The sequence below is a fragment of the Anas acuta genome, chromosome 2 (genome assembly GCF_963932015.1).
Source record: "Anas acuta chromosome 2, bAnaAcu1.1, whole genome shotgun sequence".
Classification (NCBI taxonomy): domain Eukaryota; kingdom Metazoa; phylum Chordata; class Aves; order Anseriformes; family Anatidae; genus Anas; species Anas acuta.
Genome location: NC_088980.1, coordinates 34,148,694 through 34,220,782, shown reverse-complemented (window position 1 = coordinate 34,220,782; position 72,089 = coordinate 34,148,694). Strand labels below are relative to the sequence as shown.

Here is a 72,089-nt window from a genome sequence, read left to right as displayed (position 1 = left end):
ACACAAACGTGAAAGATCTCCTAAGCAGCCAATCACCTACTTACAACTGAGCTTCCTGAACCCTCATTTTTAGTTGAAAAGAACATATTCCTTTGAAAAAAAGCACTTTGCACCCTCGTAGCTGTGGGAGAGGTTGCTGATTTGCAGCACCAGCAGCTGTTCCTATGAGTCCCTCTCAGGTGTCTCCTGCTCCCATCAACCCCATTTTTTCAAAGGTAGGACGCCTCCAGGGCTCATCCAGTACTGTCAGGACCAGGTTTCCCTGGGGTGTGTTTAAAGCCAGGAATTTGGTCAGAGGGTATGGCGAGTTTACAGCCTGCAGCGAGTGCAGGGCTGGAGCTGGCTGTCCATCGCAGGCAGAGGCTGGACCATCTTGCAGGTCCAGGAGAAACAGCTTGGGAAGGCTCTGGCCTTGCAAAGAGCTGGTCATTAGGGAAAAGCAAATTACTTGGATTACGAAGAGCTCAGCAAACATACATATGAACTGGAAGCAAGATAATGTTGGGGCTACATGTTTTATAGCACATTGTTAATTGTTGCAATCAGTGACTCTAAAAGTAGGGCCACCATATCCTTCCCATCATATTTAATTCTTAGCCCGAGTTTCCTCCTACTTTCTTTCTTTGCATTTGGATGAATTATCTCTCCAGTGTAGGATGATATTTTTTTTTCTTACTATAATTCTACAAACCACAGCACAATGAGCCCCGTATCTGGAGTCCCCAGGTGCTTCTGTAATACAGATAAATAAATGACTGATAACAATATTGCCAGATAATAAAATACGCTGGCCTGATGTGAACTGCTGCATTAGTTAGGCAATTTCCACGCAGGTGCAATTTCTCACACAGGGTACTAAACCACCAACATGAAGCAGGAGGGTTTTTTAATTTACATTAGTGGTGTGTGTTAAATTACTCTGATAATATATTATTAGGAAACTATTATTAAATGTTAAATTAAACAACCAGATCTGACAGGAGTTCAAACTCAGTGATAACTCAGGATCTGTGAAGTATGGGCTGGAAGGCTGACACGTGTTTGTAACCCTGGGGCTTCGTGAGAAGCTGGCCCCAAGGGATAGATTTTGAATTGTTTTCTTATTTCACTGAAATACATATGGACCGCTTTCTTTGGTCACAGTCCATCTATTTGGTTCACACACAAGATACCCCAGCTATCTCACTGCTGGCATAATTTTGGTTTGCTTTTGAGAACCATCTGTTTTAGATGGCAGCACAGAGGTTGACATAAACCACTTGCTTTTTGCCAAATCATGTCTCCTGTAAGGGGAATACTTTCACACCCATGAAAGCTGTTTTTCAGAGCTGTGTATATACAAATGAGCACAGTCCCATGTAGTTTTACCTTCTCCTGTTCCTGGACACACAATGTGCAGATCTCAAGGCAGATTTGGATTCTTTGACCAAAAAAACGTACTGTAAAACCAGTATTGGATTAAATTTAGAAAATATTCATTTAAGTACCCTGCTGAGTATTACTGGAACAGTATTAATGTCCAGTTTTTCTAAGTTTGTGAAATAGTTCAGTTGTGCACAGAGGGAAGAAGCATGTTGGCATCTTTTCCTCTTGGTTATGATTTAGAAAAGAATATTATGAACCTTGAAAGTAATCAAAATGCTTTTTAATTCAAGAGAAAACACAAATTCATGAAAGAAAAGATATTCTGGGAAATACTTCCTAAGACTTTTTTTTTTTCCTAACGCTTAAAAACCAAAAGCCTTTCCAAAAGGAAATAATTTTTGCTAGGGTTATTTTTTGGTCATGTATTTTTAACCTAGTGCTGTTTACTTCTTTTAAAGGGAGGGGGCTGTAAAGCACCTGTTTGGAGTAAAGCAAAGAGTACCACTTCCCGTAACAGTTTGCTTTGGAAATGTACACAAGGCACGTTCTCTTGACTTTGCTATTACAAAGCCTCAGCTGCTCATTTCTGGTATGCTGTTGTTTCTCCTTTCTCTGACCTCAGCTTTTCACAGGCTGTAAATGAAAATCTCAAAAGACAAACACAGACTCTGTCACAATAAATTCTGGCATATCTTCTGACTTTTGTTTTAAAATGTTTGTCTAGGGTCTGGTTTGAGGCCAGGACACCTATCAAGATCACTCCTACCTCAGCTGCCTCACCCGCTTGCATTTCCCTCCAGCTTCACACCACCAGGACCTCTCTGCTTCCTCGTGGTGGAAGCTGTGGTGGGGCTGTCTTCCCCTCCCCAGTCACAGCCACCCTGATCAGGATGCTCTGGCAGAGCAAAGCTGCCCTGCCTGTAGAAGGCTGTCCATGCCCTCTGCCCGCCACCAGAATGGGGTTTCCAACTCTTGAATGGCACGTGAGGAAAAGTTTGGCTTGACGGGTGACCCTTTCCCATCAAGAATGGGGACAGTAGCTGAGTAATGGGCACCAACACCATTCCAGTTGGGTCTGACACCTGCCACAGGAACAATGTTTCACTCCACACCAGGAAGAAGGGGAAAAGCCATCAGAGGACTAAACATTTGTGTATTTTGGCACAGATTTTCAGAGCTGAAAGCATTGTGATAGACTGGTTTTCTGGGGATGGAGAGAGAAAAGAACAGAATTTCCTGTCTTAGAAGAGACGATATACAGTTTTATGGGAGTATCTGGATTCCCTCATTTGTTAAATCAAAATTGAGTGTAACTCAGGGACATCTATTACAGAAATTGCCAAAGGCAAAGGTGGACTGCCTTTTAAATGTTTTACACCTATCTATGTACATTACTTACAATTTCAAACCCTCAATAAATAAACAGGAGAATACTTTTATGGTTCTCACTTTTTGTTGTTTTTCCTGGCACTTCCTCAGAGTCTGACATAAATTTCAGCCTTTGTTTTAGAAACAAGGCTCTATTTCTCATGGTTAGAGAGAAAAAGATGAAAAGGTTAAGCTTAAAGTCAAAATATGGAAGCCAAGCCAAACGAATACAGCATTTATCTTCATTTCACAGCTCATTTTTCTAAGCCTATCCTGCAGTTTGGGGAGCTGATCCAATATTTTCAGTGTCGTGGTTGTCAAGAGTTGTATATGAAGTACACGAGGCAAGTAAGCCCTAAGCACGTTGGCCTTCTCTGGTGAGGTTGTGTCTGCCAGGACAGGAAGGTTTTAGAAAGAAAATCATAGCATGGTGTGGATAGATGTATGCTGTGTGACTGCTTTGCCTTGCCTCACCTCTGTCTTTTACAGCTCATTAATAATAAACCTGGCATTTTTTAGAGTTTTCTAGTTTTTCTACACACATGGGAGTTCTTTAACTTCAAGAAAATTCAGGTAATGGATTGGAACTGCTCAGCATGAACAATTAGCATGCACTAATTCTCCTTTAACTCTTTCCTTCTCCACTAGGGCACATTTGCAATAACAGTGCTAAGCAACGTGAGTTTGGTGTATCACCTACAGATTTTAACATTTACGCAGTCATTAATATATGTGTGTAGTTACTTGGAATAACCAGGAATTAGAGATAACATATAGCAGGTACCTCACCAATCTCATTTTCTTTTGAATAATTATTCCAAGAAGCACCATATGGTGGCCTCTCACCCAGCAGGTCCTGGCCTGCAGCTGATAGACTCCTGCAGCATCAGCAAGTTGTGGCTGAAGTCCCTCTGAACAGCATGACTTTACTGCCTTTGGTGGCAATGGTTTATACAGGGGGCCCCAAACATTTTTATCATAGAATCATAGAATTGTCTAGGTTGGAAAAGACCTTCAACATCATCAAGTCGAACCATAAACCTGACCTACCAAGTTCCACCACTAAACCATGTCCATTAGTGCCACTAGTAGACTGCTCTTAATCCTCTCGATTTAACTGTGAAACCCATCATCAAGCCTGTAAGTGAAAATACTGCTGCTGAAGGCAAAATCTGCCAATTCAAGTGGCATCTAGATGTTTTACAAATACAGATATATATATATATTTATGCTTTACTGAAGAAAGTGTGATCAAAAAAGCTGGTAAGTCCTGGGAACCCGGTAGTGCTTTATGAATACACCCAGCCTGCATTTGTAAGGGTCTGGAACTGACTTGTACTGATGCATCTTTCCTGGGGGCAACAGCCTTGTGAAAACACTTAAACATCAGGAGTGAGATGGAAATGTATTAACCTTCACGCTGATTCTTCTCCAACCTGGAACATTTAATGTGCCTCATTACACAATATCCAGTTCTGGTGTTTAAAGAAAAGAAATTGTGCTTCTATATCAGGAACCAAGAATCAGCATTTGTGTCATGTTGCATATGACCATACTGCAAGATGAGCCTCTCTGAATAAAAACCACTTAAGAACAAGGGTAACACATGCTGCCATTATCTTATGTTACTTTGAACAAAAGCATTGGGGCATTCCTCCAGAGTCCTTACATATAAGTAACTTCCTTACTAGGCTAGTGATGAAATTCATTAAAAATATAGAAAAACAAAATGAAGGCAGTTCCCCTTGTCCCACTCCAGGTACATTCTTGTGGTGAAAACAAACTATGAATATTTCCAAATGAGAGAAGTGCTCAGAGTGCAGGTACCCAAGGGCTTGTAATTTACCAGCACGCTCCTGTCATTAAGCAGCATGCCCATTAATTTAAGCAATATTAGATGTCTCCTTTTTGGCACAAGTGGCTGTACAATTGTCCTGTTTTATAAGTTACTTTAGATACTGTTTTCTGCTGCTTTGCATATTGCCAAAACAAACATGTTATACCTGTTTCATTTAAAATTCCTAGCTCAGGCTTACACCCAGGCTTCAAACCAATTTGGAGGAGTTAGGAGAATTAAGCCGTCACTTCATTCCTTTGTATTTTGAAATTTAATTTTAATGCATTTGTCAGTGTACATACTAAGTAAGTTTTTAGTATGGTGATTCTAAGCAATCTCCTCTTGGAACAGTATTTTCCTAAATTATGTAGTACATGATAAATTATTTTAAACAGTTTTGTATAAATCCAACAGCTGAGCAGAGTTTGAGGCCACTTTACATGATGCCTTTATATTACTTTGCATACTAATTACTGTATTAACGGTGACAGTGTTGTTGTCCATACTACTTTAGACTGAAGGGAGGTTATAATTCAGTTTTAATTGTTTAAAACCATTGTTTGCTATACCAATGACAGGAGTGCTTGTTTTCATTTAGTATGTTGTATTTTGGAATGCACAAATAATTTATTTAAATAAAGGTATATACAAATATGACGAGGGAAAAACTCTACAGAATTCAGTACAATGGCTGCATGCACTGGGAATGACACTATGATTCGCTTCAGAGGAGTGGAGTATGAATTGAAAACTAGGAAAAGTTTTGACGGTGTGCTGAAAATCCCATCACCACATCGAAGGGTCTTCAAACCTGTAACATATTATGAATAGACACTATTAAACACATTTTACAGTCCCTTCTGGAAAATCCAAAGTTACAACTACTTAAAATTTTCATTTTAATAATGGCACCAATAAGGAATACACATTCACATTTGCAGCTGGAGACTCCCATCAAAACAGAGGAATCTTGGATGGCCAAAATCTAGAAAACTATGATATGTCAAAATACAAACATATTTGTAAGAGAGATTTTTAGATTTTTCAGGAGTAAATGGTTTTCAAAGAGAGACAAAAAAAACATGTCATGCTGTTAGCACCCTCGGACAAAACCAAAGTAACTATCCTAAAACCATCCTAAAATATTATCATCATATTCTGTTGCTTAACATCAAACTGTTGAAATACACGCTGAAAGGGGTCCTGAGTGCAGGATTTGATCCAGAGGGCCTCTGCTTGCAAATAGCTGTTCTGGATATGTAGAAAGATATTCAGCAAGTGGTAGAACATGGAGAGAGACACGGAGAAGTGGATTTGCCATAGTTTCTGCTATCTAGAAGTTGGGTGTCTAGTCTTGACTTAAGGTCCAGTTTGCCTCCACAGTCACTGGAGAGACACTGACAACTTGAGAGGGCTACTAATCCTGCTTGTTTTGGGGTGGAATGGCTCATTTTGGAGATAGTCATCTCTCCAGTTGACTACAAAGGGAGACTAGACAGCTACTTCACACTAGACACTTAACTTATAAAGAGGCAATATTAGAGGAGATATGTAGTGTTACTGGGAAATGAAATTTTTGTCATAACTCCATAGGATACACAGGATCAGAAAGACATCCCCTCACATTTTCTTATGAAAACTTACTTGTACTCAGATCAAGGCACCTCCTTTTTTTAATTCCTTAACTTCCTAATTTCCACCTGGTTTCCATAAGAATCTCTCTAACCTTTCTTTGGATGCTCAGATACACACCTAGACTGCAAAATGCTATGGGGCATACATGTATTTTAGTCAGAGAAAGTGATGGGTTGAACTCAGCCAGTCAGGCTGAATACAGTTAAGCTGTTTCTTAACACCTCAGTGTTCAGTTTCAGGGATTGCACAAAATGTGTCTTTCTGCTGCTGACTCACTGACTGGAAATTACATCTGCACCATAACTGGCTGTGTATAAATATTTCTAAAACATGTACTTTGTTAATTTAAGTTCAGAATAATAACAGCCTGCCTTTAATTCATTTAGGCTAGATGCCTCCAGGAGGATGTTTATGCAACCACAATGTATTTGGGCAAATTTGATGTGTGTCCACCCCTGCGGGGCTCCTCTAACTTCCCCACAAGCTGTCCAACCCTCTGGACAATTTTCACCAAGTCAGAGAGAGGTATGGGTATCTTGGAGATAGTAAGTTCCTGATGTGCCATCAAACACAGGACCATACAGAAATAAGATACATCCTCACATGGGGGGGAAAGCTGGAGCAGAGTTCAGAATCCATGTTGGCTTTTATCCTAGAAAACATATCCATAAGAAACTAGACATCATTGTTCCCAGTGCTCACATAATTGTCATCGACGAATGACAAACACCATATTTTTTTCTCAGTTTAAAGTGCTGTTACAGGGGGGTATGAGATAAAAATCTGTTTCTCATCAATTCTTGATCTTAAATGCATACTAGTTTGTTAGTTTGCTCATGAGTCTTAGCTCCCTGGCGTGTTATAAATAGCATTATTGAAACAATAACAACCATAAAGTTCTGTTGTGAAGGAGGGAAAATTGCAGAGAGTATTAGACTTTGTACTACCCTCTGTGTTGCCTCAAATTCATGGCAGCGGAAATTTCCCATTATATGAGGATTCTGCCTTATCATTACAAAATACAAAATAGTCTCAAACATTTCACTGCACTCCGTGCAGTTTTTTTTTATACGCATCTGCAGAGAAAACCATTTCCCAACAGCTGTGGTTAGTCATCAAACCCAAGTCAACGTTCTCCCTATAGAACTGCAGGTTTCATGGACAACCCACTGATGGCAGTCAAAGTTTTGGTCACCTCTCAGTGACAAAATAATGCCCAAAAGTTCACTGCTACAGACTATTCCGGTCAAGTATTCAACTAGTTTAATCTAGCCTTGCTCAACTTATGAAAATACAGAGATTGTAGATTCCTGAGATGACTACTGCATAAAACATTTATTTCTGCAGCAGAAGTATTATCAGCAAGCATCAGACTTTCAGTAAAGGCTTAATCTGAGCTTATTCATGCTTTTCTGTGACTAAAACTAAGGTTTTCTTTCACAAGCCAAGAAAAAAAAAAGTATTTTATTTTTTCATAGGCAAAAGGAAATAAAATTTTCACAGCTGCGTAAATTGTAGTCACCAATGTAGTATCTTATATTACAGCTAATGTGTTATTCCCTGCCTAGAAAAATATAGTACATACCTTTGAAATCCCACTGTTGTTTGAAACACCACTGTTCTTTTAAATCAAGTGCAATTAGGAATATGAAGGCTTCTATTTTTTCACTTTGTAAAACATTAGGTACAAAAGTAGTGTGAAATACTATATTTTAAATATCAATCACAGCCTTGCATTTGTGTATAAGTTAATATATCCGGATATTCACCACTCACATATCTTTAAAGCAAAAAGGTAAAACTTTTTAAGTAGCAAATGAATAAAAAGCTGCCATCTTTGGGGATCCAGTATGTAAATGAATCACTATCAGGCATCAATGTACAATTCTGTAATTTCTATTGCAATAAAGCCCAGTAAGGGGTAACTTTTATGGGAATGCTTCCCTCCCTTCAGACAGCTAGTATTGCCTGTTCACAAAAGAGGAAAACAAGGAGCTTGGACTTCATCATATCTGGTATGAGATTACTTGCATTCATAGGATGGTTCTAGCTCTTAAAAACAAAGGATTTTTGTTGTGCTTATCCAGCTGTTGGTGACAAGTGTTTTCTCCCTTTGAAATATGTTTATTGATAATGAACAAAACTATTATATGCAAACAAATAATGAAAGCCACCACAAAATATCTTCATACATACCTGGATCTAGGAATATTTTCTGTGCTTTCCCTCAACAAGAGGTCTGAGATCAGTGTCTCTGGGCTTGATCTCTTTCCATACCTAAGAAAAGAGGAAAAAAAGGTATATGTTTGCATATTTCAGTATTTAAAAATGAAAACTAAGTAGAAAACCATCAGGCAAATCTCAGAAAAACTCAATAGTGACGTTATAAAGGAAACTTTACAGCAAGTATTTTAACTTGACTTAGTCATGTCAGAAAATGTTCGTTCTTCAGTATTTCTTTCAATATATTTTTTCCATTATCATGTTATAGGACAGTATCGAGAAACTCTGAATATTTACTGATTCAATCCCTGCTCCTGGATATTCTAGAAACTCGCACCTTACTGATGTGAGTGTGAAGAAAGGGGAAGAAAACTGTATGACATGACCTCCACGCACAATTTTTGCCTACAAACCCGGTTCCATCATTTCATAAACTTTATCATTGTTTTAGATGCTATTCATTCATAAGAAATTACATAAATGGGAGTCAAATTTATCTATTCTGTGAAAAGTAAACAAAACTCAGATAAGCCATAGTATCTAAAGAATTGGCCAAGATTTTTTAAAGGCAGCTAATATATTTGGGGATGCCTACCACATACCACATTAAGTCATAAAAACTGAGCTAACCCAAGGCAATAACCACTCTTGAACTACGTGGGTATGGGAAAGAAAACTCTGTGAACCAGAATTTGCTTAAATGAGATATCACCTACAACCTATGTCCCATACCTACACAATGGCTGTCCTTCTATTTGTTTTTGTTTGTTTGTTTTGATCATGGATATTTTTTCATACATTGCTCAACAGATAAAATACTGCAATTCCAGGTTCTAGAATTTGCTCTCTTTTTCTCAGAAAACAGAAGCAACACTTAGCAGCCAGCTTGACAGACACTTCATCACTATAAGGATTCATTAGCTTAACAGTGATAACTGTAAGCAAATGCTCCCTTGGTTGGGAAGAATTAAGATCACGGTTTGTAACTTGTGTATGTAATTAGTCTGAATCACAAAGTACATTAACAGATAATAGCTTTGTGAATTCCACTTGAGTGAAATTCTGGCTCCAGAGAAGTCAAAGGTGTAATCAAGGACTTAGATTTTATCCATTGCTATCAAGATGTTTCTCCAAAGGCTTGATCTAAATTTTTGGGGAAAAAAACTTCACAATACAAACTTTATTTTAAAAGCTAGGAGTTATATCTATTGATGACATATCTTTCTGAAAAGTGGAAACGTACCTCATTTTATTACTCTTTGTATTCTTGCCTCACCGTAATCATTTTAGTGCCTCCCATGTCCCCTCAAAAGACAAAGTAAAAGTTTCAGATTTTTAAATTTCTTAATCTAAACTGACTGAAAGAAGGTAAAATGCTGTTACAATATTGCAATTCAGAATAATGCTGAATAAAACGCCTTGCACTACATCACCACAAAGGGATTTCTTTCTTTCTAGTACCCTACTCCAATCAATATGGATGCAACCTGCACATCCACTGAGGGGAACCTAATTTGCCATTGCTTTTAAAACATTGATTTAACAAATCCAACAACTTGCTCCAGCAGCTTATGCTTGGGCAAAATTTCTATTAATCTCTCAGAAAGTTTTGTCTGAGTAAGAAATGGGTAGCAACCCTCAGAAGAGCAGAGATTTACTCAAATAATGAAGAAGACTCTGATGTGGAGAACTACTACTGCTTTTTAAATGAGTCCCTCTAGTATGACAAGACTAGTGCTGCTACCTGTGCAGGACAGACCCACCTTGTCCTCACACAAAGCTGTACACCAGGTGACGCTTGGCTGCAACCAGCTGGAGTGCTCAAGGAGCAGCCATTCTTCCTATGGCAGGTGCCCAACCCTCCAGTCTGCCCTGTAATTTTTCCACTAGGAAACAACCATGCTACAGCCATAATAAAGAGGTTGTGAACAGCCTTGAAAGCAATGCCTTGATGTAGAAGTTGATCTCTTCTTATTGAAGCAGATGCCTCCAGAGATCTTTGCTCCAGCTGCTTCGTGCTTGCTCCTTGTCTACCCTGCACAGCTCCAAGACAATACAAACACAGAAAGCCAGGCCTTCACCTGGCATCTGGGGAACACTTTTATCAAGTATCTTCTGTTTTAGAACAGTTAGGCTCCAAGCTTTGAAAACACCTGGTCAGGCTTTATGCTCAGCTCAGGGTCTGCTCCCTTCCACTTTAAAGGTGTTGACATGAAGTGGAAGTATCGGTACTGCCAGAATCAGACACACCTTCAGATAATATCCCCTGCCTTGCCTATGGTTCAAGCCATTTCCAGCAGGAGTGGCCTTACTGTTTAGCTACAACACAGAGGAGCTATAGATGCAAGAACAAGCAATGGGAGACATGAAGGGAAGAAGGTCTGTTGGTGACAGGGTGTAGAGGTAAGGTAGTACCAAGCAGCCGGAGCAATTATTCAAGTAAAGATATGCTCTGAAGAAAGCCCCCTGAACAGTGCAGCAGAGGGGTATGTGGCAAGGACATTTTTTTTAGGACAGAGGTGGGATTAATCCAAAGACACATGGACATCTGCAAGGCAGGAGTCTGCATCTGAGCTGGTCACCTCAGGCTCTCCTTACCACCAGCGAAGATCTTGCACCTAGGGAACAACAGATCTCATCCAGGACTGAAAGAGGCCCAGTGACTTGCAGGCTTCAAGTACCTACACGTATTTCCCTCAACAGTCCTCAAAGGGGCATCAAGCTGATGTGCCCAGATGTCTAAAGGCAAGTGAGATGACTGTGAAGGAGAAGGACCCTAAAGGAGAGAGAGAATAAAGCAGCCACACAGGCAAGGGCTAAAGACAAGAAGAGAAAGACGATTTGGAAGGAGCTTCATGGAAGCTGGAGTGAAGACCCTGTGGGCCACGGCTGCTCACAGGGAACAACATTCAGATGCTGCTGTTAGGCCAGAAGCAGCAGTCAGGAGGATGTGCCAGAAGGTTATTCATAATCACATACACATCAAAGAAGACTAGACAGATGAAAGTGAAGAGAGACCCTCCATTTGCCCTTGTTACAGGGCTCCTGAGCGGCACCAAGCACAAAAGGCAGAGCCCAAAGAAGCTTTAACAAAAGAGTAAGCTTTGAGCGCATCTGAAACAGACCGAATGAATCAAATTTTTAGATCTGTTCAAAATGCTTATTAAGCTATTGATTCCTTTTGCAAGTGACTGTCACTGCCAAAACAGCAAACCCCCAGGAGCTGTCACTTTATTTCTGTGCTGTTAATTCACCACAGAACAGAAAGAACACGCTCTTGTTTGTTTGTTTGTTTGTTTAAGCTAAGCTATCGAGCAACTTTAAAACGTGTACCATGAAGTTGGTGATTTTAGCTGTCAGTGTTCTTCTAATTCCAATTCTGTTCCCCTCAAATACAAAACGGGGCCGCGGGGTGGAAACATTGGTTGAACGTGAATAATAGAATTGAAATTCTGAATTGTTTTATCCATCAGCAACAATTCTTTGGTTCACTTCAGAACCCAAACACACCCATGAGACTGAAAGCAGACTCAGTCCCTGAGCTGCGGACTTGCACCCCAGGCAGGAGAAAAGAAAGCTGCACAGTCAAAATTAAAGCAAGTGCGCAGTGGGGGATGAATATTGAAGGGGGGGTGGTTTCCTTGTTTTTGTTCGCTTTTTAATACAAACTGGTTTTAGACAGAAGCCACCTTTTAAATCAGAAATGAAAGAAATAAAAGGAAGAGATATGAACCCAGCCTGGAGATCCCACCACACACAAGGGAAAAGGGCAGCAGGGGCAGAAGTTAAGGAGCAGATTATTTTAGCAGCTATCTAAACAAAAAGTTATGAGAGCAGAGACTAAGGCACAGAAGCATGCTGCACACATGAGCTGGTTATGAATATTGCTTTAAAAGTCCAGGACCGAAGAGCTGCTGTTCTATCAGCCTCTTCATCTGTGTTATGGCATTAGCACACTGGCAGACAATGTCATGGGTTTGCTGGGAAAGCTCTCAGCTACATGATAGCCTCCCTTCTAATTTAATTCCTCAGACTGCTACAGGGACAAATGAAAGCCTAATTATAGATCTCTCATCTGTTTTTGATATGAAGCAAATAGATAAATACACCAAAGCTCTCCTGGGTCACACACTGTTCAGGGACCTTAGGGGATGTTTCTATTAATCAGTCAAAACTGGACAGACGCTCCCAAATAAAATAATTTTATAGTATAAGTTTCACTTTTTCCAGACTGAACCTTCACTGCCACTGTAAGCAGCGCAGCCATCCTCAGAAAACCAGCTCAGAGCAAGGCAGCTTTGGGTCACACTCACTCCTCTTTCAGCTTGGGCACGGGTTCTTGTTTGTGCTCTTGAGAGTTTTTGTTAGGACAAACGGGCTTTTTGGCACTTGCTGCTGTATTAAGTAGCTGACAAACTATAAAGCATCCAAACTACTACAACTCCTCTGCAAGCACAGAGGGGAACTTTTTTTCCCAACTAAATCCTCACTAGAGACAGCGGCAGCAACAGAAGCGTGAAACTGCTCCTCCTGCCCTACTTTGCACTCCCAGGGGTGAGTTTCATTTTCCCTCAGCTTCGGGGGGCTCTCCCCACGCACACTACCCTGCGGACATGTACACCCTGCCCTTTCTGCCAACTTGGATGGTGGAAATCCACCTCCAGTCCCAGGGCTCACACTCTCCAGAGGATACATGACCCCTGCATCTTTCCTGCCGGTGGTTCCCCCTCATCCCGAAGGAAGCAGGGCAAGACCCCCGGCTCCGAGGGGACACCCCACATCCCTCCCTTCCACCTCGCCGAGGAGAAGGGCCCCGGCACCTACCTCTGCCTGGTGATGAGGTTGATGTAGTGCCTCAGCGCCGAGTAGTATCTGGCCATGTCCTCTGCGGGGGCATCCTCGCCGGGGCTGTCCGGTTTGGAGGGGTACGCTTCTGCCAGCGTCCCCAGGCAGACGAGCAGCGACAGGGCGAAAGTCAGCACCGACACCCACAGCCTCATGGTGCCCTGCATCTGCACGCCGGGGGGAGAGAGCCGCCGTCAGCGCCCGCCCCGACGGCGGAGCAGCGCGGACGCCCCCTCGGCGCCGAGCCCCGCGACCCCATCCCCGTCTCCGTCCCCATGATGTCCCACATCCCATGTCCCATCGCCATGCCCATGTCCCCCCCGTCGCGGTACTCACGGCGGCGGCTGCAGCGGAGGGAGCGGCTCCGGGCGAGGCGAGGCGCTTGTGCCCGTGGGTCGGGGCTCCCGAGTGCGGGGCTCCGCGCCTCGCCGGGCTGTTTTAAGTCTTCCCCGGCAGGCAGGAGGGGCCTCGGGCGATCACGCCTCGGTAGCCCCGGCCCCCTTCTATCCCCCCCCTTTCCCCCCCAAACCTCCGCCCGCGCCCTGCCCCGGGAGGGCCCCGCCCGGCGGCACCGAGGGGGCGGCCGCCCCCGCCGCCCAGGCAAGGGAGGGAGGGGGAAAAAAAAGGCAAGGAAGCATCTGAAAGCATCTGAGGAGGTTTATAAGAAGGGTTGGGGCGTCCAGAAATGCCACATCGGTGCTACAGTCTCATGCCTACTAAATAGCTCAGTCTTGCGGGTCACCTGCTGCAGCAGTGAAGTTGTACCTCGGTGCTCGCTCTGCCCAGGTGGCCCCATACACCCTTGTCCAGGGGCCTTTCTCGAGTTAATTTATTCTGTTTTATTTCTGTCCCTGAGCAACACGCCGCAGGAAAGCCCACCAGAGCCACGGCATCATGTCCTGACCCACGGTAGGTGACTGCTGCTGAATCCCTTACGCAGCAGCTTCTCACAGGTGTGGGACTACAGGGGCTGATCTGGCCAAGGTGCTTGGTCTGGATGTTTGCCCGATCTCATCCAGACCCTGAATCCTTGCGGAGAGATGGGCACCCTTACGGTGAGCTGAGGCCTCATACAGCAGAGGCATCTCCCAGCGACATGCACTTCTCCACCGGCTGCAGCCTGGGTGATGGGGCTGGGTGAGACACCCAGCTAACTGGGTGCCTGAAGTCAGATAAGACCAATCCAAGCCAAACAAAGTTTCCGAATTTGCTAAAGAGTTCAGTGGAGTTGGAAACTATTCATACATATTAGTAAAATTAAATCAATTCTTTAGAAACGGGTAATTTGATTAGCATCTTGGTGACCAATGACTAATTCCAGTTGGAATGACAAATCATGACTCTGAACAGATCTTATTTTTACTGTAATGTGAAAGTAAAATAACCGCATAAGTAAGAACATTAGACATACTGACAGGATACTAAGACATATTCTAACATCGTATCATACATACTACTACAAATGTAGATATTAATTGCTATACTTATTAACATATGCAGTTATTGCTTTAATAACAATAATACAGCATATTCTGAAAAATTATATTCAGGCAAGAGCAAAGCCAGAAATCATTTTCATCACTCCCAAAACTTAATTTCAGCATTGCCCCAAGAAGGCCTATCATATAAATGGCTCTTGCAGCGTGCAGGAAAGCTCACTGGACTACGTCCATCTCAAGCCATGGAAGTGAAGAAAATCCCAGAGCCCTTAGTGTTGAGGTATTTTAAACTCTTCATGACTCAACCATGCACTGGCCACAAACCTTACAGCAAGATTGCAGGCTGTCCTTCATCACATGCTGACTGAAGAATTTTAATGCGTGTGAAGGACGCATTTCCATGGCACAGCCAGTGAGTCTAGCTCCTAATTTCAGCACATCTGGGGACATCTGATGTTAGTAGTAATGCAGTTGCCCTCCCTCACTTTCCTTTTGCTGCCCTGAATCCAACAAGCTGCCCAATCTAAATCTGACATTGATCTGCCTTTATGGGGTGTAGGGAACATGTAGGGGCAGCACTGGGCACCAAAACAGTGGGGAGGTGTGCCACCACTGCAGCACTCAAAATCTCCAGCCTGATTCTGCCTCAGCCACCTCCCACTCACGGAGAGGTTTTCTTCCCGGGGCAACAGGACCCCAGCCAGCTCACCATTTTTGTCTGACCTCTGAATGAAGTACTGCCTCCCAGCTTGTGCTGAGTCTGGCCTTGTACCCCAGTGTTGGGTGGCATAAAGGTTTATGAGGCTCCAAACCTCACCACTCTTGTCAAAACAACTTCAGAGTAACACTTCTTGTGTAGTTCCAGCATTCAGTTTAGGAAACCCAAAACACTGAATCCAAAATTGCAATCCAAATGGTTTAGAAGGAAATGATTCCAGTGTTAACTTCTGCTGCTGCTTTAAACAGCTCTCAGCATCCTCTCAAAGGCTATGGTCTGGAAAGAAACACTGCCTTCTACTGTGCCAATTTCTGCAACAGTATTGAGGCACTGCTCAGCTTCAGGTGTGCGCTTATGTCCCGTTTCATCTTTTAAGATTAAGCAGACACTTCGGAGCTTACTTGGGTATGGAAATTTTCATTTGGCTCTGTTAGGAAAAAAATCTCTCTTTTCTTCTGCATTGAAAACCACAAGTCCATACTGGCTCATTCGGTTAGTACCATAAAACATTATTAAACATTAATTAATATTAAACATTAATTAAGGTGGATAAAGCATACTTTGGATCCTTAGTATATTAGTTGCCATAATCCCAATGCAGCAAACACAAGATTTTTATAATTGATGAAACAGCCCCTACAGCTAAAGTTACAGGCATACATAGGCTCCTGCACAGTTTGATTGTTCAGTGAAACTGAGCATCCCTGGGTCTCACAGATATTCATGGGTGTCCTATAAATAGTTTCCAAAATCAAGGTTTCCTGCACCTTTGCTGGCACCCATTGATGATTACTCCACAAGGATGCTTGCCCAGGGTTGTTGCCCTCACACGAAGCAGGCAGGCATTTGTATTCTGACAAACAGCAGAGCGGCTTTTACCACAAGCAGCTTTTGGACGGGCCACAAAGGTGAATAAGAAAGCGGTGAGAGTAGTTGGAAAGGGGTGAGACTCAGAAGAGCTGATAAAGAAAGTCGGGAAGAACTGAACAGGGTTGAAAAACACAGCCCAGGAGGTAAAGCTGAAAGACACAGGCGTAGCTCAGAAATGGCAGCTCTTAGATACTCATATCTTATCTTTGCCAGATATTCCCACCGCCACACTCAGCAATGCAGCCATGTTTCTCTGTGCAGCATTCTCACCCTTTCTGAATGAACCTGGCATGATACCATTTCCCCTTATCAGGGAGTAAATTTAGTAGGGGCACAGGGCTACAAGGCTAAAGTGGCCACCAACACTACATCTGGGTTTGCAGATGTGCTACCCCTAGCACCACAGCCAAATTTTATCTATGTTTTAGTGCCATGGTATTTAAAGATTCAATACACAGCCATTTAGACTCGAAACATCAGGCTACACTATGAACATGAAAACTTCATGAGAACATATCAACATTTTAAAAGCTTGTTCTAGAAACAGCATAAATGTGAAAGAAAAATCAAGTCATTTGTTATTGGAAATACATGTATGTATGATTGCATTGAAGCCATGATATTTGCTTTAATTAAAACTAAAATTAGTGTGATTAAGTTTGGACAGAATATTATTTGTAGTGTGCTTTTTGTGGTAGGCAACAAATTAGAGCTTTTTTTTTTTTAAAAAAAATACTATAAATATACAAAATGTCATTTTCGCACTGAAACAAAGTACAGTTGCGGCATCAGTGATCCTAAAGTACCATTCCCTAATAGCCCACTAATAGTCCTTGTTTTAAATAGAAGATCAAGACTAATCTGCTAGTACAAGGAAAGTGTTAAAAATTGGAGCCCCAGGAGGAAAAGATTTGTGAGATACTAGGGACCTGGAAATGGCAGATGTTATCAGCTGCTGTTGGCTGTGCTCTTGCAGTTGAAATGTCTCACTAAAGGTTTCCATAGCCGAGCAAACCTTCCAGACATGCTGAATCTTTAGGACTGGAAGTTCAGTCAGATAAGCACTGTATAATTACTCGGTAGTCACATGAATTTATCTGAACCTATTTGGACAGAAAATTGGCCTGTTAATCTCACAGAATCAGGCTCTCACACACTTTACAGTATTGCTGATTTCAGTGTGCTTAGGAACACTGTAAGAAAAGCTCCTCATTGTACTTTGATGCATCACACCAATCCCCACATTTCCAAATGTTATGGGCTCCTTTCAGTGCTTTTATTTACCTCCCCTGTACATACCACTAAGAGTTGAACAGAACATGCTGTAATCCTGGAGCAATGAGCCCTCCTAGCTGCTTGGTAGTAGTACCATTTTCAAGAGGCACCCTTGTGAATCCAGCAAATGTTCAGCAGATTCATAATGCTCCACCAAAATTTGGGCTCTGGCTAAAGACAAACTATAAGAAAGCATAAGAGAAAGGAAAATCTATCAATCAAGCCAAAAGCCTGTCTGTCTTGTCTTCAGTGGCTCCTAAAAAGCAGGCTTCTAAGACTGTCAGGACAGGAAAAGCACATGACACTATTTTGGTAGTAATCCTTCCTATCCTCCAGAAACACTGTCATTTGGGGACGTCCTAACTAGCAGCCAAGGTTTTGCACATCACTGTAAACTCCGAGCATCACCAGGCTCCCGTGCCAGTCCCACAGCCTTCCTGCAGGTGGTGTGAGGAACCATCCAGCTGGTTTCTCTCAGACTGAACTCTACTTTCTCTTCTCATCTTTCACCAGCATCCTTAGGCAGCACAAGGAAGCAGATCTGGGAAGTAACCAAGCTTAAAGCCTAGGAGGACTCACTTGGGGGTGTCCCTGGAGAGTCAGTCCAAAAAAAGGATAGGAATAGAAGTCATCAGCCGGCACCATCTCTCCCTTACTGCCTTGACATGAGTACCTGCCCCCGTGTGTCCCCTCTCCCAAGCCCCAGGGCAGTCCAGCTGCTGGGTGCTGGGGAGATGGTGGCACTAAGGCACCAAGGTGAGGAGCAGCACAGCCATGAAGCCATGACCCTGAGCCACAGACACATCTGCCTGGCACCTCCCGCTCTCCTTCAGGGAAACAGAAAGGGAAAGGTGGCTCCCCTTGACACGAGCGGCTTCTGGTGATGTGTGAACAGCTTCCATACAGCTCCTTGACTGTGAGCTGCAGACCCCAGATGGAACATGAATAAAATCCTTGCTATTTAAATCCATGTTGTTCACATCAAGAGCCCTGCAAACATCTGACTCTCAATCATTGCAACATATGACTGGAAACCAGAAAAACAAAACCTGGTTTTAGTGGAATCTTAAAATGAAAGTTGATGTTTGATTGGTTTTTACTTCTGAAAATAGAACCAGAGAGACTGCTGTAATGCCACCATGAGGTCAGAGGGCCATCAGAAATTGTCCTGAGGACACATGGTACAATGTTCAGTTTTGACAGGAACACAACAATACTCATATAAGCTGCAAGGCCAGAAACAGTTTTTGCAACTGTAGTGACATTTGTTTTGCTGTACCTTCTTCCCTTCCCCACTCCCCCAGGACAACAGAAAAACAAGGAGAGATTAGTGGGATGGAGATCAGAACATGACCTCTGGCAACACGTCTGCTGCTGAGACCAAAGTCAGTAAGGAACAGCTTACGAGAAGATAGTGGTTTAAAAAATAGTATGTACATCGGAAAGAAAAAATTATCCTCACTGAGAGAAAGTGATTTTTCATGCATGTAAGATGAGAAAGTTGGCAAAGCTGTCATGACTTAGAGACAACCAGTGTTACTAGAAATAACCATTCTCTGCTGCGGTGTACATCTTGACTTCAATCCTGTTAAGGAGGGAAACAGGAGGAAAAGTGAGAGAAGTCCAAACAGGCTGCACTATGATTGTGCTGAGGTGACTCTGCCTGAAAAGGGAACAGCAAAGACTTGCCTGAAACATGAGAGATAGCAGAGGTTGGTGGGATTGTGCCAAGGACTGAAGAAATCCAATCACAGTCATGTAGAGAACTGTCACACATCTTACCTGCAGGGAGTAAATCAGAGAAGTAGATATAAGAAAGACATCTGCAAAGGCTTCTGAAAAACCCTCCTATGTGTGTTCATTTGTAGAATATTACCACTTACTGATATGTGCACAGAAATGAATTCATCTCCATCCAAGGCACTGGAGCTGAAAAAACATCCTTATGCTTAAAATGTGGATATTATACAGACAAAAAAATAAATCTCTCCCAGCAGATTCACAGTCCAAGAACAGTTAGAATCACTTCTGCTTCCTGTCCTGCAACACTGACACAGCTGAGAGTAAACTGTCCCGTATGGTTTCATAATTTTGTATGTGTTGAATGCTTTATAACTTGTCATGGAGCATAGCACAGGAAACCACCAGTGCCAAAGCTGAAGAACTTTAGAAAGCAGATCTAAACTTGGAGGCAAGAGTCATAGATTGATTAATTCGATGGGAATACAGGATGGGATTTGCTAGCTTTGGCTATCTAAAAAGAAGGCTCCTGCTTTAAGTGGTCCAGACCCTAAGCTCAAAACAAGAAAAAGGCAGGCAGCTGCAAGGCATTTCACCCAAGATAAGCATTTACCACAACTGGGACCCCTCTGGAAGGTGCTCCTCTCTCCTTGTCCAAAAGCACAGAGACAGTAGACTATCCAGTGGAACACAGTCATAGAAACCAAGAACAAAACACACTTGGGTGACAGGGAATCCTCAGCCATCACATGGGCTTAGATAGCACAGAGGACCACCACAGTTGTCCACATTAGAAATCATTCTTCATTTATACCCTGACATGCAGTTTTGAAATGACACGTAGGATTTAGGAAAGGGTCATGCACTTAGGATAGCATCATGCAGTCTGTGCTGGTCTCACAGAGCATGGACAAATCAAAATATCTTGATTCTCTCCTAAAAAGATGTCCAAATGTTCTTAAAGGTTCACTGGCCTTAGACAATTTGTCTGTAGCTTAGCTAGCAGCTTTCCATTCATCATAAATGGATGAGCTCCATCAGATAAATTCCAAGTTCAGCCATTAATTCAATAATTCTGGCATCAGTAAAAGAGACTTGTTTATCCATTGTTCCATGTTGTGTGTTTTTTCTCACTAACTGGTGCAATTTGGACCATAAGATCATGGCAGCTGTAATGGTAAGGACAGGCTTATTTTTATATGACAAGCATAAGAATAAGGATTACAAACTCTACCCTTGAGACACACTGCTTCTAAAAAATTCTCTTAGTGTTACAACTAATTATATATTTCATATTTTAGTTCTTGTTATCTCCTCTTAATCCACTCACACAACTTCCTGTCAGGCACTAAAGCCCCGATAAAGTACATCAAAATGCATCTTCCATGAGCATGACTGAGAACAGATTCTGCTTGATGTATGTACATGCGGTCTTTTTTCCTTTGCTTGTAGTTTGACAATATGTGGCTATTTACTAACATTGTGCATTAATTTATTAAATTTAGCAGTGATTTTCTTTATGCAAATAGAAGCAATCGTGCAAGAATTGATATGTTGCCCCTCAGCCTACCACTGTGCTGTCTGTAACCTCACCTGTAAATTGTTGCCTGCTGAGAGACCACATAAGTAAATGCAGAAAGTCTCCCACTTCGTAATCATGTTGACTATAATTGAGGTTAAGATCTTGTGGAAATGCCTTTCTTTGTACACTCTCCCTGGAGAGAAGGAACAGCCTTAAATACTTTTGGCTCCCTCTTTGCATAACTCTAACCTCCACCCAAAGCAGGAAAAGACAGAAGGCTTTACTGGAGCTGGGGAGCTTGAATGAGAGCCAAATTCTGGTGAGCATCAGTGTGGGCAGGTTGCAGGGATCAGCTGCAGGCTGGAAGCCAAACGTGGCATGCTGCCAGTCGTGCTACATGTGCAAAGAGTGGAGGGATGGCCCGCAAAGAAGACACCAGACCAGGGAATGGCCCTGCGCAGATCTTTGAAAGCTTCAAGCAATAGCTCCACAGGAGAATATTTGGTACAGCTTTTGGCCTTTGCTTTGCACACTACACCTGGCAAAGCACAGATTTCTTGCATAGGGTGTCCGTCCTTTGAATCTTGAAAGGTCTTGACATGAGATAGCACTGTTATTGTTTACACAGCCTTCATCCTTCCTTTCCCATTTGCTGCCTGTGTGTGTCTGAAGCAACTGATGTGATTAAGCTGTCAGTTACCAGCACTTTGCACAACCTCCCCAGCAATTTCCCAGCCCCTGGCAACCTGAGACTGTCACCTCACTGCTGAAGAGCCAGTGCTCATTCACAACAAGTCCGTTAGCACAAAATTTACATTTTTACACAGGGATCAAAGAATCTCTAGTCAAATAAATATCACTGGAAATCAGTGCAGATCTGTATACTTTAGGGATTCTTACTGAATTCTGCTGGTTTCCAGCATAACAAGAGAGGCTGGAAGAAAGATGTCCAGGATATTCACAGATCTGATTTTTTTCTAAAGCACCCATCCCCACAGTATTTGTCTACAACCATATAAAGTATGCATGTCTCTGAAATTATCTGTACATCTGTTTCTGGGCTTATAAATACAAAGCCTTGCAAAGAACTTGCCAAACCTGTGATCATTTGCACACTACAGTATGTTCAAATGGAACCAATAAAACATCGTTCCCAAGAAACAAAATCTCAACTGCACAATGTAATTCTCCAAACATTATTTGGTTCATAGCAGACCGGATAAATCTTTGGAAAACCAGTCAAAATTTCTCCAGTCATAAGAACTGACATGATCCCTAAATACATCTGGGATTTGCTTGGATAACTTCTGTAGTTTTCTTCTGCTCTTAATTTTTCAGAGAATAGTAGTGGTTCCCCGTTCTTCAGAAGTTTCCAGATTCCAGATGACTTTTTTTTTCTTGCAAAGTAGAAGAAAATCACGATCAAAAGAAGATCTATTATTTAAAGGTGTTAGATCAAACCAGTCCCTACTGTAACTTCCTCAAACTCAGTGGTGCTATTGAATTGTGGCAGATCCACCACCATGATGGATTAGCACATCTGCTTTTAATGTATTGACTTTGCATTGCAAAATTAATATGGCATTACTTTTTTACTGCCATGATGATATTATTATTGAATTTGTATTCTCATGTTTTAGCTTTTTTTTTTTTTTTTTTTGTAAGGTAGCAGCAATATGTGGACAAAAGTCAAAGAAAATCCCCTTAAAGCCAACCAGACAGATAGAAACACACAGAAAAACCTTTAGCTTATCTTGCTGTTATAGCTGCTTTCACTACTGGAAAAGACCATACTAATTCATCTGCCACCCGGGCTATGTAACTGCTAATGGAAATAGCTTTAAATACGGTGTAACAGGACAAGTTAGCCTGTTTAATTACAGTGTGGCTACCAGCTCAGCTCGTACTGGGGGAGGACTATTATCAGCTATGTTTAAAAAATAGTTTCAGATATATTTTCAGGTGCAGCTTTAATCTTAGCGTTTACTGTGTTTGAAACCAGTGCTTTCAGCAGGTTTCCACCTTCAGACTATCTAGACCCGATAAGGATGTTAAGAAGGATGATGAAAGTATGGTACAGGAAACAAACAAAAAGGGGTTCTCAGTGCCTGATTGTCCAGTTCTACATATATTCTAAAACTCATAAATGTATAGAATTTCTCCCTGCCCTTCTAGAGAGCTCAAATAAGAGTAAGGAACCCAAGCCAAGTAAAGTACTGAAGAGGATCTGTGCAAAAAGGCATCCCGATTACTGTGTGGCATCACCATCTGACTGGGGAGGCTTTCTAGTTCTGTGCAGCTTTTAGGAACAAATTATTCCCATGGTGGACTCCCAAAGTCTCATTAATCAACAGCTTTGAATGCTGATGTGATAAAACAGTGCTGGTACACATCAGACTCTGGGTATATTTCACTGAAACCATATTTTTCTGCTGGCTTGTCTGCACTGCTCATTAGTGAAGTAGCCAAGCATCCCATAAACAGCCGTGAATTCAGTTCCACCATACCCTGTGAAGGGGGAAAGAGCTAGCCCTGTATTTGGCAGATAAGTAACTAAAACCGAGGGAGATAGCAAACCTTTGCAAACAGAGCCCTGGCAGGAGTAGAAATGGAAATGCCAACTCCAAGTGTTTTAATTAGCCAGGGGAAAATATGCTCCCACTCCCCATTAAAAGCAAATACTCTAAAAATGTAAAATAGCAATGCCTGTTGAAGGAAAAAAAAAAAAAAAAGAAAAAAAAAAAAAGCGATGTCTTCCGTAGGAGTACAGAGACATCCCCAGCTATACCATGTTCTCTGTGGACTAGAAACTCAGTGCACAACCCCTGAAACTGTCACTGCCAGAGTGAGGGAATGGTCCCACAGGAACCGCTCAGCCTGGAGGTGATGGTGCACCAGGAAACACCAGCGCCAGGAAGAAGCTACTTGCTCCCAAAACAAACTGCCCTAGGCTGGAATGCAGTAAAAATGCAATTCCCTTGGCTGGGATTGATTTACTGCAAGATAGCGGGTGATATCAAAGGACCAGAATTTTTCATTTCTTGCTGAGGAAAGCAGGATGAACGGCATTCCTGAGGAGGAGGAAATTCTGACACATGTGAAGAGTTCTCAGTCTTGACCCTTGCTCCGGGGAAGGTTCGTGGTCTGCATGCCAAAAATATAAATGCCTCTTGCATTTTAAAGATCCACCGTGAGCAAAATCCAGAACAGACTGTTGCCCCCCTCCCTACAGAGAATGCTTTTCTTACTGAGCTGAAGAGTCAAATTCTTTAATTTTCTCCTTCACTCTGCTTTGAGCAGTGGCCAAACCAAAAATTTGGTTGTCACAGTGAACCTGCACATGAACATGTTCAGCATACTCCCGCTGTGTCAACTTTCTAGGACTCAGGCGGAGTTTAACCACCTCCCCAACCAAATTGCAATTGCTCCAAATTGCAGGGCAACTTGAGGGTGCTACCATGTCTGCTGTTACTGAAATGGTGCCACCAACTGGTTTAGCATTTTCAGCCCCACTGCTAAAGAATCACACTGTAAATCTCACCCAATGTCTTAGCCACTCGTATCCCACCTCAGTTCCAGTTTAGGCAGTACTGAAGCACCAAGACTTTTGCTTTTTTTCAGCCAACTAAATTAAAGCTACATCTGATATCAGCTTGTCCCCATTGGTGATTCCAGAATTCCTCCCAGCTTAACACATACGGTTTTCTTTGGTCTAAAATATTATCACTAACAGTTGAATAAATATTTATGTGATAGTATGAATTTTCTTCTCATTCCACTGGTATTGAGCTGCAACAATAGCATCCCAAAGCACCTCTCTCCAAGTCACGGTGTCTGTGTAAACACCCACTAGCACCCATCTAACTTTCCTCAATTTCTGTATGGGTTCTTTGTAATTAATCCCAAGCTCCTCTCAACATTCCAACATGGTTTATTGGGTTTTTGTTCCATTCTTAACACTAAAACAGTTATTGCATCATTTATACCAGCAAAAGTTTGTGCCTGGGCCTGATTAGCAATCCTTAGGAAGGTGTTGTCTCCAGGGTTTTGGCCTGAATCCATTTAACTTTTATGAAAGTATATAATGTCACCTCCATATACGCTCCCATGAAGCATTGATGAACCTCCTCCTGGAAAGCGGGAGAGCAGAGGAATGCAAACCTCTATGTTGCTTGTTGTCTCTGTTTTTATAGCGGTAGCATAAATCTTGCTAGGACGTTACCAAGAAGGACCCTTCTGACAGAGAAACAAGCCAAGCCAAGCCTCAACATCAACACCCTTTCTCTTCCTCTTTTTACAAACCAGTAGAGAGAAAACACAGTAAGCTCAAACAAACCCTGCTATTTAAATTTGTGTACTAATTTGTGAGGGTAAATTCTGGCTGCCAGACTGGAACAGCAAGGATGTGGTCACCGCAGAGCTTCTCCTCAGACATTACCTAGCTAGCAGACACTGGGGGTGTCCCTATGAAGAGGTCATGCTATTTGAGATCCAGCAAGCTTATCTTTGAGGGTTGCCTGCCCACAATTAGTGGCAATGGACACATGCAGGGAAATAGCTTACAGTCACATAGCAGAAGTGGCCACATCTGTATCAGTAACTACAGTGATCAGGGGGCAATTCTCTGGCTATGAAACCAAGGCGACAGCACAACTTTTGTCCACACAACTGGACTGTTTTCTCTTCCTCAAAACAGGGCAGTCTTGTACCGTCTTCCCTTGTGCTGGTAGTCTCTGACAGGTGCCACCTCTTGGAAGCCTCTTACAGATGTCTTAGCTTTTATTTCATTTCATTTATTTCATTTATTGTTTCATTTATTCATTGGGATTCGTTTTTAAGGAAGTTGTTAGGCCTCCTGAGTCCAAATCACTAAGGATAAAAGGATCAATGGGAAAAATGTGAATGATCACTTGGAGATGCTCAAACTTACACCAGCTAAAACTCAAATTCTCCTTATTTCAAAAAGTAAAGTTCACAATGGGAAAAAAAAAAATAAAAAAAATAAAAATAAAAATGGGTGAATATGTAGATTCGATTGTAGATTATAAACTGGAAATTTTAACACAAGAAAACTAGTGATGAAAAATTATGCAAATCTGTGATAAATAGGGCTAACAACAGTCAGGAGGACACTTTGAACTTCAAGGGAATAAGGAATCCTAACAGTAGAACTGAAAATTATTAAGTTGCCAAAAATAATCCAAAAAAAGGCAGAGGTATTCAATAAATTACTTATGTATTTGGCCAAGGATCAGGTGATGCAACCATTTCATAAGAAAATCATGGAACAATTTTCACTTCAGCAGTATATCAGAAGGAAGTCAAATAAGAGCTACTGATTTTAGGTATATTTATAGCAGGTAGTCTCAAAACCAGCATATGATAGTTTAAAAGGAGCTACATGAAAAACCCTCTAAACCATTAGTGTTGATTTCTGAATAACACTTGTGATACCAGGGAAGTTCCACAAAATGAGAAAAAGTAATGTGATGACAGTATTTAAAAAATAAAAAATAAATCAGAGAATAAAGGGTACAATTCAGGTAATTACAAGATTTGTCAGACTGACTAACATCAATCCTAGGCAAAATAAAGGAATGGCTGATACAGGACCCAATTAATGAAGAATAAATGGGAGGTAGTATAATTATCGTCATTCAGCAGGGCTTTTTGGCAAATAGATCCTGTCAAACTAGCTTGATATCCTTCTCTGATGAGATTACAAATTGGCTGATAGAGATAGTGGTATCACTATATTTGGGCTTCTACAAGCCATTTATTGCAGTCAGTACCATATATTGCAAAAAAAAAAAAAAAATTGATTGAAGAATGCTATGAATCAACACCGTAAACATATGGATTAGAACTGGCAAACAGCTACATACCAGAACACCACTGTAAAGATGTGTGGTTTTAGTGAGGTTCAGTGGGGATCCAGTCTTTGTCCTACATCAGTTAACTTTTCTGCCTGAGATGTGGAAGGAAACATAAAGTCATCACTGATGAGAACTGTAGATAACACTTGTGTGTCTTTGGACTGGGTGAGAAGTATGCAATTAAGATGATAGACGACTGTTGCAGAGGGATTTATGGTGCTTTATGATGCATCAGAGGTGATGTATGTTACTGAACATAAAAAAATGCATACACACTTTCTTGCTCATACACATAGGCCAACATGAAGGCATGTAAAACAGGGAACTTAAAAGCAAACACTCAGGGCTTAACCAAATTTTACTACATGGCAAGGTGAACAGAAGAGAAAATACAGTATTAAGTCCATCTGGTGGTCCTATGTCTAGAAACAAAGGAAGGAGGGCATCTCTGGGGAGTCAGTTTGGAGAAACAGAGTCCCTTAAGAATATGAGATCTCATCCAAGTGTGAGCATTAGTCAGGAAGAAGCATGAGTTCTTAGCTCAGTTCTACAGCCAAAAAAGGAACCTCACATCTAGCAAAAGGATGAGGAGCTGGTCCTGGTTTTGCTCTGAATATCAATGTAGCCATGACTACATTGTATCATGAGTATCATGACCTGGAAAGGACATTGATAGGGCTGAGATGGATCAAGGCAACACTGAACAAGATTAAAGAACTAGAAGAAGCATCTATTAATAACAGTTCAAGAACTCAATGTATTTAATTAATGAAAGAAAAGGTTAAAAGGTATTTTCATGAGTCTGTAAGCACCTGCAAAGGAACATAACTTTGATAAAGTGTTATCTGGTTCAGCAGACAAAGAATAGCCAGTCAGAGAAAGCTAAGGCTGGCAATATTTACAATAGAAACAATATGCAAAACACGTTTTTGGTAGAAAACAGTCCTTGAAGCACAATCTCTGGCAACAGCAATCTAAACAAAGACTGAACATTGATGTAAAAACAGTACTGTAGAACAAATGTAAATCAACTTAGTAGAGTACTGAAGCCTGTGATACATCTGTGATACATAAGAGGTCGGACCCTAGGACCTATTTCTTTCCTTACTATCTATTTATGGGATAAGACAGAGTAAAACTGGCATAGGGATGTCTCTGTGTGTCTGCATGGAGTCTGAAATAAGAAATCAAAGCGGCAAGCACTGCCACCAGGTTCACTAACATTAATGCCAAGGCTCGTTGAACTGGAGAGTCCAGTTCAACACCAGCAGAAGGTTTTAAACCTGATAAAAAGTGAAACAGAAGACCACACTCCTGTCAGTGTGCTGCAGATGGCTGTGCAAGCAGTGAGCTGCTGGAGAGCAGTGCCCTGCCTCCCCAACAAGGTGCCAGAACACACTGAGGAAACAGGGCTGTAGAAAGGGATTCAATTACTTCTGTTTTTAAGGCATCCAAAGACCCCAAGATGTCTTTACACCATCCTGATAAGTCATGCTACAATGAGGCACTCACCTTTGCACATTCCCCTACAGGAACAGTGAATTCTGGGTGCAACTCCTTCCTTGACATGTCCTTATCACCACTACCCTCATAACAGAGTTACATGAGGAAGGGAAAATACTCTTAGCCCTGTGAGAATAATATGCAGCAGATAAGCAAGGAGGAATAAACAAAAAAAAAAATACTAAAACATTTCTTGTATCTATTGTCAAAATGCATGTGCACTGAAAAATACAGGGTGATTTTTGTAGAAAGGGTGTGGACAAAAGAATCATGGAAAAAGAAACAAAAAGAAGCAGTAGGAGGAGTAATTCTTGATAGAAACAGTTGGTAATAAAAGGAAAAGTCATATCTAAGACTGTGTTGTGTGGTATATAATTCAAGATCTAATCTAAATGTACCAATTTCTTTCACAAAACAATAGGTGATATTCCAAACTGTCATATTAAATGGAGGGAAAATATTATCTGCCACCCACTGTTTCCTGCATTACTATAGTAGAAAACCTTCACTTTACTTACATAGGGCTTTAATTTGAGCCTTATGTTTTCAGTCTCTCAGATCAAGTTCTTCATCTTTCTGAATTCTCCGTAGATTCAAGACTGGCGTGAGAATAACAGAGGCAATCACTTGCTATTAACAATAGCAAATACAAAATAAGCAGAAAAAAGACACATTCCTTGCCAGACCTTATAATTACATATTTGGCTTGGTTCATGCAAGTTCAACTCGATCCAGATTTTTCTGTAAAAGCTGAGAGTCCAAATCCAACAGAGAAATGTTGCTGGAATTGCACAGAAGATGAATTCAACCCAGACGGCTTGTTGCCTGTGTATTTCTCACGTGCATGTCTCCTTTTGGGTTTGTCATGCAGGAAGTGAACACACAGATTAAAAAACAACAAAAGCATTTTATGAGAAACATATGGATTTTTTTGCTAATTCCAGGTACGTTGTAGGTACAGGTCTTTTCAGTCAATATGCAGATGGTTTTTGCTTTCATGCTAAAGGCTTCAGTGCATGGGCACAATCCAGTTACAACTGCAATTTTTTTCTTTTGGTTCTGCATGATGATTTTTATTTAATTATTTAATTAACTTTTGTGGCCCCACCAGAGGGAAAGCCTCCCCTACCCTTGCCACACCTGTGCTTGGTCAAATGGCTGATGAGAATACAATAACCACTGACCTGTTGGTGTTCAGCAGGAATAATGCGATTCACAAGTAGGTGGTGGATACCCCCCAGAAGGGCATTTCCATAACAGCACCAGACTCCAGAAACATACAGAGAATTAGGTTAGCTACAGGTGTCCTCCAGCCTAGAAGCATATAGCACCATGGCACATGACTTTTTCCAGCTTCAGTCTGGGATGAAAGGTGTTGCAAATGCTTAGATGCAAGCAAAAATACAGTCAGGATGCAAAGACATCAAGAGAATTTAGGGAAAAATGAATTAGTCTTTATCAATCATATAAGGTCAAAGTCAATTTTAGCCATGTTAAATCTATCTAGACTTCTGGACTTACACATTACATGAGTGTGCACTCTTTAACACAGTGTAAAATTTCTGCTGGGTGCATGAAAGTACCATGATTCCCTCTGGTGCACAAGCTCATTCTTTAGACTTTTTAGGATCATTCTTGACAACTTTACTCTTTATCCTTGATGAAAAAGAAATTAGTTAAACTTTTTTTTTTCTTTAGTATGTATGCATTTGGTATAAAGAAACTGCTTTTTTTCTTCCTTTTTTTTTTTTTTTTCCCCTAGTCCAATCAACTATATAAATTACCTTCTGGCTGAGAATTTTACAAAATCAATTAACGAATAATTATCTTTTGACTAATAGTACTGTCTCTTAAATGCTTGAGGCAGGGATGAGAAAGGCTATGATATTTAAGGGAGTGATCAATTTCCACAGCGTTATCTGGTAATTCAAAGTTACCAGAGTTCATAGTTACCAGAGGTTCAGCTCCTTTGTAATCTGGACAAGTTTGTTAATGCTCTGAGATCCTGAGGATTGATGTGGCTCTGTGTACTAGGTTCTTTTCTTAGATCATACACAGTCCTTAGTCACAAGTCTTTTCTATTCAAACTTTGCATAGTTTCTTTATTAATCCTTTTCTACACTAAAATTATATACAAACTTCTCTATGGTCTGTTAAGTCTTTGAAAATATGAATGTGAAACAAGTAGGGGACTTTCTTTTCTCTCTTTTTGCAGCACACAGATTTCCTCTGATCAACATGGGTTAGTCAAACCTTCTCCCTCCCATTTGTGGAAGGGAGTCGCTGAATAATTTGCATAATTTAAGGCCTCTTGCTAAGTGAAAGACTGAGGAGCTGTAGGTAAAGCTGGAGTCTCCCCATGGAAGAATATCACTGCTCCTATAGCCCTACTGAGCTCTCCTATGCTGCTGCCATCCTGGGGCTTCATTATCTACCCATGGCTGAAGGCTGCCTGACACTGAGACAGATGATAAGCTAACGTTACAGATTTCAGAGGCCACATTCTCAAAAAACAGGGTGGTGAGTGTATGGACAACCCCATCAGTAGTCATTACAATGAGGTACCTAACTGATTCTGGGAAATTATATTCAAATATTTAAACAAGACTCTTACCATCCATAATGACTGTAAAAACCATCTACAATGAAGCACTACCCATTTGCAATTGCTGATTATATCCTGGGGTTTTCAGCTGAGGCTTTTTCCTTATTTGCCTTATTATCACAAAATTGGGCAGACATGGTTAATATAATGCACACACACAAAAAAATAGACCTTGCACAGAGCAATCTGTACTTTCCTTCTTCATTTCTAGGTTTATTAGCGATAACACTAAGCAATTTCATGTTAAGGTAGAGTGAGGAGTACTTGAATACATTTTCTCTCATGTTGTACATTGTTTTATATAGCAAAAATACAAAGAATGAGTTTTCATTGAACCAAAAACAAGGATCACTTCATTAATGTCTTAAAGCCATTGCCAAGCATAGAGGCATATGTACACCTGCTCAAATTCTCTGATATTTTTTTTCCTCCTCAGAGCTCAGACACCCACATGGTTAAGCAATAGCTTGAAAAACAGCTATGCTTGCAAAACAGAGGCAGAAAGGCTTCCAGGGCAGAGAGCTGTTTACATTATAGCACTGTTTATCCAAACAAAGTTCTGTGACACTTCATGAAGATGTAGGGCACATGAGTGACTGTATCCTGCCATCTACCTGCAATATGGATGAAAACAAGGCTATGGGTGGTCCTGGTGCTGCAGGAACCGATTTACACTCATACCTTTAGATGCTAGCTCCCACCCCCCAAAGTATCCTTAATATTTCCTGGCAGACTTGGGAGGCATCCGGCAAGAGTAGAGTGGAGGTGGGTTTAGGATTTTTATATCTGTTCACTCCCAGTCCCGGCCTAAAGGTTCTTCATGTTCTCTCTGAGAGGCTATGGCAGACACCACAGGCTCCCCACATTCTCTCTTCCCTGGACTGAACATTACTCTTTTAATCAAGTCCTTAATGACAACATTTAGGGTCTGGGGTTGAAACTGGCAGCCTGCTAACAGCAAACTCTTTCTGTTACTCAACAATATCTGCAGGACAGATGTGTTTGGCTATAATGATACCAGAACATATTTCAGTGAGTGTTCATGAGCTGTTTGCTGGGTGGTTGCCCAGTGTGCCTCCAGGTCCAGCCCTAATAAAGGAGAGAAACAGGGCAGCAGCATCCACAGGCAAATGGATGAATGGCCAAATCCTAAGCACAAGACTAGGGAATAAACCACAGGAGTTTGGTCTTAATCAACGTGTTTCCATTGGGAGCTTTCTGCACCAGTCTTACCTGTTCCCTATCTGCTTATTTGGACTGCATATGAGTGGCTGGGGAGCCAAACCCTACAGCCCAGACCAGGTTTCTGGTCCAAGGCTGACAGCAAGCACATATATGCATCTTCCTGAGCTATCACTTTTTAAAGGTTTTCAGCCTCTTGTCTACATATCCTTCTTAATCTCTCTCACCTTTAGGTGCATAATCATGCTTTCCCAAACACTGAGCATAATTTCACTGTAGATTTTAAGGAAATATTTCCCTTGCACTTTCTATTGATTCTGTGAAGAAAAGTAAAATATTCTACATTCTTCACTATCCATTCACTGAAAGAGTAATTGAATTCTTACAAGTATGATTTTAGCAGAACAAGTATTCTGGATGAAACCCTATTGTTGAAATTATTTAAACACTAGTGCATTAGCATACTAGTATGTCTGCAAAATGGTATATTCAGTAGTAAAATGTTCTAGTAGTCTGATAATAAATAATAAATTAGCATAATGTAGCCATTCTGATTTAATAATCTTCATGTGTTTTTTTTACGATATACACCAGAGTAAACAATCCACATTTATTGCTTACGCACACACATTTTATATGTACAAATATATTTGACATGAGTTCATATGCACAGCTATGTTCTTGTCTAAGGATTTATATATCAAATGATATTCAAATTACATCTGACTAAAAAAAAAAAAAAAAAAAAGAACAAAAAGGAAAAAAAGCCCTGCTGGGATATTCAGCAGCTAAATGAGTTCATTCAGAACTATTAGTGATCATTTTCAAACAGGCGTTAGAGAACGAAAGGAATACGCATATTTTGTGTGATTAATTGGGACATTTTATCTGCCGGTGCTTCTTAGAATAGCTAATTGGTTTTCCAGCCTCTGTGCATGGTAGATCTTGGTTAGCTGTGCATTAACAAAGGGCAACTCACTGACCCTGCACAGTCAGACATCATTATTTTCAATCAGACCAGTCAGTTTCTAGGGTAAATTACAAATCCATTGAATATTTCTGTTTGTTGTGCCAGTCAGGGAGCTCATACAGTTGACCCAAATGGAACCTCGCCTGCTTTCTGGCATTAAGAGATAAAAACTGAACTGAATTTCTTGATTGTTTGATGGTGTCTTTTAGAAAAATTATCACCTGCCTTTTTGTTTAGAAAAAGTCATTAATTTATTTTTTGGCCTAAAGTAAGACCATAACACACCCCTAATAAAACCTGTGAGTATCACCCTACATCTCAGAAAGATAGCACTAGAAAAGGGGGAAAAAAGTTGAAAAATTGAAATATACTAAAGCAAGCATTGCTCTCATAATCTCTTTAAAACTTGGTGTTGAGCAAGGTAGGTCAGGCATGGATTCTGGTGTGGAGCAGGCATGTCTGCCCGCAAAAGTGTGTGAAGTCAACCCCTCCCCTTTCAGGTACAACTACCCCAGTATTTTGGCATAAGTCATTAAATGTAAGTGAGATTGTCTGTGTTTGATTTCTTTCCAAGAGAGGACAAGCAGGGGAAAACATCCTTTAAAACAGTTCAAGTCAACTGCAAACCTCCTCTTTCCCTCTTTCTACCCAACTTTCTCTGCTCTCCTCTCTTAAGAGCAAAGAATAAGCAGAATAGAAATGATGATGAGGAAGGCAATTTGTGACCAAGAAGTGACTGAAACATTCTGTTTATAATGCTCATTTTGGAATAAAAATAATAGTTTTAGTGTTAAGTCAATCACTTTTCTCCAGTGTTTGCTATGCTTTCTCAACACTTGATTTAAAATATTTACACATTTTCTAAAAAAAGGTATCAAGTATCCCTTGGAAAGAAAATGTTACTGTACCAGGACAATGAGGTTGTTCAGCAATCAGAAGTCAGGGAACACCTGGGTGAAGGCTTCCCCTCTTGCACCTGTGGCAAGGTGCTAGGCTGACAATCAATGTCTGTGTTCCGAGTCAGGACACCAGCACGCTTGCTAATTATGGACCCCTGAAGACAGGAGAATCAGAAATCTGAACTGGCTTCTCAGTTGAAGAAGAGACACCAAAGTATTTTGACTGTGGATACCTACACAATAAGGTTACGCACAGCCACAGGCTGATGCCATCTCTCCCATTCACATCCCAGAGGGAGCTATGTAACACAAGAGGGAAAGGAAAGATGTATCACATCCATCTTAATGTTTTTAGACACCTAACTCAGCCACATAGACTCAACTCAGTGGATTCTGCACCGCAGGAGCCTTGTCACAGCCATACAGCGGTCTACATAGGTCACAGCTTCCCTATGTGCTCCATGGCAAAAAGTAGACACATTTGCGAGTAGTCACAGCTATGTAAATGAAAGTTCAACTCTCTCCACTGACCTTATAGAGAAAAATTGCAGAAATTAAATACCTGCTTCCACTTAGCATCCAAACTGAGTCTTCTGCAGAAAGACACTAGTGCAGATGGTCAGCTCTTTTTATGTAGCAGTAACAGTGTCCCAGTAGAGCATCTGTCAAGGAATGGAAGATTCTGTTCGGCCACATTTCCCACATTCTCAGTGCATGACCTAATTAGGCTCCCAGGCACTCTAGAAGGAATGGAGAGGGGCATTTATAACCCCTCCATTGAGGCTGTACCACTGTGCATCCAGAATTTAAACATCACAGAGCCAGGCAATAAGATGACCAGACCCACATTCATGGGTACAGAATTGGAGGTCCAAATTCAGCCCCCAGAAAAGAATACTTTTCACATTAGTCCATTACTGGATAAAATAGAAAAGGACCAGACTTACCCATCCACCTCTGTGCTCTACTATCTGCTAGGGCAGAGTCAGGCTCCCATGTGTGCCAACCAGAAGTCTTCTGCCTAGCTGCCCAGTATCAGTAGGAGAGAGAAACATGGTGATCCTGTGAGCTTCTTACCTGAACTGCTGGTGGGTCAAGGTGTTGCCACCAGCCCAAACAGCTGCAAGGCCAGAATAGCTCTGCCTTTTGCAGATGAGCACTCTTTAATGCCAAAGGCAGGTGGTGACAGCAGCTGCACCTTTTGAGGTGACCGTGCCATGGCACATACATATGACCCTAAGGGAGTTAGGATTTAAGCAGGTCCCTGCCTCAGCCAGCGCAACAAAGGAGCTTGGGTATCCAGGAGAACAGGGTAGCACCTAGAGCCCCAGATCACAGGACCTTGCTGGACAAACAAAGAGTCTGTGAGTGAGTTTGGCTTCCCACTGGGTTAGGAAGTACTGGGAAGTCTGGATTTCAGCCTTCTGTGGAGGAAGATCATCAGCACCTGGACTTCCTAACAGCTGGTCTCTCTAACCCCTGACCAGAGCAAGTAAAAGGAGAGATGCCCTTTAAAAGGGCAGTCACTGCTCTGAATTTCCCAGAAGCTTTCTCTGACCAAAAGAAAATAAGGTTAATTTTGGCTAAAGTCAGACTTGAGGTTGCCATCTTCCCACTTCAAGAAGAATTTAATACAACAGGACCTCCTGGATTTGTGTCCTAATAATTTAAATCTTCTCTCCCCTTCACCTTTTTTGAGGTAAGTTGAGGATTAGCCATCTATGAGCAGGGCATCTTATACCAGGGCAACATCTGCCAGGGCTTTTTAAATGTTCTCAGTGTAGACCAGGAGAAGTCATTGTGTTAGTGGTAGAAATTATGGGCTGTAATAAGAATGTATTAGAGCCCAGGGCTAGAATCAACAGTTTCCCAGACACAGGATGGGCCCATTACCTGAGTATTAGCCCAGAGTTTAGGATAGCTGGTCTTCCCTGCCCATTTCACCAGAAACTTCCTCTGTGTCCATAAGTGAGGTGCTTGATCCAAACCAGAAGAGTTTAGCTTCCCTGTTTTCAGATTCCCATGGGTAAAATGAGAGCCATGACTCTTTTCCACTTCAGAAGGATGCTGCATGAAAAACTGTGAAGCACTATAAACATGAGTATTTAGGAGAACATCAGAAGGTATGCAGCTCTCCCTGCTCCCAGCCGAGCCTGCCCTTTCATCTTTTCATTACTGATGAGTTGAAGCAGAAATTGTAGCTGATGCATACTTCCCTTAACAAGGTGCCAAAGCAATTTCTTTTTAAATGGTGATTCCTACACACAACACATTCCCGAGCTGCAGTTCCAGGTGCAAGATCTGCTCTGGTGGCCGAATCGGGTTTGGACTTGCAAAGGCACTTGGGGCTTTACAATGGCTATGGGGTTCATAGCCATGATGGTTATGGCTTTGCAAGCCCACTCTTACTTAAAACTTTTCCTGTTCTTACCAGGGAAGGAAGCTTTGTTTAAATGCAAATATTCACTTCCAGTGGTACTACTGGCTGTTAAAACATTGTTCTGTTAACACAGTACCTCAAAATTAACAATGCAGTGCTGTTATTCAAGGAAAAAGTAACGACAAACCATAAATTTGGGTTTTAAAATTATCTCCATTAGAATCTGCCATTGGTAATAAAAGATTAATCCATTTCATTAAAATGTAATTTTTAACTTTTTCCTCCCCTTTTATCAAGTTGTCTTTACATCTCAGTCTTTCATTTTCAGTCCAAACATGTTCTCCCTCAACACCTGGAGAACCTGACTCTTGTGTAAGGTCTTAGTCATATTTGTCAGGGCTGTGCTTCCCTCCAGTGATGGAGACGGCAGCGCACACTGCAATACAGCTGTATATATATATGCATTAAGTGAAATCAGCCTGCTTTTATGACCTATTTTTAAAACACTCAGAGTTATTTACTGTTGTGTTTATAAAATTGTGAATAACAGGTAATAGCCAGATTTTGAAAGATGATGAAGAGTAAACAGGCTTGTTAGTGTGTAATTATTGTGTATGAGTTTCTGGTTAGTTGTTTCTATTGCACAGGCAAATAGGATGCGCTTGAAAGCCTCAGCACCAGTTCAGCTCCAATACTGGTGCAGCAGACAAATAGTTTCAAGGAGAGGTAGAAATGTCAATTCCACTAACGAATTTATAGTGCAATATAGTGAAAGTAGAAAGCACAGTTTATGGGTTGTTTTCTCCAGCATGGTACTTTTTATCCTGCAGAATAACACTTTAAAAGTACACTGACAAAATGTTTCTCTTCCCACCAAACAGCCTTTATTTTTAGATTGGATACTTATTCTATACATCTATTTAGATTGATCCAGCAAAACTAGGTAGAAAATTATGCTGAGAAAGTGACAAAAGTGAGGCAACACTAAAAAAAAAAAACGGAGTCTTGTCCTCTAAAAACAGTTTGTCCAAGCTAACCAGCTGGCCAGTACAAAACACAGAAGATAGATGTAAACAGAAGAGACTTCAGCTTAAGCCCAAAGTCAGGAGGAACAGAAGGCATCATCCAGTTCTCTTTCTGCTCTGCATCTACCTGCTTAGTCAGTGAGTGATGCCTCAGCCACCACCAGCAGGGAGATGAGGTTCAGGCTGCACAGAGACACTTAAAATCCAGAATGAGCCTGTCCTTGCAGGGAACTGATGCAAGAAGTTGTTGCTCTTTCAACACACAGCCCACATCGTCCTGAATAAAGTCAAGATTTGGGCGCACGCTTGGTAAACCAGCCATCTAAACATGAAAGTGAGCTGGAGAAGCAGAGCAAAGAAATTTAATGTTTTGAAGTCCTCATCGCATCGGATTAATTTAGCAGCCCCTGCTCCTGTTCTGTTTGCATTACCACAAGTGTTTGATTGACTTTGACATTAGAGTGAAATAGATGGATATGAACGACAGGATAAGGAGCTAGAGAGAGAGAGACTGGGATCAGATTTTTAATGTTTTTTTCATTCACACTTTATACACGTCTATATATAAAAAACTGCTTTTGCAAACACCAGAATGCTCATTACACTATTCAGAAAAGGAGGTTTACTGTGACAATCTGCTGAAAACTGCCTCTGTGATGATAACAGGAAATCAGTCACTTATTTTGCTGGATTGTTCAGAAAACTGACAGACAGGCTCCGACTGAATCTGAGAAGCCTGCACCTGGTCAGAAAACTGTGAGATGTGACAACAGTCTCTCTGTTGCTAATAATTATGCACCAGTTTAATCACCAACCTCATGCTTAGCAAAATGAAAGCATGAAACTGGGTAAATGATGAAGCTATAGGTATTTAAATCATACGGCATTTTTTTGTTCAATTGGCATGGTGATGAGTTGCTCTTTTTTTTTTTTTTTAATTCCAGATGATGCTGACAGTATTTAAAACTGGGGTTAGAAATTACAGCCAAAGAATCTGACTTGTGACATGTGTCATAAAATCTGGCATTTTGCTCTGAATCAAATATAGACTGTTGATCAGTTACATCAATAGCTCAAAAAACATGCAGTGCAAGTAAGATTAAAACTACTCATTCTTTCTTATGCATAATGGTCACTTCTTTGATTCCTATTTAGCATTCAAATTAGTTCAGCTGAGAACTGCAGAGTACAGATGCAAGTTTGATTATATCATTAGCAAAGTTCTCCTGGATCAATTTAAATCTATTACTCTTCAGAAAGAATTGAGAGAGAGCTCCATGGGAAGATAAAAGCTATTTCCAGGCACAGATCTTGTCTATTGTCGTGTTTGTGTGTGGCTTGTTCTTGTTTTCCCCTACAAGGAAGATGCACTATTATTTCTTTAAAACTCTTAACCATGCTACTCTGCCACAGCAAAATGTCTTCACTAGCATCATGCCTCACACCTGACAGGCTTTTGGCTCTGGCAAGTATTCATAAGTGAAAACTTCAGTTAAGGACACAGAAGAAGAAAGTTGAAGGGAAATAAAAAGGGGGGGGGGGGGGGGGGAGGGGAGAGAACATTAGACTCTTCTAGGAGCAATAGCACAGATCTAACTTCAGTCTCAGTGTTGAACTAACAGTAGCTAGTGTCCAAGAACCACTTGTCAGTGGCTGATGGAGATACCAGATTGCTTTGGTGCATGTTGTGGGGTACGTAATGTACTGTGAACTGCTTGTGCAATTCCTTTTACCGTAAAATTAAGAGGTCTGCTAACACAGGCTGGCACACACCTGAATTGCACAAGTCCTTTGACTGTCATACACATCCTATTTCCTGAATTCTCTGGGGTGCTCCATATTTTCCTCTCTTAGGATGCCTGAAGGACCAGCTGAACCTCAGCCCAGCATCCGCTGGGGAAAAAAAAAAAAGGGGGGGGGGGGGGGATGGTGAGGGAAGGTGTGAAACCTCCCAGGACATCCACTGCTTCTGGGAAGGGAAAGGGGATTGCTGACCCAGACTCTTCCTCCACCAGCCAGGGGAGAAATAAGGAATAGCAGGGAAAGTCTGCTGCTGGGGCAGGCTGCCTCCAGTAGTAGCATCACATCTCCCACCACACCACACGTACACACAACATCAAACAGCAGCAGCAAGCCAGGCTCTGCCCTGGGCTGCGACAAGATATCCAGCTGTCCTAGCAGCATTTTAATATAATCCACCAAATTATCAGCTTTATTCCCTCCCCTACTATAACACAGAACTGGGGCTTTTTGACATTAAACATCTAGATGGTCTGAAGTTTTGATTAGCTAAAATAAACACGCCAAAATAAGACTTGATTTGTTTACTCCTTTGCCTTCAGAATAAAAACTTAAATGACACTAAAATACATCTGTTTTATTTGATAAATGCCTAAGTTCACCTAAAGGCAGCCTACCACAGTGCCTTCCAGGTGACTATCCAGCTCAAAAAAAGCTAGTGGAAACAGAAATACTTCTTTTAAGAGCAGCTGAGATCCATCAGCTACTTCAAATTACTCTAATTCCTCTGGAATAATTTCCCCCCCCCCGGGAAAGGGGCAGGAAATGGAGCTTTCCAGAGGAGCATGTAAGAAGCATAAGAGACCTGCTCATATGTACATCTCTACCCTGAGCTAGAAGGGCTCACATTTGCCATGTGGTGGAGGGATGTGGAGGTGAGGCACCACCTAGGCACTCAGAAAATGAGAGATAATATTAGAAAGATTAGCGTCCCATCTCTTGCTATTTTCAAAGCTATATAACCCTCAATGCTTTAAGCATAATGCTTTTGTGGCACAGAGCATCTTTTCTGTTCTGTTATGTAGTTACCAGCACAGAAATTCCCTAGCCAAGTAGGTGCCTGCGGTGACAGATGTGTACTCTGCAGGGTTCAGGGGTGGGACTCACTGGGAAGTCTCTGTTGAGGTACAAGTCCATGGTGGCTGGTTCTCCTCTGGTCTCAGCATGACCAACAAATCATCTGAGGTTTAGAGCAGATCCTGCAGCTTTGGTGTGAGAAATAGAAATTACTCTACGGAGGCATCTCTGTCCTGGAAACTTGTGAAACTTAGAAACCAGTCACATCAAGCAGATGACCATTCAGAAGGTGAATGGACCATTTTCTACCCCACATCTGCAGTGAAGAGAAAGTTTATCATGTTTCCTTCAACTGCTGATGACTAATTTCTGTCTGGTTCATCATCGTTAACCACATCATCTGCCACAATGCTAAATGTATCACAACCAAACAGTAAAAACATGTTTTAAGAACATAAGCAAGACTCACTGATTTTTGTAGTATTTGATGTTCCTAATTTTTTTTATTATTTTGGGGAACATATTTTCAGGTTTGGGAAAATCACAACAGTTCACTGAGTATATAGTACATTTTTAACAAACGTTATCACTGTAGGTTAAGAATGAGACTTTCATAGCTTTGTAATTGCTTATTAAAGACAAAATTTATTATTCCTATCCATAATTACAACTGTGTAGAATCTGTTTTAAAAGAGATGTTTTTGTTTTAAAAGCAGACTGTTCTCGGCAATCTGCAGTTCTAAGTGAAAGATATCATTAAATGGCCAAATGAAGTACAACAGTAACTGTTTTATTTAACTGTATTTTATTTAACTGCATTGTAGTATATAACATTTCTGCACAGGGACCTTCTTCTACCATCTCCTAACCCATGAATTCACCACTTCATGAATTTTAATTATGTGTGGCAAAGAAAAGCCTACATCATTAAGACCATAAGAGATGTATTATATTTTTGCTTCTTGCAATTGACACGACAAACCAGGACCTTAGAAAAGCAACAAAAAGAACTCCAATTAATTAAACAATCAGTACCTCCAGAGTTATTTTGTTATCATCTGGTAACAGATGATAACAAGCAAAAACAACAGAACAGTTGTGTATGCATGTGAGAGATGTCACAGGCAACACTGCCTTTCATTATGTTGTTTTCAAATAGTTTATGGACACTTCCTTTGAAAAAAATGACAAGAGATTTACTGGAAATTTAAATAATAGAAAATCTGGGATATATACTCTGAAACAAAGAGGGGATAACAATACATTGAAGTGATTCCTTCAGCTTTGTAAAACCTTCTCAAAAAGGCCATAATGACATCATCAAAATAAAAGAAGGCATTTTCTCCTTTAGGATCTTTATAAAGACTGTAGTGAATTATTGAAAATCCTAACAATAATGAAGGGTCATTTCACTTTTCATTTACAACAACATTCTTTTATGTGTTTTAATGTAAATGGTTTTTATAATTTTAATACCTTTGCCTTCTTATACATTGGTATTTATGGCTGTCTATATTATACATCTATCTAACAATTTCTGTGAATTAACTAACACGCAAATAGTCAAGGAAAGCCAAGTGTTGTTTTTTGTTTGTTTGTTTGTTTGTTTTTGTTTTGTTTTGTTTTAATTATTTATTTTAAAGCAACAATATTGCTTACAAGTTTTGTCCTAACTCTTCCAAAGGCGAAGCATCTACAACTATTTCATCTAAAATAGTTCACTAAACATCTACAACTATTTCACATACTACCTACAAAGTGTTACTGTCCTCATGGGATACTGCAGAGCAATAGCTTTGTGAGATGGTGAAGATATGCCCATACTTCCTGGTTCTATTTTTCAGCATTTTTATTCAGCTTTTTCTTTTTTTTTTTAATTATTTTTATTTAGTTACTCGTCTGATGACCATGGAATCGAACAACCACAGACTCATGTAACATGAAAGGGACAAGGGTAAGCACAGCCAGCAGTACCACAAGCAATTGCAAAATGATGTCTTTGGGGCTCTTACCACTGACTTCTGCTGGTGGTGAGGAAGCGCCTGCAGAAACATCAGCCAGCAGAGAGTTAATTCAATTCCACCCTGCAGCATTCACCCATCTATCATCAGTTTAGCAGTGTGCTGCTTCATGTGATGTTTATCAGGCTTTTGCCTCTTGGCTTGAAAAAGGAAGTAGAGTTTGTGAAGAGCTTTGAGGCTAACTCATAGGTAGATACGCTGATAGACAGATAGGTAACATGGTAAATCACTGCTACCAGGACAGTTGGTAATAGCTTGCCTTTACAAGCAGAAATGTTTCATAAAAGGTGCCATGTAGACAAGGTACATCAGATATTGCTAAAAGGATTTTCAAGCTTTAAAAAGCTGTTGCTTTTCTTCTCATAATGGAGATGTAATAGTTCTATTTTGCACTTTGCAGAAATTAAGTGTATTCAAGCTCCAAATAATTAATTGTATGGCATATTATAACCTCTTCAAAAGAGATAGGTAGTAGATTTACTGTCCAGATGTTTAATGGATTACTATTTTGCCACATTACTAACCTTGGCATTCTTAAAGTACATTGATTTAATGTTTAATGAAACGAATGACACAGGGGCAGTTTGGAGCTCAACTGGGAGAATTGTACAGAGATAATATACAAAATTACAAAAAATGAGACATTACCCTACAATTACAACAATTACTAACAAAGGTGGAGACAGAAAGTGAGATATACTTTCACTCATGCAGATGCTGGAAACCGGCACTTTAAAATGTAGACATAATGAACACTCATTATTTGAATTCATCTTTGAAAAGGTCTAAAACATTGCCTTTCCGAAAATGTAAAGACAATCTGAAATTTACTCTTCTTTTACATATCTGAAAGTAGAAGGCTTTGAAGTGCACAGTGCTGCACAGAGCCAGGGAAGAGAAGCCCTCCCAAGACATTCCTGCTACAAAGCTGGGTAACAGGAATCCTCACCAGAGCCAGTCCAGGGCTTAAATGTCTGCCCCATAGGTGACAGCAGTCATTTACAGCACTGTATAAAATCTGCGAATAAGGTCTTAATGTTCTCATAAGGCTAAGAAATACATACCATACCAAGAGTTTAGAATCAAAAGGACAAAATATTTATCATCTCTATTCTGTAAAATAAGACACCAATAAAGAAGTCTGTAGCAGATTAAACTGGACTTAGCATCCCCCCAGCCCAAGCTCAGTGTCTTAACTGCATAGCCTTGCTTTCACAGGAATGAAAAAGGCGCCCAGCTGGAGAAATGCAGGGGTTGTGCAGAGATTTAGCTCTAATCTCGCAGCATTTTTCAGAGCATGATTAACATTGAGAGGTTTGCTTGATGTGGAATACAGCACTCAGCACTTTGCAGGTTCCAGTCTGTAACCACTACTTTGAAGAAACAAAAAGCTAAGGAAGGGAAAAGATTAGCAAACCGTAGAGCTTAACAGTTTACAAGCTGAGCTAATGGACGAAACTTTGCATGAAAAGACCAGAGTGTGTTTCAAGGAAAATTTTGGTAATGCCCTCAGTCATCTTCTTGTCTGTAGTCACAGCTCCAAAGCAAGCAACCTACAATGGCACCTTCAGCAGAGTTCACTCTGCTACAGAGTTGCTTGCAATGAAGGGCTAAAACATGCTTAAACAACACAGTTATGCTACTAAATCCCTGTTTTGTGACCTCTTTAAGCATCTTTAAGTCCACCTTGATCTTCTTTTGAATACAGCAGGTTTTCTAAAGAAGAGGTCATTAAATGCCATTTTAAAAAGCACATAGCTGTAAGATGTAGAGGCAAACTTACCAGTGATTACCTTCAGGAGCTCACATGGGAACACCCACGGGGGTGTGCAATGAAAAGCATTAGCCTTGCCTTGTGTGTCAGGATGGGTTCCTGTCATTGAGCTTGCTGTGAGGGCACTGCAGGAGAATCAAGAAAGAATAAGGGCTTGAGTTAAGCAAAACTGGGCAAATATCTGAACTGTAAATTTTAAATAAAAATCTACATTAGTAAGATAAATATGACACTGAAGAATTGTGTGAATTTTTCTGACTGAAAATGTTATTAATATTATTAATTTGTATTAATTTCTTTTCATTGCTTTGATTAAAACACCACAGAAAACTTGAAAAAATCTAAATATTTCAGAATAATTATTTATAAAACAATAATATAAAAATGATAATAAAACAAGAATAATTATTTATAAAACAATTATTTAAGAACTGGTATCCTGGCTCTCTCTTTAAATACAGTCATATGTGAGAATGGTCAACAAAGAAAGAACCGGTTCTCAGATAAAGCATTCATATTAGGTATTTTCTCATTTTGTCTGGCTTGGTACATATGAAATTTCCAATAGGCTACAAACTCCATAAGGCACTTCTGGAGCCACATGTTACATGACTGGAACAACAGCTTGATTAATTTTGCAGGGTATGTATTGCTCAAGCAGATCCGTGCCAGCTGAAATATAGGAAAAGCTTTACATATTTCCCTTCCTACAAACTACACTTTGGTGCAATTTAACAGTCCTTCCTCTTGACAAATTCCCTGAGAATTCACCATTTTACTTGCAGACTGCACAATTGAAGTTACTAATGGCAGCAATAAAAATAAAAATGCTATAAACCCCGCACTTCTCGTTTTCGGTTGTCTTCACAAACAGTAATTAATCTCCACAAAAAGAACCTATGCTTTCTCCAACATTGTTAGGCTCCAGGAAAACTTACCACAGCAGAACTTAATGTAGGCATGGTAAGACTGCTTTTCTGACAGATTTCTGTCATGGTCAGGCTACAAAAGTGCAAGGATTCCTCCAATGGCCCAGAGAAAGAGCTTTTCAAACCTCCCATGGCAGGTAAGTGAAATTTGACTGAACACAGAATACCAGGTGGGTCATAGCGCACACCTTGCCTCACATGCAAAATACTACATGTGCAAGGCATAGAGTTAACTTTAACACAGTGTTGGCTTCAGCAGAGAGGACTGCAAAAATGAATGGTCCTAAATTTGAGGCAAATTGGCTTATTATTGGCAAATTATGGCTAAATGTACATACTGCCTCTAAATCTATCAGTGAAGCAATAAGAAACTTGCATTTTTTTTAATGTATGTGTCAGTAAAAATAGAAAGGTAATTTAAAAATATTTTCGAGACTCTGTAAGTCTTGTGTTTAACTGCAAAAAAAAACTCACAGTGTTTTGTTTCAGTGAAATAACCTGGTTTCTTCGACTTTTTATTTTCAGCATTAAATTTGATCAATAAAAACCCTGTTAGACATGAAAAAACAAAAACCCTCAAAATGCGCTACTGTTTGGTTTTGGCATATATGCATGTTGCTGAGTTCTGGTTTAAGTGCAACCCTTCAAGAAAAAACAGTCCTCTCAGTATATTCGTTTTGTAAAGCTTTGCTGTATTTCCAGCTACAAGAGAAGAGATGGCTTAGTCCTTCAAGATAATCCAAATCTGAATGAATTTTCAAGTTTACCAGGCTAGATGGGTTTGACATTATAACATTTTGCACAAGGAGTGACACCTGTTTTTGAAGGGAAATATGTGTTTATTTTTAAATACTTCACTTAAAGACTGATAAAAGACTCTTACCATGTCTTTTGAAATATTCCTCACGTTAGATAGAATACAGATGTCATAAGGGTGAAATTTCAATCGTTTCTCTTTTTAACCATATTTACAATTAGCTATGTAAATCCTCTCCTCCAATCCATGGAGGAAACAACTCTCTCTCACTGCACTGAGTGGTGACACCGGTTCACATGAGCAGTCCCTGCTCCTGCAGAGGTAGCACCTGACTTCTCCCAGAAAACTCCCAGCATCGCCGCACAATGGATAACTGTGTCTGAAGTTAGAGACAAGTTACCTACAAGTTCTCCCTGGGGCAAAATAAGGGGAAACATTTCATTTCTGACAGGCTGCAACTCCAAGTCCCACTGTACATAAAGATCTCACTTAAGGTTTATGAAGCAGCAATGAGACTGCAGGAGAGACACAAGCCTCCTGGGATACAATCATTCACTTCCACATAGGCTGTTAATGAAGGGTCATCCAAAGCAAGTGTCAGTAGAAATGAGGCAGGACAGAAATTCTTTCCGATCCTCCATAATCAATGTAATAACAGTACTCAATGTAATCTCTCTGCAAAGTAAATTGAAAACGGAAAATTGGTCGCAGTCCCAGCTTGAGATCATTAGTACCGTGTCCATTGCTGTCAGGAGGCTTCAAAAACAGAGATCCCATGATGCTCTTTAAGTGATGCACTAAGCTTTAATTTAACAGATTCTGAGGTCTTATTAAAATATCAGGGTTATTGTTGCAGCTGTTGCTGTAGGAGTTGAACAAAACCAAAATATTATTGATTGCATCACCCCGGCATGCAGAGTCCCCAGACAAGACAGAATACCATTGTGCCAGACACAACCAATCTCTGCATTCACAGCCAGGGCCATGCGCTACAGAGAGACTTCTGAGGGAACCTGCCAGCAGTGCCAGAGGGATTTTGGAGCACCTGCAGAACCAATATCTGTAATCTTTATATTTTGGGAAAAAAAAAATAATAATAATAATAATAACATCTTACTGAGGTTGTTTTACAAAATTCAGCCCAGACTTCAGCCTAGTGCCAAATGGGGCTTGAGTCATTAGACATGTCTGCCAGTTATGTTTGTCTTTAAATGGCAAATTTTCATTGCTTAAATTTCTGTTTATCATGTTAGTTCCTAGGGAACTTAGAAGTAAATTTTTCCAGACAATTCTTTATTCAACTTTAAGATTAGCTGCTAGTTCCTGACTGCTGTTTCTATTGAATTACTGTCCAAAATTTGATTCTTTTTCTTTGAGTGGTTACTATTAATTTAGATCCCTCTCAGTCATGTGGGTAATTCAGATCATTGCTTTATCGTGTCTTTATCCAAGAAAAAGCTTCATAAACTTTAACTGTCACTGTGATGCCCAAGCACTCACTAGTCTCTAGAATTTCTTGGATTCTTTTGTAAATTCTACCTAAATAATATTATCTGCTCTTCATTTATTCTCTCTTAACCTATAAGAATACAAGGCATCAGCTTTAGTGCAGAATATTGCAGCTCCGTCTCACTTGTTGGAAAGCTGAATGTTTTTTTTTGTTGTTGTTATTTGTTTGTTTGTTTGTATTTAGTCCTTTTCTTTTACCATTGCTTAGCATACTCTGGATTCACCAAAATGTATTACTACACATCTTGTGACTTTCTAATCCTTACCCCTATAATAGGCTCCAGGAATGCAAATTCTGACATACAGCTCTCTTATGTCAGGAATAGTATTTAATATTCTCACACAGCATTATTAACCAGTGACTGAGACCTAAACCTCTCGGTGCAGCCAGAGACACCTTCACTTCCCTACAACTTCCTCAAAGTAACATGTGCACTCCTTAAATCTACAGTCAACTAACTCATACTCACTTTGTGATTGTTCTGTCAATGTGATTTACATTTCTAATAACCGTGGGCTTGTTCCCAAGTCTTCTCTGACAAGCAATGATGAACCCATCATTTTCTGCAAGGACTTCTCATGCACTGAGAGGTAATTAGTCTTCGCTAACAGGGAGGTTACCATGTGCCCAAGATCTGCGGACCATCCAGTGACCTCCAGTGACACAAGGCTCTGGATAGGTAAAACTGCCAGGCTTCCTGCCTGCTGTAATACACATCATTTGGGATAACTCTTAAACCAGATGAGCAACTCAAGACTGGTCCTCTGGCTGTGAGGAGCAGGACAACTGCATGAAGCGCCCAGATGTGCTACTTTGTCTTAAGGAAACCACCCCTTCCTTTCACACAGTTTGGAAGTCAGCTCTGACTTGTTCTCTCCCTCTAAAGTTTTGAAAATCTTTGACTTCATTCACAAAAAGGGTTGTGATTTAGCTCAGCTCTAGAAATAAAAATGTACTTTTTTTTTTTCTTTAATTCTTATTGTATGCCTACTAGCACTCATGTAACAGCTGATTCCTCTCAGTGCTGGACTGCGGGGCAGTACAATTTTTAGTACCATTTTTTACTACTATTTCCTCACTTAGTTGTAGAGCTCCTTTCATTTCAACAGAGTACTCTACCAATGAGCCAGTTATAAACTCCCAACCTGTAACCCAAAGGGCTCCTTTGCAAATCCCTTGCATTTTGCAGCTCTTTCAGTAACTTTTCCCTTCTCTCTTTTAAACAGTACTATTTCCCACAGAAGCAGAGGAGAAATGGGCACTGCTTAAAAAGGTCAAAAATGTACCATGATCTCCACGGTCTGAAGAGTTCTTGATAGAACAGTGTTTTAGTGTTGACTTAAAATTATTTGAGTTAAGTTAAGAAGATTCAAAGATACTGTCAGGAAGGAGTCCAATGAAGGTGGCCTTCCTGCTCTAACTCCAGACCCAAAGAAGTATTATTGTTCCTTTAAAGCTTAATTACGCTTGTACTTAACACTGAAGTTTCTTCTCTTTTTATTCACTCTGTTGAGTGAAAGCTGAGTTTAAAAGCAAGTTTACTGTATGTTTCAAAGAACACTTGGTTTTGAGTGTTTGAGGTTCCTTTGTTGTTAGCATCAGTGAAGGTCAGCCAACTCGGCTCTGTCATTGACAGGCTCCTATTTTATTTGGCTAATACATTCTACTTAGCATCACAGACAACAATCAGACATATTCTTAACAGTAGGAAGTTGCAGAAGAACAAAAGGCATGTGTGTGCTATCTAAGATTTCCTTGGAGTGAATTACACTGGATGAATTATTCGGAATTATTCAGAAAAAGAAATTGTTTACTATCATAACAGATGCTCCAGACAAAGAAAAGAGGAAGCTGTTGCAGCCTCTGACTGAGCCATAGCTTTTTGCAGCTGAACATGGTTGTGCAAATTAGCTGGTAAACTTTATGGAAGAACCCAGAAAGAAGCAATTAGAATTACAGTGCCAGTTACAAAATCTGTAGTTTGTAATCAACCAAAATTGTGCAGTTTTCCATATTCTCTGCTGATAATGCAAATGTAACCTTTGAAGGAAACTGCTCTGTATGTAGCACATCCTGAAAGCAAGAACAAACACTGAAGTCCAAGCAAATAGCTTCTAGGATGGTAGGTTGCATGTGTCTCAGTCAAGTTATATATGGGCATTACACAGATCGTGAGCAAACTCTACAAAGCATGTGTTTTGGTCATTGGCACAAGTAACAGACAGAACAAAATCCTGAGAGCAAAGCAAGAACCATGATAAAACCAAAATGGACTGGCTCAAGACAAGGGAGTAGAGATCCCTTGTGGAAAGACCAGTGCAATCTGCATTGCTCAGGAAGGCAATGATGACAGCTTCCAAATATGTGAAAGGATGCAGGAAAAAGAGGAATACAACAAAAAAACAAAAAACACCTCAGGATTCTGGAGAAAAGACCAAGAGGAATGAACTTGAAATGCAAGCAGAGACGGTATGTTAATATCAGAAAAAAAATATATATATATCCTATAGAAAGCACAGGTAAGCAGCAGAATGTCTACGAAGCTTGTAAAATGTCAGTGTGAGCATACAGTGATCATATTTGCCAGAGAGGAGGATCTGCTATGACACAGAATTGCCATGGACTCGGGGAAAGGGTGAACATCTGACAGATCTCTTATAGATTCACCTGCTTTATTTTCTCATGTTGAAATAGACAAGGGGAAGAGAAAACTTTACTGATATTGTCTCGTTTCATCACTACTGAAAATACCCATGTGAAGTTTTATCTGAATTTTGGGTTCATGCAACATCTTTCTTCAAAGTCAAGATGGAAAAATTGACATGTGCTTAGGCAAACACCAAAACTTTGAATCTTCTGGAAGACAAAAATAATATTTCAGGTGAATTTTCAATATTTTCTAATAATTAGGTTGTAGTTCCTTCTACACACAATGAAGATCAGGTCCCTAAGGAGACATCTCATGTGCAATGATCTAAAGCAGGTGACTTGCCAGTACAGGAAGAATTCCCACTTCTCAAACCTCTTACCTTTGGCCATATGCTTCTAGCACATTTCTTGTGAAAAATCAACTGAACACAAGATCTGGTGGAAGGCAGAGAGGGAGTGTGTGGTTGATGCTGACCACACTAGTGGAACCAACCCTTTCAGCAATATCTTAGCGTGATATGCCATTATACGTAACATGTACTGCATCTCAATATTAGCTGGTACTACAACAGGATTACTCACTGAAAAGCTGTGAAAGGCTACTGGTGATTACAACCTGCACATTAAAGTACTACAGACATTGGAGACTGGAAGTTCCTACAAGTACAGTGTAAGTTGTGCAATACTGCTCCAAACTATCTAGGCTTGCCAAACAACTCCAATGGAGAAATTGAATCTGAATGGAGATCTTAGAGGGACTCAGAGCAGGGCATGGTTCTTCCTTATCATTTTAGTCACACAGAAAGTTCTGACCTTTGCTACCTCCAGGGTCCATTCTGGAGCAATCAACATTTGACTGTTACTACTTACTTCACAGGGATGAGGACAGTTTAATTAACAGTGTCACCTGCTTTGAAGCTCATTGCTCAGTACAATGCATAATTACTCCATGAGTAATTACTGTATAAAAGTAGTTAATTTGCCCATACTAATAGCTTTCCAGATCATTAAATTAATCTCTGGAGTTTTTCAGGACACCACCTTACATCATTTAGAGGTTCACTTTGTCTTATTGTAAGTTAGAGGAATCCAAATTCCTGTCCTTATACTAGGGACATATTGTACCATAACATTTAACTGTTGTCCCAAGATTTAGAGGTGTGGGGGGGGTTGTTTGTTTGTTTGCTTGCTTGCTTGCTTGTTTTGTTTTCTTGTTCGTTTTGTATGATTATTTTAAATCACAACCTCTGGGTTTGGTTTAAGTTCTATTTATTAATTTTTACAAGGTTTGTTCAGTTACCCAGAGTACCAGTTGGAAACTTATAAAATGAAATGAACGTTCAGCTACAGTATATAGTACAGAGATATGAGGTTCATTGATCCCTGCAGCAAATTAAACATAAATAATTGCTTTCTTTTTTATTGCAGCTGTTGCAAGCTTTTTCCCCTCCATGTCTTGATATGTGTTATTGAATGCAACATTCAAGATGAGGCAGAAAAAATGTCAAACATATAACGATGAAAACACAAAAAGATGGTCCACAGTATCAGTATGTATCATTGCTTTTGCTAAGAAAGAATATTTGCTATTAAAGTATATTGCCAATATGCTGAAAAGCTGCCTAGTCACTAAAACTTTTATTATTTTTGAGATACATTCATTTTTACTGTATATAGATAAGTTGCAATAGACAGCATATAACCATAATGCCAGTTCTTTGATATGGATTAGAGAAATATTCATAAAGAAAAAATTTCTGCAATCTGGGCCTCCATTAGAGACATGTCAACATAAACAGCAAAGGCTAAACTGGCAAATGGCAAATGCCACTTTACTTTCATGTTTAATTTTGTTTGCTGTAGCCTACTACATATAGACCAGCCACTCACTTAGAAACACACGTATTTTGTATACTGCAATAAGTTTAAGACAAACCTCTAGTCTAGCACTTTCTCTCCCGTTCCTACACTGGTACAAACAGAAAAGTGAAAATTACAGATTACACTTTCAGAGGCAGGCCACTACTGCTTCCTACACCTTACCCCAGGACTGGTGTGATCTCTGGGGAGGTCCTTTGTAGCACCTTTCATGTTCCTGTTATTAAAAGACCTACCTCCTCCCTGCAGCTGTGGGGTGGGGTATGAGGCTAATAACTCTGAGTACCTCTTCTGCAAAACCGTCCCATTTCCCTGGTCATCCATGTTGCAGAAAAGCTTCCCCAGTTTACAGTAACTTGGCATAAGATATCAAATTGGGAATAATCATTTCCTTCCCCATGTTCTCTAAGGTCTCTTAATATGTCTGTTGTGCTCCTCATTCTGCACATCTCTTCTCTGCTCAGCTTCTCCTGTTACAACATGCAGAATGCAACATTAAAAACTACATAAATCATGCTTCTTGGTGACAATAATTTTATAATCATCTTACTGCACCGATAACATTAATTTTCTTGAGATCTTAATTTAAAAGAAAAAAGTGAGACAACAGATATCAAAACAGGATTTAGATGCTTCAATTGAATGAACACAAGCAAATGCCCCTACCATGTTCTGCTCATAAACAACGGTTATTTTAGGGTGACTCCATCATATATGATACAGAGATAAGACCTTTGAACAATCTTCTGCAATACCCACTCCTTGGTGGTAAGGAATGGAAATGGACATTATAACGGTGGTCACTTCACATCTAATTTAAGGCAACTAGCCCAGCATTATGAATAGATAACTGTAAAACAATATAAAAACCAACGTTTTCTATGAATTCTTAGATCACAATTTTAATTATCTTGTTAGCTTTGAGTTGTGCAGTACTAAGCTTTGGAAACTGACTTAATCAATACAAGCGCATCTTTTAGCTCAGTTCCAACAGATCAACAGGAAATATGATTAGAGACACAAGGAGTCTGTCTAGGAAGTGGCTGAAGCTGTTCCAAGCAAAGAGGGGCACCCACATCATAGGAGGTACCCAAGAAGGAAGCAGCAGTACTGGTGACATAGGAGAAAGGCAGGCTCAAGGGATGGACTGCATCACACAGCGCGCTCTGACTCCATCATCCCTCAGATGGGAAAGAACCAGAGCTGCCGTGGGTGGCACAGAGGGTCCCAGGAGCCCTTTAGGTTCCCCATCCTCTGATGCCTTAAGCATTGTTAGCACCAGGCACATGCTGGCCATGGACTGTCTGCTCTCCCTCATTAGTACAACATGCACTGACCCATCTCCTGCACAATGCTGTGATTCACACAGCAGAGACATATTTATCCTCCCCAACACTGCTGTATAGTTCCCCATACATGCAGTTGTAGGGTTGTGAGTTAACTCCCCTTTATGTCCAGGGATGTGGGGCCACTGCTCTCCTCAGTTTGTGGCAATTAATCTCTCTTGACAAACTTTCCTTTGGCTTCATGTAAGCCCCAAATAAAAAAGCAGTAAGAAGAAGAAACCTATAAATACCCTGTAAGGGAGACTCATTGTTCACATCAACTGTCTTATCATGAAAAGAGGAGCAACTACTATTTCGTCCACCCCACAGAGCAACACAGCTTGTGAGACCCCAAATCAAGTGAGCTGAGCAAGGTCCAGGAAACATACAGACATTAAAAAGAAAAAAACAATGCACAGCATAGGTCTGCCACTCAAGATGAGATGCCAGGTAGCCAGATTATGCACATCAGCCACTGCTGACCCAAATACTGCTCTCATGATAGTATTCAGAAACCTTAAGCATTGGGTCCCTTCTCTCATATATGGAAAACTAGGTAATCTTATATAATAACAGGTGTCCTAACAAAAAATCTGACAGTATAAATCACCTATCATTAGGCAAAGTCTTCCCATCACACAGCCATGGCCTCACCAAGAAATGGGCACTGCACAGGTACTGCAGGTTTAATTCACTCCTATAACCATTTTAGGCTATTACCACAGGCAGCTCACCTGGAGCCAAAGCAACTTCATCAGCAAAGTGATGGGGACCTACTTCACCATGAAAAAAACTTTAATTTTTTAAGTGAGCAGAGGCAGTGGGATGAACCAGGTCTTCAATACGTGAAACTGCTCTGCTGTGGCAGAAATGATGACAGAGATTAAAAGAGCTTTCGCAATGTGGGCTCCACAAGATATACACACTTCAGAAACAGCTGCTCTGAGCAGGAGGCTTCTATTGTGGTTTTCTCTCTGCCTCCCTTTCTGATCTTCTCTACTGTAGATCATGTGCAAATTGATGTGACCCATGAAAAAGGTCAATGAAGAGGAAATTCAGGGGCCAGCATAAAGATAAAAGAGGAGACAAAATTATGATCATGCCCATCCAGAGAGGTCAAAGTCAGAAGAACAACTTTATCCTTTGAGACCACTCACGGCCGCATGAAACTCCATTAACTCTTTGCAGTGGTGCATCACAAACCTGTGCCTCATGCCCTGTGGGGTCAGTGTAGGGCAGCCTGCCACCAGGAGAGACAACGGCCCCAGTGCAACAGCCACAGCACTGCCACGGGGTCACAAACATGCTTACCAGTAGGATTTATGGCCACCTGGGACTGCACTAGTTCCAGAGGCAGGCACAAAAGCCAGATCAAACAACTGTCACAGGCAGCGAAAGCCCCTGTCCCACACATGTATTAATCTCAGCCTCTTAACACGAGCTGGATATGGCACCATTATTTATCCTGGGTTTGGAGCTATAAACTACTGGGGTTAGCTGATAAGGCCTTCACTGAAGCCCTGGAGCATGCCCAGAGGAGGGCTATGAAGGTGGTGAAGGGCCTGGAGCACAGGTCCTGTGAGGAGCAGCTGAGGGAGTGAGGGGTGTTTGGTCTGGAGAAGAGGAGGCTCAGGGGAGACCTTACTGCTCTCTACAACTAGGTTAGACGTAGTGCTTTAGGTGATGGTTGAGTAGGTGACTTGGGTATTAGGGTGATGGTTGGACCAGATGATCTTGGAGGTCTCTTCCAACTTTAATGATTCTATAATCCTATGTTAACTAACTCCATAAGATCTTTCATGCAAAAGCTTCAAATTTAAATCTAAGATGTAGAAGAAATTGTAACAACATCTTTGAGGAATGGCATCACACAGAGCCTGTGACAGCCCATCACGTATGATTAAACCAGTTCCAGTTCTGGGAGAATGGAGTATTATAAACTGCACCTTAACTGAAAATTCACCAAGACAAAGGTGTCCTCAGAAGCCTCCAGGTATCCGCAGAACATCTCCAGGGACATTTTGAACCTGAGATCTTCCAGCATTTCTGTGTAAAAACTGAACACATGAAAAATATTTTGGAACAAACTGCACAAACAGGGTACATCTAAATTAGATCAATTTGTTTCGCTTTTGAGTAATAACAAGTTCATAGAAATCTGTGTTACTGAATGTTTGACAGCCTCTGTGAAGGTATATTTGGATAAATTTCTCTGCAACTAGTTCCTCCAAGCTGGGGTCAGGAGAACACTGGGACAGCTGTGGTAAAAATAACATAAATAAATAAATAATAATTAAAAATAAAAATGCTATCACAAATGTTTTAAGATCTTGATCAGGTCAATGATCACATTTTAATCACCCTTGTGGTATTTTTCCCTCACAACGTAGCTCTAAAATCATGCAAACTTTCATACTTGTAGGCCACAAAAGAGATACATGCTGCTTTTTTATTGGTGAAATTCAGCTGCAAATTCCATCTAGGCCAGCCCTGCCTGTCTGCACAGCAGGGGCTTTGTCATATGTTTCCTTTCAAACATTTCCTATTGACAGTCACATTTTCCATATACGGGCTCAAGAACTAAAACAGCACTTCAGAAATTAAAAATTGATTTTAGCTCCAAAAATCTGACTGTGTAGGGAAAAAAAATAAATAAAATAAATAAAATAAATAAATAAATAAATCCCTATCTCTAAAGGCTGCTTTAAACATGAAAAGTGTTTGGAGTTTTTTTCACTTGGTTGTTTTCACATCGCTGATGTCTCTTCATGTTTCTCAGGATGACGGCAGTCCCTTTTCAAGATGTGATTTGTTCCCCACTGACTGCTGGGACCGGCTGCTTCATCACTAACTCCCCAAGGCCCCTCATTACAAAACCCTTGGTTTAAATTTGAGACATAAAAGGAAATTGGGCAGATGCAAGATAGACATTAGCCACAGCTTATTAGAAAAATAGTTCTTAATAGTCTTGATAGGAATAAGGTTCTTTATCTTCTAACCCCCAGATGGCACATGCACAGAGAATAAAGGGTTATAACAAGGTTACAACAGGCTTAGTATCATGTTTTTAACTGCATTCAGTAAGTATTTGTGGGGGGGCAGTGTCAGGGAAAACTTCAAGTGAGGTTTTACATATGTTTATACTCCCTTTATGTTTGTGTTATGATAATTAGCAAAATAACTTGGTTGGGCTACTTAAGTCATTTAAATTACATTTTATGACATAGAATTAATGAAAAAAATATGCCAGATATGTTTCATTTTTGTTTTATAATTCAAATAGCATTAAAAGCATGACTTAATTAGCTATCTTGTCATTTTTGGCCTAGAAGGAAGCAGGGAGCGATGTGTTTGCTCACTATGTAGCAGGTGAAGTCACCAACCACTCCATGTACCACTGTGCAGCTCCAGATGAGCGGTCCCCAGACCCCATGAGAGTCCCTGCAGTGAGGACTCCATGACATTGTCCCAGTCACAGGCAATCTAGATGTCTGCTCCTTCCATGCTCTCCCTGAAAAACAGACACCAGCTTACATATAAACAAACAGTGGTGACAAAAATTTTCAGAAGTCCAGTCATTTTTGGAGTCCGAAAACGAAAACTAGAGGCACCCACAACGAAAACTAGAGGCACCCACAATTAATGGACTTGGTTCAAAATGAAGGTCTTATATATATCTGGATCTAAATCCTGCAAGCTCTGGAGTCCTCTGCACACACTTCATTTTCAAGTCACACTTCATTTTCAAGACCCCAGCCCTGTAAGGCGGTACAAAACCTGATATTTCCATGCTTTTCTGCCAGCTGCTTTGCACATCCCAAGGGCCTGGGAAGAGGAACAGTGCCCCTGCTGCTGCAGGATGCTATGCCGCACTGCCAGAAAGGGGACACTGAGTTAGAAACACACAGGTACTGCCCCCCATCAATAATTAAAGAGATGTCCTCCCCTTGCAGAGTCTCACCTTCACCTGCAACAAACCCTTGCCCAAAAATATTAATTTCCTCTAACAGCTTGTTTCAATTTACCAATTACTTTGCCTCATAGCATTTGTTCTCCCTTTCTCTCTGAAGAAAAGGCCTCAGGAGCTATTATGTCAGCTGAGGATTTATGAGTTACATATGCTTCAGCCTATGGCACTTAGGACAATTATTTTTTTTTCCTTATAGGCATTTCTTGGAAGGTACCTGTCTCCCTGAGGACAGTATAAAATCTTGTTAACACTAATGAGACAGACGCCCTAATGGCAAAAGAGAATAAACAATCAAGTGCACCTTTCTTACTTTTCACTGATCCTCTTTGAAGTCCTATTGTTCAAAGAGCCTGCGAGAAACTCGTATCTCTCTCCCACGAGAATTAGTCAACAATTATTCCTCTTCCAAGAGAGATTTATTTTGAGTCAATGTTTTTCAAATCTATCTATTCATCAGGCTTACTCATGCATTAAGGATGATTTTCAGTGTACAATAGAAACTCCTGAAACAAGGAGCAATTAGAAACATCTGATTTCATGATGCATTTTCCCTCCATCAAACCAAGCAACTGTTTCCACAAGGAAAATGTAAGGACTCTCTGTCTTCCAAGCAGTTATTAAGGGTACAGAAGAAGCGGCTAAATTTCAAAAGCTGAAATGCAACAATAACTTGGCATGCAATGAAAGTTGTCAAATGACTGAATTTAGTTGTACGACAGCGGAATAAACATAAACATAAACTCAGCTCCATTCAGCTGAAAGAAAGCAGCTAACAATGCAAGCAACAGCAACAGCCAGGAGCATGGGTCAGAAAGTCTTGGCTTTGCCCTTGGTTTCTCGCCTAATTTCAGGCAAGCTCCACAATTGCTTTGCCCTCATCCTGAATTGTAAGGGGCCACTGAGTGTTATTTAAGAACGAACATTAAAAAGGTAATGATACTTTTTACGGGTGCTTAAAATGAAGCACACTTTTAAGCATTATACTGATGCAGGAACTCAGAGCTGCTACAGTCAATGGGCTGCTGCCATGTTCTTATCTGAATAACTTTCTCTTCTATATGATGATTAGTGACATCCAATATTATATAATTTCTTAGATATTATATATAACTAAACTAATAGTTGTAAAAACACCTCTTTTCTTAGTCAAATTGCGCAGCCCAGAAGAAAGCAAATTAATCCTCAAGGCTACCCAGATATTACGTTGCCCTTTTCATAGAAACCATAAAACACGGCCTGGCTAGGAAAAGTGAAAAATTAAACACCATGGCTTACTCATCTGTTATTTCTGTGTGTCACATCATGGAAAATATTCACATGGAGTAACAGAAGTACTCTCTAGCAACAGTTTCAAAAAAACAGTTCTTACAACTTTGCCTTTCTGTCTCTGCCACACAAATAGATGCAGGAAAGTTATGCTACAAAATATGCCTACTTCTGTTTTCTTCTCCTTGCTTTCTTTTGTGATTTTATTTCATTTCTGGCCTCTCCATATACAGAAAACTGGCCCTGCGGACACATCAAGCCAGGTAATGTTCATAGGTGAACAGTGCATCTTGCAGTACAGCAGACAAGTTCTCCCGAGGGGGAAATGTCAGCATAATTCACCAGCAAGTAAACAAACACAACTAACAGGCAAGGACCAAATTCAATGCATTCTTCCTTTTTACCGTCAATAAGACAAAGAACCAAAGGATGGCAAAATGGAAACAGGCAGCAGCCTAAGGTGCTAAAGAATATATAATACTTTAAAACAAAGAGAGAGAAAAAGAAGGAAAGAGAGGGAGAGAAAGAGAAGACGCTATTTCAAACAAATAATTTAGAAGCAGAATCCGAGCACAAGAGGAGAATATTGAACTTCTTAAATTTATTCTGGAAATGCTCACAGGTTCCATCAGCATGGTGTAATTCTGCACCAGCTTCTGCAATGGGAGCCATGGGAGCAAACATTGCCATTGACTGGTGGAGAGGTGGAGAATGAGATGCTTCTCCAAACCTCCTGTGACCTGGCTACTGAGAGTACCCATGGACTAGACTCAAGACTCATTGAGAGCTTTTCCATTCCTGGAGAAAAGCCAATGCTTTGCCCCTGGACTGTAAAACCACAGAGTCCTTTACAACCACACAGCAGATCACAATGCCACAGGACCCACACTGAGACAGAGCACACCTCCTAGAAAGTGCCTGAATTCACCACAGTCCTCTGTACATTGTGACCACAGTCCCTCACCATACTGCAGGCTTTTTTTTTATTTATTTATTTTTTGCATGGATACAAGCAAGCTGAACAAGGCTGAAGGGACTGTTTTGCCACCCAAATAAACGTCTTGTGTCCTTTCACTGAAACACAGTAATATCACCAAGAGTCCTTTCTACTTGCTTGCACTGCTTAGTACATCACAGATCAGTACCTGGGCTGGTGATCTGTCAGCACTACCTGATCACAGCACCACCACTACAAGACTGAAGGTGAGGACATCAGCCATGAAATATCACCACAATCTGCTATTGATCTGTCCCGTCTTCCACACATAGAATGGTTTGGGTTGGAGAGGGCCCTAAAGACCATCTAATTCTAGCCCCCTGCCAGGGGTAGGGACACCTCCCACCAGACCAGGTTGCCCAAAGCCCCATACAGCCTGGCCTTGAACACCTCCAGGGATGAGGCATCCACAGCTTCTCCGGATGGAGAACATGGAGTCCCTTCCCTACTGCAGTCTTCAGCCACTGTGCATACACACTCCAACAACTCTTTCTTCTCACAGGTTCCACAGAAAAAGAGTAAACAGCCTTGTTAATCATTATACACACACTAATTTATTCTTATTTATATATACAATAATTAATACAATAATTAATTCTCACTGCAGTTTTCTTGCTTAGACTGTAAGCTCTTGAGTTAAACCAGAAAACATTTTCTATCATATTCAGCATACTGTGGGCAGCATTGAAGAAGTTCAGAGAAAGAAGAAGCCTGTTGCACTGCTCAACCAAACAGCAGGCACAGAAATTAAGGGGAGTTTTGCAGCTGAATCCCTTAGTCATCCATTTATGCTTCCCCTTCCTCACAAATCAAAGCACAGGAAAGCAATTTAATCACAAATAAATACAGAATTAGCACTACAATTCAGTTCCTTATGCTCTTTCCTAGTTGCTTTTGATAAGTAGAGTCAGCAAACAACCAAACAGCAAAAGAAAAAAAAATAATGAAAAATTAAAAACCCTGCCAGTATCACTCTGCTGCAGATTTCATGAAGTCTTATTCCAGTCCAAAATCGAATATTTTTCTAGTTCAGTACAGTGTGGTTAAATAACCGGATTTTTCAGTCTCTTAATAAAGATCTGATTCTACTTGTATTACTGCAAAGCTCCAAAATTGCAGACTATACTTAAATATTTGTTTTATATAAATAGGCAGCCCAATCACAGTGATGTGGCCAGATTTCCTTTACTCAGCATTCTGTTCTGTGATATGTAAATATGCTTGCAAAAGGACATGGCCAGGAGGTCACTGTGATAGCTTAGTAAAAATGTAATAGAAATGGGCAATGAAAACAAAAGGGAAGGAAAACAAGCCAACTATTAAAAATACAGTAATTAATGCTACATAAATAATTACTGAAAAGGTTAAAGACTCTGCTGTCTTAGGAAACAGTGCTTCTCTCCCATCTCACAAAAAATGCAGCCAAAAATGCAGTAAGGGCAAATAAAACATTTAGGTGCACAGAAAACCTCTAACTAAGGGTCAGAAAGATAAAAGATACTCAAAGAATAATGAATGAGAAGATACACAAGAGATGTATAAAAACAAAAAATGCCATGAAATTAGCCCTTTACCCTCTCTGATGACATAAACATCAGGATATACAAATAAACTAGCATAAAGTAACATATTCTATGTGGGGTGGCAGAAGGTTTACCATGGGGTTATCTTGGGAAAGATATGGACAGAAGACACCATAAAGGCTAAATATCTTTAAAGGATCCCCAAATCCCACAGATGAGAAATTTAGTGGTTTTTTTTTGTTTGTTTGTTTGTTTGTTTGTTTGTTTGTTTTTAAAGTGTTTTACTGAATAAGCAAAATAGTAATTGCTGTGAATTAAGAGACAAATTCCCTTCTAGGAAGATTATTCCGTAATGTCTATCAGTGGGACAAGTTTTCCCCTTCAGCATCTGCTAACAGCCACAGCCAAGGGGCACCACACTGCCTGAACCCTCCCAACACTTCCTATTTTATAGCAAGTCCTGCTAAGTACCTAAGGCAACTCTGCTCCTCGGTATGAAAAAATGATAAACCTGCACCAGCATTTACACCGATAAGATGTTCTGAACAGAACGTCAGGCAGATTGATACTAGGGTCCCGAAGAAGAGCATGTGTGCTAAGTTTTGGTCTGTCGACCCCAGCCTGCCCTGCCCTGGGGTCTGGCTCCAGTGCACAGGACGTCCCAAGCAAAAATATTAAGGGAGCATTTGCTGCCTTCATACTCCCAGATGCTGCTCCGTGCTCCCTGGGCACCAGTACCTGACTCCACAGGGCCCTCTCCTGAAATCACCCTATTACACCAAATGTAATTAATTTATTAATTCATGCCCCTCTGTTGAAAGATGCCATAATTGGGCTCCCTTTCTTCACTGAAGATTGAATTTATAGCAGGGCTTGATGGCTGTGCAGCACAGTAATATTTGCAAAGGCCACTCTGACCTGAGAGCTTTACGATGGGTTTTGACTTCACATAATTGCCAAGGGCTTCACACAACACCAAGAATTTGGCCTTCGGCAGTATATATATTTATAACCACCCCAGCTTTCAGCAGTACTAGCTGTAACACATGCATTCATGACGATGGAGATTGCCTCAAAGGAGAAAATAGAAGTCTCCAGGATTTTTCCCCATCCAGGTTGAGCCTTGCCTGTCTCTCACTCACACATAGCAGTGACCCAGCCTTTATGAGTGACAACGTGGAAAAAAAAAAAAAAAAGATGACATTTCTTGACCTTTAAGAAGTGCTCACTGATCATCACTAACTGCACTATTTCACACATCTTGTTACTTATTAGATTAGCTATAAAGAAAAAATGAAAGCTGAAATTGAGTGTGTTGTGCTCTTTATGAAATACTACAAGCAATGTCCTGGTTTCAGTGCCATGACTGCCTTCAAGAGAAGGGGAAGCCCTGGTCTGTAGTTGGCACTCAGCTCCCACTGCAGACAGAAGGACTGAGAATATTTGACATCAGATAAGACATAAAGTTTACATATATTACAGAAGCAGATTTATAGATTTATGAGCTAGGTTTAAAAATTAAAATTTTTTGGTTAGAATAGATGCCATTTTGGCTAGAAATAGAATTTTTGGTTAGAATAGATGCTGCACTTATTTATATATTTTTTTTAATTATTAAAACCTGAGCAAAACAATAGTTAACAGCAGATAGTTCAAGAGAAAAAAAGGATTTGGTTGGACTCCGTATATGTAGTGTAAATATATATATAGTCAGCCATACCAAGAGAGTACGTCCTCCCTGCAGTCAGAGAATGGGACTGGGGTTTATACCCAGGCTCAAAGACAGCTCTGAATGAGTTCATGTAGGTCCTGAGCACACTGTGGTCAGAGCAATGTGGACATCAGTCCTCGCCATCTCTGCAGGTATTCAGCCAGGACTCTACAAAAGCCTTGCAATTGGCATTAAATCCCACATTAGCACTATTTAACCTCTCCATACCCAAATGGGACAGCTCAGGGCCACTTGGTGCATGCACTCATTCACCTTGGATTCAAGGGAGCATCAGCATCTTGGATGCTCAGCATCCAAGAGAGCACTACCACACCGAATCTCATTCAGGACACTAGCAATGTATTCAGCTCAGTGTAAGGGAGCGTTTTGGCAGTTCAAGCAAAGAGAAAAGCCTCAGGAATGCAGAGAAAACAAATGACTAATCTCTCTCTCGCAAAGACTAACTTCAGCTGAAGCTGACTGGAGACTACTCCCAGTTGCTCCCAGGGAACATCTGTCCTCACAGTGCTGCCCTTGGGCAAGTGAGGTCTTGTGATGGGTCTTCTAACATTACCACAGAACCCGCCATGCCCTAGGCGTCCTTTCAGCACTTCTTGACACAAACAAAAGAGAATGGGTTTGTACAAAAAATCAAGCTTTGACCCTGACTCCCACCAACTTTATCTGCACCAACGCTGCCTGCCAGCATCATATGATGATTCAGAGAGTCCTGGGAATGGACACATCCCAGATATCACAATGCTTTCAGCCTCCTCTGATCAGCACTGAAGGACCAAAGGAGGAGTTGGGAGAGAAAAAGGTCCAGGATGAAAGAACATGACCTTGTTTTTTGATGGGAGGTACTGGTGGTGGGAAAAGGAAGCAGGAATATCCTCTACTCTCCTTGTTCAACCACATCAACAGTGCTTAAGGGAACTTTTTTCGTCTTCCGGCCACAGTTCTTCTCTCACTTGTGTTTCTGGATTTTGACATGAATCATTAAGGTTCTATAAGAGTTTGGTTTGACCAGAATATTCAACTCCTTTTCCTTTCTGATGACTATTACTAATAGTTTTCTATCATGACCCACATCCACAGGCAGTGTCATTCACCCATGTGGCTCTCAAATGGACATTGCAATTGGTTTTCAAAAACAGCAATTTACACGGGTCAGAAATCAGGTTCCCAGCTATCCCAGTATGAGTATACCAGTGAAATATCACTCCACCGTATCAGTTATGCTATTAAGATCATTGATTTTATTTTTCCTTTTTTTTACGTCTTAGTTACTTCACATCACTCAGTTTCACATGCCACTTGCCGAGGCGATCGGCTCCGGGGCAGACGCGTTGTGCAGCAGAGCGGGGGCTCGGCCGGGCAGGGCTCATATCTCCGGCACCGAGCCCACTCGAGGGAGCTGCCAGGGCCCGGCAGCCCTCGCCAGGGAGGGGAACGAGGCGACCACGAGGCAGAGGCGGAGCCAGCAGCGCCCCCTCCCCGGCCGGTCAAACGCTGCCCCTAGGGAGCGCGGCGACCAGGACGGGCAAACAGGGCGTGGCGCCTCAGAAGGGAGAGGCGCGGCAGTTGGCGCAGGAGGAATGGAAACAGGTCCCTGCTCCACATCCCAGGCAATGCCCTCCCCCACCGGCCCCACCTTCCCAGGTGCCCCTACACAACAGGCTTGAGGCCCTGGAGCTTGAGAGACCAGTAGCTGAGGAAGAGGTAGAAAGTCTACACAGGAGGATGCCTAGGGCAAGGAAGTCGACTCCGTGCCTCAGGACTGCCTCCACCAGGGCAGAAAGAAGGGTGATTGTTGTGGGCGACTCCCTTCTCAGGGGAGCAGAGAGACCTATTTGTCAGCCTGACCCTACCCGTAGGGAAGTCTGCTGCCTCCCTGGGGCCAGGGTGAGGGACATTGCCAGAAAGCTTCCCAACCTGGTTTGCCCCTCTGACTGTTATCCTCTTTTAATAGTCCAGGCTGGCAGTGATGAGACTGAAGAGAGAAGCCTGAAGACCATCAAGCGGGACTTTAGGGGACGGGGACTGGAGCAGGAGTACAGGTGGTGTCTGTACTCCCTACATCCATCCCTACGGTGCAGGAAGGGGTGCAGAGAGGACACGGAAAGCCCACCTGATAAACACGTGGCTCAGAGGCTGGTGCCAACACAGAAATTTTGTGGTTTTTTGACCATGGAGCGCTTTACTCGGCACCCGGCCTGATGGCTGCAGACGGGTCCCTATCTCTAAGGAGAAAACGGATCCTGGGCTCATTGAGAGGGCTTTAAACTAGGTAAGAAGGGGACAGGGCTGAAACAAGGCTTGTTAGAGCTGTTCCAGGAGTAACAATGGCAAGGCTGGGAGAGAAGGCAATGGCCCAGCTGAAGTGCATCTACACTAATGCACGCAGTGTGGGTAACAAGCAGGAGGAGCTGGAAGTCATCGTGCAGCAGGCTACGACTTGGTTGCCATCATGGAAACGTGGTGGGACCACTCTCATGACTGGAGTGCTGCAATGTCTGGCTGTAGGCTCTTCAGAAGGGACAGGCAGCATAGAAGGGGTGGTGGTGGACTAAAAACGGAGGACTAAGGAGAATCTTTACTGGATGCGGAGGGGAACTTAGTTACAAAAGATGAGGAAAAGGCGGAGGTGCTCAATGCCTTCTGTGCCTCAGTCTTTAGTGGCAAAACCAGTTGCTCTCTGGATACCTACTACCCTAAAATGGTATAAGGGGATGGGGAGCAGAATGTGACCCTCACCATCCATGAGGAAATGGTTGGTGACCTGCTATGGCACTTGGATGTATGCAAGTTGATGGGGCCAGATGGGAGCCACCCGAGGTACTGAGAGAACTGGCGGAGGAGCTGGCCAAGCCGCTTACCATCATTTACCAACAGTCCTGGCTAGCGGGGGAGGTCCCAGTTGACTGGCGGCTAGCAAATTTGACGCCCATCTACAAGAAGGGCTGGAGAGCAGACCCAGGAAACTATAGGCCTGTCAGTTTGACCTCAGTGCCAGGGAAACTCATGGAGCAGATTATCTTGAGTGTCATCACACAGCACTTGCAGGGCAACCAGGTGATCAGGCCCAGTCCGCATGGGTTTATGAAAGGCAGGTCCTGCTTGATGAACCTGATCTCCTTCTATGACAAAGTGACGCGCTGGGTGGATGAGGGAAAATCTATGGATGTGGCCTACCTTGACTTCAGTAAGGCTTTTGACACCGTTTCCCACAGCATTCTCCTCAAGAAACTGTCTGCTCGTGGCTTGGACTGGCATATGCTTTGTTGGGTTAAAAACTGGCTGGATAGCCAGGCCGAAAGAGTCGTGGTGAATGGAGTCAAATCCAGTTGGAGGCTGATCACTATTGGCATTCCCCAGGGCTCGGTGCTGGACCAGGCCTCTTTAATATCTTTAATGATGATCTGGGTGAGGGGATCGAGTGCACCCTCAGTAAGTTTGCAGATGACACCAAATTAGGTGCGTGTGTCGATCTGCTCGAGGGTAGGAAGGCTCTGCAGGAGGATCTGGATAGGCTGCACCGATGGGCTGAGGTCAACTGCATGAAGTTCAACAAGGCCAAGTGCTGGGTCCTGCACCTGGGGCGCAATAACCCCAAGCACAACTACAGGCTGGGAGATGAGTGGTTGGAGAGCTGCCAGGCAGAGAAGGACCTGGGAGTGATGGTGGACAGTCAGCTGAATATGAGCCAGCAGTGTGCTCAGGTGGCCAAGAAGGCCAACGGCATCCTGGCTTGTATAAGAAGCAGTGTGGCCAGCAGGGCGAGGGAAGTGATTGTCCCCCTGTACTCGGCTATGGTGAGGCCGCACCTCGAGTACTGTGTTCAGCTTTGGGCCCCTCACTACAAGAAGGACATCGAGGTGCTCGAGCGAGTCCAGAGAAGGGCGATGAAGCTGGTGAGGGGACTGGAGAACAAGTCCTACGAGGAGCAGCTGAGGGAGCTGGGTTTGTTCAGCTTGGAGAAAAGGAGGCTCAGGGGCGACCTTATCACTCTTTATAAGTATGTTAAAGGAGGCTGTAGTGAGGTGGGGGTTATTCTATTCTCCTACGTGCCTGGTGACAGGACAAGGGGGATTGGGCTAAATTTGCACCATGGGTGTTTTAGGTTGAATATTAGGAAGAACTTCCTTACTGAGAGGGTTTTGAGGCATTGGAATGGGCTGCCCAGGGAAGTGGTGGAGTCACCATCCCTGGAGGTCTTTAAAAGACGTTTAGATGTTGAATGTAGCAATATGGTTTAGTGGAGGACCTGTTAGTGTTAGGTCAGAGGTTGGACTCGATGATCTTGAGGTCTCTTCCAACCTAGATAATTCTGTGATTCTTCAGTATAGACAGGCTCTTATCTTTTATTTATGTCATGAACTTAGATAATATATGTATATACGCACTTTTTCATTTCTCTTTTACCTATGTCACACACTGATATATTTTGTATATCTACTGTTGTGTTTTAACCAAGCAGCATGCCAGGAAAAACAATATTGGTGTATGTTTTCAAGTATAGAAGCAATGATGTGGAAAATTGAGAAACAGAATAAACTCCCAAGTGGTGGGCTGGAATACTTGGAAGTGGTATTAACAAGTATGTCTGCTCAGGAGCTCTCACAATGGGACCATCACCTTGCAGTTAAAGATATGTTAGACAATCATACTAGATTTGCAACATGAAACACAAACTAATAACAAAATCTGAGGATTTACAATCATTCTGCAATTCTGTCCTCTAAAAAACTCTGCATTTCCTTCTCATGTTTGAGAATTGTCATTCCTCAGAACATCCTCCTTATCCAAATTTCTAATGAAAACAAATGGTAATGTGATTTATTGCTGAGCAAGGGTACAAACCAGCCTCCAGGAACATCACTCGTGAAGTGAATATTCACTTATTCATTAGGCAACAGACTGTAATCCAGTGAGGATTTCTCATCCATGTCTGTAAGAAAAACTTAACTATGGATTCATCACCTTCTCCCAGCATTTACCTTCCCTTTCTGTTTTCTTCCCTCTCCTAAATATATATTAACTGTATTTCTCCATCTTCATGCCTATTAGGAAATTCAGATCACCATAGATGATTCCTACACTTCACAGATACACCTGACAATTGTGAGTGAATCACAATATTTCCATTAGCTTGTGTCTTAAGAGAATGGCTCGCATTGTCAAAATTGATTTTTAATCAATTGAACTGAGAAAATGAGATTTGGAAAAAAAAAAAGACTTTGCACTACCTGTTCAGTTTTGCACTACCTGTTCAGTGGATGACTACTGCATTTATGGACTGGTATTTATGTTCACCTGTGCTGTGCAGGTTTATTGCTTCTTACCATGCACTATTACTGATGAAATAGGTCTGTACAATTTTGTTATTACTTTTTACAGAATAACTAGAAATTCAGAACCCAAATCAATATGAATCTAAGGGGAAAATGGTATTCATACTCCATGGTCATGTGGAATGGGAGGTAAACAAAAAAGAGGGATTAACAGCCGTAAAAGCCAAGTACCTGTAGGCACTATAAGTTACAGAGGTCTCAGTCAGACTCACAGCCTCCAGTACATTACAAAATCATAACACTGCTCTGAGTCGAGCACTATAAAAATACATCCGATGGGAGAGGAACAGGGAACTGCAGACAAAACATGAGAGAAGTAACAGAGAAGGCAGCAGGGAACACAGATACAGCCCCATGGAAAGAAAGGGGAAAAAGTCAATTGTGAGAGACAGTGGCTGAGAGGATTTTCATCTCATTAATACTTTGTGCACTAATTTCCTGACTTCTGGATGCCAGCATGGACACACAGCAACTAGTGGCCAGACCCTACGCTCCCTCACTGGCTCTGCGAGGTAAGACCAGTCCCCAAGAGCTGCAGATGAACAGGGAGTGATGGAAATGTTCATTGCATTCTGTCTGCTGGATGTGTCAAAACCCAGCTAGTAGGTGGTGCTGGGAGAAAAGAGAGGACAGACTGCTCCAGAGGCAGGCTGCAGATCACTGGGGTGAAAGCCAAAAAGACAGTAAGGGCTATTGAAGCCTGGCGCAGTCAGCATAGCCCGAAAGGAGGAAAACTGACAAATCAGTTCTTCATCAATGATGGGAAGTGTCTGAATGAGGAAGAACCAGGCAGAAGGAAACCTTTGGGAAGACTCAGCAGAGAGCTGCAGTGAGGCTGGCAAGCTTCCCACCTCAGGAGATAAGGGCAACTAAATCTGCAAGAACAAAGGAGGAACAGTTTGGGTGGAAAAGGCCAGGAAAGTGGTAATGTTCTCCTGTCCACCCATCATGAGAGAAGAAAAATCAGGCCCAATTTTTTCTGGGTTGACATTAATGTGTGATGTCAAGGGAGAGATGAGGCTCCAGGTGCTACCCAGATGTGCACCCCATCAGCCATGTGCACATAGGCTCTGGCTTCAGGGGCTCTGGCTGGGAATGCAAGAGCAAGTATCTACAGGGATTCTTGCATATCAGGTTCACATTTCAGATCAGGTGCTGCTTCTTTGGCTCTGTAATTACAGGAAAATGTAATTTTATACACAGCTAAACCAAGAGAAGTAAAACTAATCTCAAATGCACCAATCAAAAATGTATTCCCACGCCTGCAATGCTTACAAACCATGACCAAGAAAGAAGCCCAGGCCACATAACATAGTACTGCCATTAGCTTGCCATAAGCATGAAAGCCTAGATAATACGTCTTACCTCACATTAGTGAGTGACTGCTACTCCTTGGTCAGCTGCCACAACCCATCTGACACTATAGCACTATGCAAAGTTGCAGCATTTCTGGGAAGTTACTAAATTTCAACAGCAGGACTGGGAAGTTTCTACTTCTCCATCCCTTGCTTTCTCATGAAGACAAAGCATTCCAACTTAACTCTGCATTTATTTCCACCTTGTGTTTTTTTTTTTTTCTCATTTTGTTTGTTTTTTAAATATCAACAGAGTAATTTTAACCATCAATATCCTGACATGAAACTTTTGCATTGCACTTCTCTCCTTGATTTACTGGCTTAGCTCAGCCTGATGGCTTTACTCCAGCATTAGCAGTTCTTCTGATTTTTATTTCTTATTTCCGTCATGTTCTCTCTGCACAAAACTGTAAATTACTATTTTGAATAGACTGCATCACTTTTGCAGAACAGCTTTAACCCACAATTCCTCTTGAAGTCAGTAGTACTGCTCATTAAATAATGCACCTCTCAGCCAGAGAAGGTATACCATAGCCTGCCCCATTTCATGAGTCAAATCAAAGCTTTCCAAGTAGGATATGCAAACTGATTATCCACTCTGCAAAGTGAGTTTCAGTAGGCATTTAATTTCAGAAGGCATTTAAATCTCCTGAATTTACTTGTTCATTGAACACCCAAATCTGGCTTCAACTATCTTTAATTTCTCTATTAATTTTTTCCAAAAAGTCTGGCTTGCATTTTCTTTCTTTTTTTATGAGATGGCTACATTATTTTTTAGCTATCTGTTCTACATAAATATTTAAATATGGTTATCTTCTTCCCTTCCAAAAAATATTAAGAAGATAGTTTGGCCCCTGTGTACCAAGTCAATTCCTAGATTCACCATCAAGAGAACTTGCTTTGTCATATTATTTTTCACTGTGTCCCTTTTCTTCCCAATTGTCAAGACTTGAATAAGAATGAGAAGCTATTATGCAGCACAGAATAAAAAGAGATTGCTCTGTAAATTTCTTCAAAATTACAACATTTCATGCAAATCAGCACATTTTAACAAACAGATTTGTTCTTTATCTCCAGTGTGTATAATTTGATTCCCTATTGGCTTGTAAAGTGGATGTTTTTCAGATTAATCTCTCTTGATCTTTTGCCCAGATCATTTCAGTGTACAATAAAGACCACAGCAAAGCTGCAGTGCAGTTTAGGAACCCCGTGAGGTCATGGCTTTCCCCAAAGAGCATAATCCAGATCTCATTTCACAAACAGCCGAGTAGGATTTACATTTCTGAATGTGCATTATGATGATTCTCTGGGCATTCAAGAAAAGTCCCACAGACTTTTCCAGCAGTGTTTTGTCCCTGTTGTGCTAAAGCACCTTTATTGCCAATATACATAAGCAATCAAGGGAGAAATTTATGGTTTGGGATTATTTGTAGATTTTTTTTTAAACACGTAGTATATATGGAACCAGTGCACACCTTTTATGCCTTAGGAAAGAAAAAGCTCTCCTCACTCTGTTTGTGTTCTGCTTCTTTTCTTCCTGGTGTTTATCAAGAAGAAACATTCTTCTGTTTGTGTAAGGACAGATGTAGCTACCATCTCAAGAGTACTCTGTGTTTGCATACTTTACTGTGAAAAACGCATCCTGTAGGAAAGATAAAACTCTGGGCTGTGAATCCAATACTCTTTAACCCAGAGGGCATCACCTCTAGCTTGATTTTCAGCTACTTTTCCCCAGATTACAGATTTAAAAAAGAAAAAAGAAAAAAAAAAAAAAAAAGAAAAAAAAAAAAGAAAACCAGTAGCCCATCAATGGCAAATGCCCATACAACACATAAAAACCAATTCCTTTCTCAACTGCTATATTTCATGGCATTCATCCTGTACACATCCCTACTCCAAGCCTCATATTTGTGAGCTTTTGTTTGCTTTTCAGAAAAAAGAACTGGGCAAGACAAATCCACATTTTTATTCTTGTTTGATTGTAAAGGTCTGAAACCTTTGAGTTTTCCATTTCCTGAATTATACATTGATGAAATATTTTGACAAGGTCAAATTGAACCATGGTTCATAGGCCATCATAAGTTTGATCTTGATTCCATCGTGAACTCTCAGAAATTAATTTTCTTATCTCCAGACCACAGAAATATGAATTAGCCAGATTCTGGACCATTTATATTACATCAAGATGAATGCTAGCTCATCTTGGTGTAAGATAAATGCTAGATGTAAGATCTGAACAACAGTTTTTCTTCTTTTCCTACTAATACACATAATCTGTTGACCTAGTGTATAGACCATTCCTCATCTTTCACCTGTCAGTTACAGTGTTCTTCAGAGACTGTTTGTCATTACTATTGAAAAGTGATTAAAAAAAATCTCTGGGAAAAAAAAATCCTGTGCAAAATTCACATTGATTTAACGACTTCATACACATACATTTATCACACAAAAATAAATATTTTACTTATGTCACTACTCAGTTTTAATCAAGACTTCTTTAGGAGACTGAATTAATCAATCCATTTTCTGTAAAACTTTTTTGGCATCTCCTCTCTAATAAAAGTTTAGCATGCCAATACATTAAAACACAGCTGAAGATGCTGTACTTTATTAGGATTAGATGTAGAAAGTTATGCTTAGGCATTGGCTCCCAGGGAGCAGTAGGAGAGGGACATTAGGTACCTCCATTAAGACAAGTACAGCGTACCAAGACACAAAAAGAATATGACAGTGTGCCTGTCCAGACACAGCACCATTGCATAAATTACTCCAGCTAGAAACGCAGAACTCCAAGGCACTTAGCCAAATTATACATGCAGTAACTGCCTGCCACCTATTTACATACAAGTACACAACTGCAAGTTGTTTTGTGTCCTGCTACAAGGGTCCACTGAAAAGAACCAGGCTCCAGCTTTTTTTTTTTTACTCCCTCCCAGTAGATACGTATATACTTTGATGAGAGAACCCCTGAGCTTT

General features: G+C 41.1%; 1 protein-coding gene and 1 long non-coding RNA gene across 2 annotated transcripts; both read right to left on the bottom strand.

Annotated features, from left to right (window-relative positions):
• Nucleotides 1-5,154: 5,154 nt before the first annotated feature.
• NPY (neuropeptide Y) lies at nucleotides 5,155-13,769 on the bottom strand. Its single transcript, XM_068674200.1, has 4 exons — nucleotides 13,610-13,769; nucleotides 13,253-13,440; nucleotides 8,402-8,482; nucleotides 5,155-5,381 (listed from the first exon to the last, which is right to left on the bottom strand). The coding sequence occupies exons 2-4, from the start codon at nucleotides 13,438-13,440 to the stop codon at nucleotides 5,357-5,359; spliced, it is 294 nt and encodes a 97-aa protein (XP_068530301.1). The 5' UTR covers nucleotides 13,610-13,769; the 3' UTR covers nucleotides 5,155-5,356.
• Nucleotides 13,770-28,677: 14,908 nt separating this feature from the next.
• On the bottom strand, nucleotides 28,678-36,328 carry LOC137852452 (uncharacterized). Its single transcript, XR_011093846.1, has 3 exons — nucleotides 34,950-36,328; nucleotides 34,435-34,534; nucleotides 28,678-28,815 (listed from the first exon to the last, which is right to left on the bottom strand). It is a non-coding gene; the product is annotated as an uncharacterized lncRNA (long non-coding RNA).
• Between the last annotated feature and the right edge of the window lie 35,761 nt (nucleotides 36,329-72,089).

Coding starts and splice junctions, on each gene's coding strand:
- NPY (XM_068674200.1), bottom strand. CDS start 13,440: ATGCAGGGCACCATGAGGCTGTGGGTGTCGGTGCTGACTTTCGCCCTG. Junction 8,483..13,252: donor AACCTCATCACCAGGCAGAG/GTAGGTGCCGGG, acceptor CTCTTTTCTTAG/GTATGGAAAGAGATCAAGCC. Junction 5,382..8,401: donor GAAAATATTCCTAGATCCAG/GTATGTATGAAG, acceptor AATATGTTACAG/GTTTGAAGACCCTTCGATGT.